This window comes from Danio rerio, chromosome 5 (assembly GCF_049306965.1).
Source record: "Danio rerio strain Tuebingen ecotype United States chromosome 5, GRCz12tu, whole genome shotgun sequence".
Taxonomy (NCBI): Eukaryota; Metazoa; Chordata; class Actinopteri; order Cypriniformes; family Danionidae; genus Danio; species Danio rerio.
This window is the reverse complement of record NC_133180.1, coordinates 12,148,552-12,220,640: the sequence shown is the minus strand read 5'-3', so window position 1 is coordinate 12,220,640 and position 72,089 is coordinate 12,148,552. Positions and strand designations below refer to the sequence as shown.

General features: G+C 36.0%; 2 long non-coding RNA genes across 2 annotated transcripts; both read left to right on the top strand.

Moving 5' to 3' along the window:
- Nucleotides 1-13,777: 13,777 nt before the first annotated feature.
- On the top strand, nucleotides 13,778-20,745 carry LOC141385850 (uncharacterized). Its single transcript, XR_012406954.1, has 5 exons — nucleotides 13,778-13,842; nucleotides 14,575-14,680; nucleotides 15,443-15,532; nucleotides 17,530-17,975; nucleotides 18,182-20,745. It is a non-coding gene; the product is annotated as an uncharacterized lncRNA (long non-coding RNA).
- Nucleotides 20,746-27,216: 6,471 nt separating this feature from the next.
- On the top strand, nucleotides 27,217-37,837 carry LOC141385763 (uncharacterized). Its single transcript, XR_012406740.1, has 2 exons — nucleotides 27,217-27,281; nucleotides 33,957-37,837. It is a non-coding gene; the product is annotated as an uncharacterized lncRNA (long non-coding RNA).
- Nucleotides 37,838-72,089: the final 34,252 nt, after the last annotated feature.

Below are 72,089 nucleotides of genomic sequence, written 5' to 3'. Positions count from 1 at the left end.
ACTCAAATAAAACATTTAAAATAAGATGTTCGCTATGTATTATATGTATTTCATGTCTACTTGGCATCACGAAAAGAGGGAAATACTACATTTTTAATGAGGTTTGCCTCATCTTTTTCTGGAGGAGGAAATACTGAGTGTATATTTAAGCAATACATGAAAGCGAATGGAAAATGTGGGACGACAAATGGATAAAACTGTGGATTTTAATGAGAATGTTGATTTGTGCAAAAGCGGCTGCTTCTCTTTTCTCATGAATCATAATAGAAACCAATAGATTATTATCTGTAGAGCACTTTAGTATCCAAGATTTTTTAGTAACTTCGCATTGAGCTCATTTTTTTACAGCCAGATTGTTTTGTACTACATCGATTATCAAGATGTTTATGTTTGTACATTTAGAGCTTCATTATTTTTGTTAAAGAGATGGCAATATAAGACTTTATTGGAAACGTGAGCTGCATGAGTATTTAAACACTGTAAAAAATATGGGTTGTCTTACATTTTTAAGTTGAATTAAACTAATTTTATAGGCCATTCATCTTACATTATATTAAACTGACTTAAAACATCAAGTTAAGACTTAAATGTGTTACTGTAATTCATTTAAAATTAGTCAATAATGTTTCAACTAACTTTAAGTTAGATGACATTTCAAAGGTGCTGCATGCATGTGTAACAGAGGCCTTGATGTTTAGCCTCCTTGTTTGAGAAACCAACTCCCAAGCAAAGAATCGCCAGTTCGTTCCCAGCTCAGACCAGGTTGGGTGCAGTAGGACCGGAGGTGAGTGTAATGGAGGCCAGTTAGAAGTGCTATGCCCCGCTGTCGCTTACTTGTGGTGCTTGAAAAGATGCAAGACCATAACAGTCACACACATCTGTCAAGCGTGTGTTTACATTGCATACCAATATAAAAAAAGCTTGTTGGAAAGGAAAAACGTTACATTTTTATAATTTTTTTGTTTGCATTGAAAAACAATAGAAAAGTAGCATTTTGGAAAGGATAAACACTATGTTTGAACACCCTCTAAATCAGGGGTGTCAAACTCAATCCCTGGAGGGCTGAAGCCCTGCACAGTTTAGTTCCAACCCTGCTCCAACACACTTACCTGTAGGTTTCAAACAAGCCTGAAGGACTCAATTAGTTTGATCAGGTGTGTTTAATTAGGGTTGGAACTAAACTGTGCGGAGCTGCGGCCCTTTTGGAACTGAGTCTGACACCTGTGCTCTAAGTGAACGACTAAAAAAGTCAGTTAGGCCTTGATCACACTGAATGCGCTTTTTTGAGTTAAGAGGCTCGTCTTTTAAATGTTTTACGTTTTGCATGATGCTTATGTGCCCTGCACACCTCAAATTTTAACCACCTGCTGCACCTCACGTTTTCGCCATTCCGCACTGTGCGCCCGCAGTTGAAACAAGTTAACTCTGAGCGTGTTACGTCAGTCGGATCTTTTTCATTCTCCCTTCTCCATTTGTGTTGTCAGGACAACTACGAAGACTTTTAAAGATGGAGGAGAGACTAGTGGTCAATGTTTTGAGCTATCTAAAGATGTATGACTTCACAAATCTTGAATACCACAATATCATTTAATATTACACTTATAACAATATAAACTGATTCAGTGGTTGCCTAGTAACATAAAAAGCACGGCACACTTATTTTTTTTATTGTCAACAAATTAAGCAGTGCGGTGCACCTCGCGTTCTCAGACCGGAAAAAGTGCATTAAGAGTGATCAGCCCATTGTTTTGTCTTCATTTTGGTCTGTGTAACTCCGCCCACTGCCAGTTTAACCATTTATATTTCAGCACCCCAGGTTGCCTTGGTGGAAAAAACAGCATATTTCATTTCAGTCATGATGGCTGCCTCAATGTATGAGGATGCGGCCAAAAATGCGAACTCTAGAGAACAGCAGCACAACTCGAAATGAGATGCAGATTCAGAGTTATACAAATCCACATGAGGTGGTTTTTAATTACCAAACAATGCAAATATTACAACAGTTGAACAGCTTATAGTAAGGTTCGATCTTTCGAGCTTTAAAAAAAAAATCCAATATTTTACATTTGAACCGCAATACCCAATTCAACCACTATCCTAAATACTGCACCTTTAACACTGTTAATAAGTCAGTTTAATGTAATGACGTTGAAATTACTTAGAAAGTTAATTTGACTGAATTAAAAAATGTAAGGCAGCAACTAATTTCTACAGCCGTGCACTCTAATCCTGCTCACGCTTCATTTATGTGAAGTATTTCGATACTTCCGATGTCGAGCGTGTTGAATGTTGTCCTGTGACATTTCTTAATTTGCCTTATAATGTTTTTTTAAAGGCTGTATTGTTTACAGTGATGATGTTTCTATGATATTCCTATATCAGGTCTGAATATAGTTGTGTTTGGGATGAACTCTTTCTGAATGTGGATTATCATGTTTTTTTTTTTTTTTTTTTAAATGTGGTTTTACTCTTTGAGGCTCAGTGTAACGTTTTTCATTCCTTTCGCCTTGTGAAGTGTTTACTGAGTGCACAAAATCTATGTATCCGCCTGTGACATTGTACTGTATTCCAAATGAATAAAAATAATACCAAACTACCTTGGGAAAAGAGATGTTTGGATGGTTATTTCTCACGGATTTACCTGCAAAATGAAGTAACATGATGATAACTGATAAAGCTAGTATTATTTTGATGATTTGCAGTGTATAAGAGTGTTGTTATTGTCTCATTAAGATCAGTGTTGGGGGTCATGCCAGTGGTGGTAAGAGTACTGAAAAATCATACTTAAGTTAAAGTACCATTACTTGCCCAAAAGCAAAAGTATCTGTTGTAAATATTATTCAAAGTTTAAGTAAAAAGTAGCCCTTTCAAAAGTACTCAAGAGTAGTATTACGTTGTAAAAAGCTGATGCATTTACATGTCAATTGTGGGTGTGTGTAAACGTAACCTTCTCTAGTGCATTTAGTTATTGCCCAGCAGGCACACAACATCATAAGACGTTAATGTAGGTTAGGTTGTGATGTCAGGTAACCAAAATTCAATGTCTACCAGCGTCTAAGGACAGTGTAATTTTTATTTCCAATACTGACATCAAATAAGGCTGATGTTTGGTTAATTTAAGGTTGTGTTAGAAAGTGACCAAAATCTAACATTGGGCCAACATCTTAAACCAGCATCATATTGACGTCAAATACTGACATTTATTCGTCAAGTATGGCAACCAAAATCCAACGTCTGATAGATGTAGTAGTAACGTCCACACAATGTCAAGCTGTAATATCACAAGATGTTAATATTTGGTTGATTTTAGGTCGGACATTTGCGTCGGCCTGACGTTAGGTCCTGACCTCAACCCAATTTTCATTTCCAAACAAAACGTTTCCACGACGTTAGGGTACAACGTCAATCTGGCTTAATGTTGACGTCTTGTGCCTGCTGGGTGTTTAACGCTATTTCAATCATCATACAGTAAACACCCATCATCTTCTCATCAGTGACGTGCATCTAAACAGTCTCTGGGTCAATGCGTGTAAGGATTTTGGATGGCTTCTTAGACACTTTTAGTGCTTTTAGTTTGCTGCAATTATAAATCGCCCATGTTTAAGGTAGTTCATTTTGATGAGATTTACTTTCTGTGCGCGATTTGACTGGACAGGAATCACAGGACAGATTTTTCTAATCCCCATAGACAAGAAAAAAAATAAAGTAGTGACTACAGGTTGAAGGAAAATAGTGAAGTAAAAGTGCCGATAATGCACTAAAAATGGACTCGAGGAAAAAAAAGTACACATTTTTATAACTACTTATTACTTAGTAAATTATAATTTCTGAGAAAGACTACTCAATGACAGTAATTACAGTATTTGTAATTTTTGACTTCACATCTCTGGGTAACACATTACAAGTAACTTAAGTTATGTAATAATATGACTTCTCTTAGTAACAAGTAAAGTAACAGTTTTTTTTTTTAAGTTAAGTAATAATATTTGAGTTACTTCTTAACAATGTAATCTAATGTTACTTTTAGTTTAGTTAATTTGCTTTTTAAAAATAAATAGCTGAATTAAAGTTAACAGTCATCTTGAATCCCACACACAATGAGAGAATGCAGGAGCGGACAGAAACGAAGATGACAGAGCCTCACATTTCTGCGATGGAAATATTCTCATTATTTTAAACACATGGAAAAAAAGGAAAAGAGGATTATCTGAATGGACAGTAATTTTACTTTTTAATTTGTTGCTTTAAACTTTCATTAATCTGTACATACGGCATGTAGAGCTCTGGGCTCAGGTAGTTCCAAGAATATAACATTATCCTATGTTCATATTTTTTAATGTGTTTTTTTTTTAAGGTAAATGAATGTATATACAGTGTGTTGTTCATTGCAGAGCTCATCTATTTGAAAAGAAAAAGAAGAAAGAAACCCTGCAAGTTCTGAAAGAGATCAAGCCTCAGCCAGGTCAGAAAAAGTGATGCAAAAGTAACTCAGTAATCTCGCTGCAATTCGTAACTTTTTGATTTAGTGGCTAGTTCGTATGATCTAATTCATACAATTTAGTACGATTTGCTCATCCCACAATGACGTTTGGGTGTAGGGGTGGGGTTAGGGCCACGCCTCCTTTTAAAATCGTTCATTATTGTACGACTGAACGCGTACGAATTTGTACGAATTATCCACTAAACTGTCAAAACGTAAAATACTTACGATTTCTTGTGAGATCAGGCTGCAAAAGTCATGCAACACATTGTAGTAAAGTTTGTTTGTAGGTTGGGAAGAAGAAGACAGGGTCGGCGATATAAGGCAAGTAGAAGTTTTTATTTTAAAATAATTTACACCACACGTGAAGCTGCTGTGTGTATGTGTGTGTGCTCTCTCCTCTCCTTAAGAAGGGTGTCTCTCCAGTCCAATCACTAGAATAAACAGGCGTTATTTTTTATTTCTAGTTGACCTGCTGATTTGCCGCCGGGCTCTGAGCATGCTCTCCCCCCTCATTTTGTGTTCGATCATGCTTACCTGTCCACGCACATTACTTAAAAAGTAACTGAGTAACGCAACTAGTTACTTTTGTAGGGAGTAACTTAATATTGTAATGCATTACTTTCAAAAGAAACTTTCCCCAACACTGATTAAGATGATGTTGTGTAGGCTTTGTTTCTGTTTTCATCTGCATAAGTTTTAGTTATCATATTGTTTTTTCATTCATTTTTTATTGTATTAAATATCTGTATAATTTGTATTCTTTCTTATTTGAATGTTTTTTTTTATATAATGTTTTTTCAGTTTGCGGTTTTATGTTTAGAGAAAAATAATAAACCTTATTTAATTTTATAAAATACAGATTTACAAAAACAGCCTTAATATCGCTTGCTCTCTCTCTCTCTCTCTCTCTCTCTCTCTCTCTCTCTATCTCTTTTAATTTCATTATGTATTTGTATCTGTACTTTTAACAGTATTTCACTGCAAAAATACTGCAATACTGCAAAAAAAAAAAAACGTTGAGAACAAATTTCACCATACTTAAGCAACCAATGCACATTGCAAATATGTACCCAGCTCTATATTCCTGGGGCAGTGAAATACGAAATGGGGGTATGTCTGCTTGCAGTTTTTGTTTTTGCAAATCTACCAGAGGCCACTGTGTGCACTTTGATGATCTCAAATTTCTTTCACGCGCTCTTGTGTAAATGCCCCAGAGGGCGTAATAAACAGTTCTGCCGTCCAGGCCAGCCTGCTGTCGACTAACTAACCAACTGACTCATCCACTCCCTTCCCTAAACCCAACCGATAGTGTTTTCGAAAGCAATCTATAAAAAGAAAAACCGTCATCGGAGTGATTCTGCATGATTTTACCACATTTTCAGCTTCTTGTTTATTTATTTTTTGCTTTGCTTGTTTCTGGAACTGTTCTTTGCCAGACTTGAACCTCATCGTTGCGGTGAGCTTCTGGGCAAACTGATAACACTGGAAGAACCATCTACACAGAGGTAAGCTGTCAGCAGTAGTGCAAAAAGGAACACAAGCCGTCGTCAGCGTCGTACAGGTACCACCTTGTAGAATTCGTTTTATAGCTGAAATGGACCCAGACATACATCTGGGTACATAATTTGCAGTCTCCAGAAATGTAGACATTGGTATGCATCAATGAACCTGTGTTGCCTGTGTTATGCTTAAAGTAGTGTATTTATGTATGAAAATATATCTTAAAAACATTGAATAAAAAATGGTAGTGGTGTCTTGTGCTTTTAAACAGAACTCACTGGACACTAGTTTGTTACATGTTCATGAAGCACACCTTAATTCCTTTAGAAAATCTTTATAATCTTAAGTCCATTGACCCAGTTAGATTTGTAAGTTTAGCTAATCAAAATCACACATTTCCACATCTCATACAAGTGAAAAAAACTAATCCCGATTCAAACCCAGATCTGACACTTTCGATCTTTTCTAGTGAAAATCCCTTTATCTCTGAGGAACCTGCTTGTTTACTGATCACAGGGTCTTGATTCACGATGATATCCAACTCAATATTCTTCCTTTTTATGTTGGATTTATCTTTCTTTTTTTTTAGAAGATGTTGATCAGGTTTAGCCAAGCGAGTTGGTCTAACATTAAATAAAAGATTTTGATATTTGTAGAGTGAAGGCCTTCAGAACAGTACAGTACAGGAACAGTACAGAATAGGTTGCTTTTTATTACTGAAAGGTTCATCATTTTGTTTTGGACGTCTCCTGTCTCCGTCTCTCCTCCTAAATGTGTTACATTTAAAAACACTGAAGAAAAAAAAAACTACTAAATACACTAAAAAAATTAATTTCTGTTCAAAAAACTTATTTAAAATAAGCTCAAACATCACAGTTCTTGAGTTTTTTGGGGGGGACAACTGCTTTATGTTAAGTTCACGTAAAGTTGGCTTGATTGGTTTGTGTTCGGACAATATGAAAAGATTGTGTGGAATCCTGCGAATTTGACAGTGTATGATAAAAAGTCACACTATAAAGTTTTTGTTACTTTATTTTAATTAAGATCAGTGCATAATTTTCAAATACATTTTTTCTAAGTTTTCAAAGTTTAACAGTATTTTATTAAAAATGATTGAAGTAAGTTTAGATGACTAGAAAAGTTCATTTTATTCAACTTAAAACTTTGTTAATTGTCTTATTTGTTTTATTTCGGCTAGAATAAAAGCAGTTTAAAAAATTTTAAAACCATTTTAGGGTCAATTATTAGCCCCTTAAAGCTATGTTTTCAGATAGTGTACAGATCAAACCATCATTATTTTTATGACTTGGCTAATTACCCTAACCTACCTGAAAAATATCTAGTCAAATATTATTTATCGTCATCATGGCAAAGATAAAATAAATCATTAGAAATGAGTTGTTAAAACTATTATGTTTAGAAATGTGTCGAAAATTTTCTCTCCATTAAACAGAAATTGGGGGGGAATAAACAGAGGGGCTGATAATTCAGGGGGGCTAATAATTTTTTAAATGCTGACAGTCTAACATACAGCAAAACTTATATTATTCTAAACATTTAATGTTTCATTCATTCATTCATTTTCTTTTCGGCTTAGTCCCTTTATTAATCAGGGGTCGCCACAGCAGAATGAACCGCCAACTTATCCAGCATACTGTATGTTTTACGCAGCAGATACCCTTCCAGCTGCAACCCATCACTGGGAAACATCAATACACACTCATTCACACTCATACACTACGGATAATTCATCTTACCCAGTTCACCTATAGCGCATGTTTTTGGACAGTGGGGGAAACTGGAGCCCTCGGAGGAAACCCACACGAAAGCGGGGAGAACATGCAAACTCCACACAGAAACACCAACTGACCCAGCCGAGGCTCAAACCAGCGATCTTCTTGCTGTAAGGCGACAGCATTAAGAATTAATTGCATTAAAATTCTTCCAAATAGTTAACAGTTTCTGTTTATTTACGCTTGTGAATTGCATTACAGGATGCTGATTTCTGCTCTATTAAAAATTCAACTCTACAGTTTGACAAAGAGACTTTTATTGACATTTTAGTAGTTTGAAACAATACAATTGTTAAATTAAAATGTTAATAGGTCTCATTTTTTTTACTTTTCGAGGTTAAAATTGTTTGATGAAAGATCAAGGTCCCATTATGCACTTCAAAAGTATAAATAAACAGATTTTAAAAAATTAAAAAAGTGAATAAAAAAATATGGAAAACTGCTAATTTACATATATTTGTATAGTGTACAGAAGTGCACATAATTTCAGAACCATGATTACTATTATTTTTTTTTAATAACTGCAAGTTATATTTATTCTCAGTTTTGACTTTAGGGGTCAACACAACACAGTTTTCCAATTAAAAAATCTGTTTCAGGTTCCGAATTCCTCAATTAATGCAGTTTAACAGTCCCTTATGGGATTTAAATTTAATTTAATCTAGACTTAAAAGCAAAGTCTGTTCTCATATTTAGCTCATGTTTGCAAGGTTTGTTCAGCATAGAGTGCTTTACTTCCAGTTCACTTTCATTCATTCTCTCATTTCCTTCGGTTTAGGCCCTTATTTATCAGAGGTTGCCACAGTGGAATGAACTATTCCAGCATACTGTATGTTTTACAAAGTGAATGCCCTTCCAGCTGCAACCCCTCACTGGGAAACACCCATACACACCCATTCACACACTTACTCATACACTACAGCCAATTTTGTTTACCCAATTCAACTATAGCTCATGGCTTTGGACTGTGGGGGAAACCGAGCACCCGGAGGAAACCCACCCCAACATGGGGAGAACATGAAACCTCCACACTGAAAATGCCAACTGGCCCAGCCGAGACTCGAACCAGCAACCTTCTTGCTGTGCTAACCACTGAGCCACCATGCCATCCCCCAGTCCACATTTCAGTAATGTATCGATCTATTAAGAGGGCAGTCCATGATCAAAATAAGCAACAGAGTATTTCTGTTTAATACGTTACTGATGGTAAAGTACAGAGAACAAAGAAAGCTTAGAGTTGAAAGGCAGCGACTTTAATCTCGTAAAACACACAAGGTTAACATCAAACAAATAAGTTGTTTACTTAACAGTGGAGCTTCCGAAATTAATAAACACAAAAATGGTCTCGAGTGCCTTTAAATAGAGCTTTAGTGCTTCGCTGCAGCCGCTGGATCAATCTCATAATAGAGTCCATTCTGATAAACAAGAGACAAATCGAAGCACAGCACTGATTCAATGTCAAACTCAGTTCAGAGTGAAAATAAATCCCCTTCAGTCTCAATAATTCTCATTTCTCTTCTTTGATCGTTTCTCCTTTTCAAGGGCAAGAAACTTAATTCCTTTTACAAATTAATTAAAACTGTTCTAAATTCACAGCCACAATAGAGCATGTTAATTAATTAATCCATGCAAGTTAGTTCACTGAAAAATGTTTGTTTTGGTAATCAAAGTCTTAACGTTTGGAGTTGTGGTTCTTTTAACCCAGGCTCATTCTGATTACGTACACCTATATACATTTCTGGAGGGCGCCAAATACATCCCAAGAGCTATGTTTTTTGCAGTTTTTGTTTTCGCGAGTCCACCAGAGGCCGCTGTGTACACTTTTTCAGATCTCAAATTTCTCTCGCGAGTGCCATTCGCACCTGCCGTGCTTGCATAAATCTACCAGAGGTCGCTGTCGACTGCCTGAACGACTGACTGATTGGCCCACCTTCCTCCTTCCCTAAACCCATCCAACAGTGTTTTCAAAAGCAATCCAGAAAAAAAGCAAAGCCCTCACCTGATTTTTACCACATTTTCAAATCTACCACATTTTCACCCTGTTATTTACTTGTTAATATTATTTTTCGGCTTCTGTTTTTTTTTCTTACCCACTTTCTGGAACTGTTCTTCACTGGACTCGACCCCCATCATCATGTTCAGCTCTGATATGTGTCTCAAATCCTGCGAAATACGTCATGAGCTAACTCAGGGGTGTCCAAACTCGGTCCTGGAGGGCCGGTGTCCTGCACATTTTAGTTCCAACCCCAATTAAACACACCTGAACCAGCTAATCAAGCTCTTTCTAAGTATACTAGAAAGCTCCAGGCAGGTGTGTTGAAGGAAGTTGGAGCTAAACTATGCAGGACACCGGCCCTCCAGGACCGAGTTTGGACACCCCTGAGCTAACTAGACAAACTGTTAACAGCGGGAAAGCCATCCATACAAAGGTAAGCAGTCAGCTGGTAAGCGAGAAAAAGAACGGCATCAAGTCGTATATAGGGCTTTGTTTTCATGAGTCTATGTTGGATTCTTCTGTTGGAGTCAGTTTGATGCTTCTGCTACAATATTCTTAACCACGCCCTCTTAGTTTGCTCTGAGTGAATGATGTGCAAAAGAAAGCCCCGCCCCCTACTTAATATTCGGTTTCAGTTAGAAGTGCGTCGACATACTCAAAAGTCTCAGCAACTTCTAGTTCACAGACTTTAAGGACTTTGATTCATAATGATGGATACTACAAGTTTGCTAGCTGTACCGCTTAATATTTTGTGGAAAAACATCATGATTTTTTTTTTTTTTTAGTTATTTCAAGTCAGATTTAATCTCAGTTTTCACTTCAGGGGACGCATACTGTTTGTAGCTTACTATTAAGTATGGAAGTATTTCGGGTGCAGCCTGGGATTTGAAGATTGTGTTTGATTGTTATGTGTATGCTAATGCAAAAAGATGCATCTATAATCTAGATTTAAGCTGACTGAGAGTTTCTTCCGTCAAAACTGTGCTACAGTAGAAAAACTTCTCCAGAATTTGTTTGTCAAATGGAAAAGATCTACCACATGCAGTCAATTTTAATATTTTAGGAATTATCAACATTGTTAACGTTGAGATTTTAAAACAACACTGCACTTTTTTTTTCTTTTTTTTTTTTGAAATAGGCTCATATTACAGGTCCCCTGTAGTTTAACAGTTGAGATTCTCCATCTGTGAATGCATTCAACGGATCTCCGGGTCTGACTTGAGCACTTTTAGCTTAGCTTAGCATAGATCTTGAATCGAATTAGACCATTAGCATCTCAAAAAAAAAAAAAAAAAAATATATATATATATATATATATATATACAAATTTTAATATAAAAAAAAATAAATAAGAAAAGCAAAAATAGAGTTTTGACAGTTGTCCCATTTAAAGCTTCCAAAACTAACAAAAACTGAAAAGTTGCTATTTTCTAAGCTGATATGGCTAGTATTTGGCGTAATAATCAAGAATCTTTGCAGCTGTACATTGGCTGTAGAAGCCACAATGATATTACGTAGCACCTAAAAATACAGTAGTCCCCAGCAAGGTAATTAGATAACAGCAAATTTCCTTTTTTAACGCCAGAATGAGAGTATGCTACAAGACTGTATGTGACCTGCCATGCAGAACAGAGACCTGCACAGATTATTATTATGTTTTTTGCAGAAGTCTAGTTTATTTAGGCATCGTATATGCTGAAGCTGTTTTGTTTCTATTTCATAGTTTTATTTGTTTAGGAAGATTAGGGGTTTTGGGATTCAATTATCATAGTTTGTCATGTTGATTTATTTGATTTTGGCCATTTTTCTTCCCTTCAAAGTAAAGTAAGTTTAAAATTTAAAGTGAAGTGAAGTTCTTCTCTATAAGTAAATTACTGGCTGTTTCATCATTTCCAGGCCCTTGTTTGATCATACCTGCACTCTACCTCAGTCATTCATTTTTTAATGTTTACCATCGTTTTATACCCTAGATGTTTATATACAAAACTCTTGAAAAATGTCAAAGAAAACTTTTCTGTTTTCAATACATCATAAGCGTTCAATCAAACCCTAAATAGTCACCAAGATCTTCTATCGATCAACAGTTAAAAAATGTGATATTGACCAGTGTTGATACTAAGAACTGGGATATAACCTTCACTATGGTCAGAATTTTAATATGTCTTTCAATTCAGCATCTGAAGAGAGAGAGCGTGGGGTCAGAAAGATGAAATTGTCTAAAATCAATAGCAATGAATGGACACCAACCGCAGGCCAAGTAATTGCCATTGATGATGCAGTCCTAAAAATGCTAGAGATATTTTTTTAAGCCATAGGTGATGTTCTGATTTTAAAAATACAAATATTTTCTGCAAAGAAAAATATAAGTTATATATACTGTATATATATATATATATATATATATATATATATATATATATATATATATATATATATATATATATATATATATATATATATATATATATATATAAAATTAAGACTTTAAAAGTTTTTTGTTTTTGAATGAAGTCACTTATGCACACCAAGGCAGCATTTATCTGATTACAGTAAAAACAGTAATATTGTGAAGTAATTACAACCCCAGATCAGAAAAAGTTGGGAGAGGATGGAAGACATAAGTGAAAAAGTAAAGTAGTGATTTCCAAATCTCAGGGCGCAAACGCTTTCAGGGCGTGTCAGGACGCGTTTTTGCTAATTTAAGGACGGGAAAATCTGCCTTGCGCCGTGGCGCATGGTCTAAAAGGGTTGAGTTTATTTTCTTAATGAGTTATAGGTGTGTTTTGAGAATTTTAGAAGAATTTTGAGTCTCATCTCCCATTCCCTTTAAGAGCCAGCTGCGTCGTGCCAAGAGCGCATTTGCTATTTACAGGACACAAAGTAAGTCTAAGTGGAAAAAATGAGCATTTCACAAGCAAACAGTTAACAGTTGACAGTTTTTTAACAGAAAACAGTTAAACAGAGCATCTACTGCGTGAGAATGAGAGGTAATGGATCACTTTCACATTTCCTCTTGGATAGGGAAACCTTTATGCACAGACATCAATTAGTCTATAAATAATTAATTTAGTTTGTTAAGCGCAAATATTCGTTTCAAAACTATTTCTAAATTCAGTTCTAATTTCCAGCAAATGAATAAATAAATAATAATAACGAAGTGTGTTCAAACCTGAGTTATATCCTAAAACACATGCTGTGCCCCATATGGTCTAAAACCTGACAGGTGGGCAAATCTAAGCTTGTTTTTAATTAAACAAATATAAATATGGATATAATAAATAATACTGCTAATAATAATAACATTATACAAAAGCAAATTGTTATGAATGACCTGAAAAAGCCTCCCAAGATGAAGAAGACATAAAAGCAGTGATTTTTCATATTTATGTAGGCTAGAAAATAATATGTTTTGTAATATTTTAATCCTTTATAATTACATCCTACATCTATTCTTATTATATCCTATATATATCCTTAATATTTACATTTTTTTCATATGTAAAGATATTTGCCTATTGCTCTCTTTTGCGTATTAAGCAGTGTGTAAGCGAGGCGCAACTCTGCGCTGGAGTTTAGACCGGGTTTGTTTTGGTCTAATGAAAAATCTATTATAGTTTTTCAAAATAGCAACGCACCAGCGATCTGCCTAAGAACGCCTTCCTTTATAGATCAGAACGCCTATGGGCGCACAAGTGAGCGCTAATGCATTTGCTATTTAAACAGCGTAGCGCAACGCCTCAAAACGACTTTTGCGCCAAGCTGAAACTAGCAAAAGACTATTGCGCCGCGCCTTGCACCACACTGCGCCGGGTGTATGATAGGGCCCTATATGTGTTCATATTGTCTGCAATGCAAAACAAGTCAAAGTAAATTTGGAAATCACTGCTTTTTATATTTGCATTTTCCATACTGTCCCAAACTTTTCTGATTTGGGGTTGTAGAATAAAATAATATTAAAAATGCAATGCGAGCATGAAAATATTCTATGCAAAGAAAAATAGACTTAAACCAACAGTTGTACAAATCATGCACAGTTTGTCTTTCCAAGGAAATGTATGTTCATTTATATGGTGAGTGAACTGTCAGGATTTTAACCACGAATCTACAGTTTAATACTGCAAATAAATAACCCTGATGGAATATAATATCACATGTGCCTGTTAATATAACTGTAGGCTGGTAAGTGGCAGCGAGTATCCATCTATTTCTGCTGTTTTACATTCACAGTTAGATTCCAGATTGGAGACTGGGGCAAACTTATGTAGAAATGATATCACTCCCTATTAATCCTCCACGGGGTCTCCTTTCTCTTCTCATTTCTCTCCAGCAGGCTGTAGAAAACACATATTTTCTACACAGTCACATAAATCAATGTTATCTTGAATGGTTTGGGGGATAAATAGTAATCAAAAGCCCCCATGATGCTCATAATCCGTCTTGTCATGTATACGCAATGCTTAAATGCTGCAATTTGAGCTACAAATACTGCAGGATCATAGACAAAGAAATATTGCAATATAATCAAGTGCAGAATGTGTAAGATGAAATCTTGTGGGGGCAGCACAGTGGCTCAGTGGTTTGCACTGTTGCTGGTTCAAGTCCTGGCTGGGCCAGTTGGCATTTCTGTGTGGAGTTTGCATGTTCTCCCCGTGTTGGCGCGGGTTTTTCTCCGGGAACTCCTATTTCCCCCACAGTCCAAAGACATGCACTATAGGTGAATTGGATTAACTAAATTGGCCGTGTGTGTGTGTGTGTGTGTGTGTGTGTGTGTGTGTGTGTGTGTGTGTGTGTGTTTCTCTCAGTACTGGGTTGCAGCTGGAAGGGCATCCACTGTGTAAACATATGCTGGAATAAGTGGTGGTTCATTCTGCTGTAGCGACCTCCGATAAATCCAAGACCAAGCCAAAGGTAAATGAATGAAAGAATGAATGAAATCTTTTGGGGAAAGAATTGTCATATTTTACCCCAAAATTGAAAAAGAAAAACAATAAAAAGAAGAAGATCATAATTGTGATTTATTGTTGTTGTTTTTTTTAATAGTTTTGAATGAAGTTTATCAGCATTAATCTGAATACAATACGGTAAAAACTGTAATCTTCTAAAATATAGTTTGATAAAAAAACTATTGGAATAACAACATTTTCTGGATTTAAAATGTATAGTTTTGAGTAAAACTGATTTTTTTTGCAAACTATTAGACTAAAACTAACAGAATAGTTCTGCAAACTATTTATAAATTTATCTTCTAAATTTAAAATAAAAATGTATAAAAAAAAGAAGATGATTATAATTTTGCATACACACTATCCAAAATTGAGCATCCAATCACAGCAACTCAATGCATTTAGACATGTAGACATGGTCAAGATGATCTGCTGCAGTTCAAACCGGTGACTTTGAATGTGGCATGGTTGTTGGTGCCAGAAAAACGTTGCCTGGTCTGATGAGTTTCGATTTCTGCTGCGACATACAGATGTTAGGGTCAGAATTTGACATCAACAACATAAAATCATGGATCCATCCTGCCTTGTATCTATGGTTCAGGCTGGTGGTGGTGTAATGGTGTGGGGGATATTTTCTTGGACCCATTAGTAACAATTGAGCATCGCATCAACACCACAGCCTACCTGAATATTGTCACTGACCATGTCCATCTCTTTATTACCACAGCGTACCCATCTTCTGATGGCTACTTACAGCAGGATAACGCGCCATGTCATATAGCGCAAATCATCTCAGACTGGTTTCTTGAACATGACAGTAAGTTCACTGTACTCAAATGGCCTCCACAGTCACCAGATTTCAATCCAATAGAGCACCTTTGGGATGTGGAGGATTGGGAGATTTGCATCATGAATGTGTAGCCAACAAATTTCCAGCAACTGTGTTACCGTACGTTCACACCGAAAGCGGCGAGAGCGTCAAAATAGCCGGAAGTCATTAATTTTCAATGAGAGCCGGCGGCGATAGGCGACGATAAGCGGCGAGGAGCAGCGCGGCGCGTCTTCGCCGGCGTGAGCGTCGAGGAGAGTTGAAATGAAGTCAACTTTATGGTAATGAGCTATGACGCGGTTCGGCGGCAAGCAATCAGAATGAAGATGTCCATCGCTTGATAGAAGTTCAGGGAACACAGACCTGTGAACTTTGGTTCCGACCACAGTTGTTCCCAAGGGTTTGATTATTGCGGTCACCGGATTTCCAATTATTTACAATTTTTTCCTACAGGAACATACATTAAATAAGTTACTGGCGAGTTACTGATGTTCATTAATGATATATAAATTTATCTTAAAAAAGCGGGAATCTCACGCGATGTGACAGTACAAAACAGTACTGCTGCTTCAGGATATTTCAGACATATGGACACATATTGGATAAATAGAGCAAAGCCACACCACACGCAACTTGATCTTCCATTGTTGTATGAATTTGATAAGAAGTGCGCAACATTTTCACGCTAGAAACATGTTTTATGCAGGAATGTAACTGATAATTCTGCAACGGCTCCTTTAAATATGAGATCAATGTAGCGAGTTTTGACGCTCTCGCCGCCGGAGCTGAAGGCAGACAGCGTTGTCGCCAGGGCGGCCAGAGCGACCTTGGACGCTCTCGCCGCTTTCGGTGTGAACGTACGGTTATGCTATCATGTCAATATGGACCAAAATCTCTGAGGAATATTTCCAGCACCTTGCTGAATCTATGCCATAAAAGATTAAGGTAGTACTAAGCGCAAAAGGGGGTCCAACCTGGTACTACTAAGGTGTACCTAATAAAGTGGACGGTAAGTTTATATTCTGATGTTGAAATAAAAAAAAATGTTGTCATTTGGAGAATAACATGGCATTTTCAGTTTTACAAAATAATTTTATAGTTAAAAAATATTTTACAACATATTTACACAAAGTAATATTTAATGAAATATTTTTTTCATATTGACCTTTTTCTGAGAAAAAAAATGAAACATTTTCATCAACTAAACTGAGGCATGAAAGACAATTGTTAAAAAAAATTGATAAACATTATATGTAATTAGCCTACATATTAAGTTAGCTGCTGTCTATTTGCAATTCATATTTCAGAATAGTGATTCAGCACAGTTTCTTTTACATTTAACATTAGATTGAAATTGAATTTTGTTATTATTAACAATTTATTATTAATATTTATAATTATTAACAGGATTTTGTCTCACCTTAGTTCCTTAAGGCATGTAAATGTGATTCCCCCCACTTCTCAAATCATTCATTCATTCATTTTCCTTCATCTTAGTTTCTAATTTATCAGATGGACCACCAAATATTCCAGCATATGCTATTCCAGCAGCAACCCAGTACTGGGAAACACCCATACACACTCATTCACACTAATACACTAAGGCTGGTTTTAGTTTATTCAATTCAGTTTTAGCGCATGTATTTGGACTGTGGGGGAAACCGGAGCAACCAGAGGAAACCCACATAAACACATGGAGAACATGCAAACAACACACATAAATGCCAATTGGCACAGCCGGGACTCAAATCAGTGACCTTCTTGCTGTGAGTTGACAGTGCAAACCACTGAGCCACCAGGCCGCCCCCTCCTTTACATTACTACATTTAAAATCCCCATAATGTAAAACCTAATTGGAGAATGTGGAAAACTACAGGTGTGTTTGACTTATCTGTGTCATTTAATCAGAATATTTGTGTTGGATTGTGCGTGCCTGTGTGTGCGCATGTGCCTGTGTGCTTTTGCGTGTGTGTGTTTTCTCCCAGTGCCAGGTGTTTCTCCAGCACATCACCTGAGCTGCCACTTCATCTCTGCAGAATGTCAAAAACAAAAAGCTCACAGAGAAACCTGAGAGCTCAGGAGGAATCAGAGAGACCAAGTGCTGTCTCATATGGGTTTGATTTCCTCAAGTACATTTATTCAAAGACTCTTTCTTTTGTCTTTTTGTAGAGCACAGGTTTATATTGGTATCAAACAGAAAGTTAGAAGTCAGGAAACTTTTAGTCCCTGAGAAAGTGTATTCGCCAGAAAATGCCTTGAGTTGCTGAGTTGTGGAAACGTTACGGTGTTACACAGAATCCAAGGACCACATTTATTTCTCACTCACATTGTAGAGGTCATGTAATGAAAAATGCATTTCCCTTGATCTTTTGAGATAGGATTGTCACGCACCGACTGGAGTAGGAAGACAACAAAGTAAAAAGTTAACAAGGTAAGTTTGATAAAAGTTTCAGCAGAAAACAGTGCAAAAACTGGAGAGAAATGTCAATGCATATTGTTTGCTGATGAGGTATACAGTTAAAGTCAAAATTATTTGCCTTCCTGTGGATTTTTTTCTTTTTTAAATATTTTCCGAATGATGTTTAACAGATCAAGAATTTTTTCAAAGTATGTCTGATCATATTTTTTCTTCTACAGAAAGTCTTATTTGTTTTATTTTGGCTAGAATAAAAGCAGTTTTACATTTTTTTTAAATAATTTTAATGTCAAAATTGTTAGCCTTTTTAGCAATATTTGTTGATTGTCTACAGAACAAACTATCATTATATAATGACTTGCCTAATTACCCTAACCTGCCTAGTTAACCTAATTAACCTAGTTCAGCCTTTTAAATGGCATGTTAGGTTAAATACTAGTGTCTTGAAAAATATCTAGTCAAATATTATTTACTGTCTTCATGGCGAAGATAAAATAAATTAGTTATTAGACATGAGATATTAAAACTATTATGTTTAGACGCGTTGAAAAAATCTTCTCTCCTTTTTTTAGGAAACAATATACAGGAGGGCTAATAATTCAAGAGGGCTAATGATTCTTACTTCAACTGTATACATGTTTTCTGTTTTTTTATGCTCAACTGCAACCCATCACTAAGAAACCATACCCTCCCATACACTCTCATTCCCTCTCATATACTAGGGTCAATGAATGATGAATGAGTTTATATCTCACAATTTTGTGGAAAAAAAAAAACATAATTGAGACAAATTCTACGAAAAAAATTAAGAAATGAAGTTTAATTTTAAACTAATTTCAAGAGGAGCATGTGCTCATGAATGACCCAGGTGGTCCACATTAGATAATCATGATCCTCCAATCAAAGGATCCCAAGTCACTATATATATATATATATATAGCAACAAGAATACCAATGGCGTTGGCTCCTCGCTGGGCGATCTGGTATTTCTGTGCCGAGTTTGCATGTTCTCCCTGTGTCCGCGTGGGTTTCCCCCGGGTTCCCTGGTTTCCTCCCACCATCCAAATGTGCTCTATATTATAGATAAATCTAATGTCTTACTCTCAGGAAGTTCGCCTTGGCCTCAGCAGCTGGGGAGTTTGAGATCAACCTGAGCTCAATCTCCCCTCAACCTGCAAAAGAGGGAGCCCTGGGCTCGAGGATCCCTTGAGCTCAGGGCTTTCTCCTGGGACAGCACTCCAAACAAGTTATGTATAAATTGTGAGCTAAGTTTAAACTCTTGAATTGTAGATAAAAGTCACAATTACCTGTTTAATTTTTTAGTTCAGTGGTGGAAAAAAACGTTTGTACTCTGAATGTTTAAAACACAAGCATGTGACATTCTAAAATAATTTTATTTTGCAGCTTACACAGCGGTGATATCCTTTTTAAAGAAGTTACAAACTGTTTTCAGGTTCATACTACACTTTAATTATGTAATTAATACCTGAGTGCTTAAATACTTTCTCATTTTAGACAAAAACAATTCAACTCTTAAGACAGAAAAAAGAATTGAAGAACATAATGTACAGCAAAAGAAATTAGATATTATTATATCAATATCCAGGTTGTTTATGCATTCCTCACTCACTTAGTTTATTCATTTAAAGCTCCTGAGCTATAAAAAAAAAAGCAATCAAGAAATAATAATTTGAAATGAAATCGTTCAAAAGGAAATAAGTAAAAAGCTAGCTGACTAAGTGCGAGGAATAAAAATGAGCTTCACGCAGGTCTCTGCATTGCTGATGTCTTGTGTGACCTAGAATAAATCTGACAAAAGCTTATCATTTATGTTAAGAATATACAAATGAAGTTCAAATTATTAGTCCACCTTTGAAATGTAAATTCCTTTAAAAATAATTCCCAAGTGCTGTTTAATGGAGAGATTTTCTTCAACACATTCCTAAATATAATAGTTTTAATGATTGATTTCTAATAACTTATTTCTTTTTATCTTTGTCATGAGTAATATTTTACTAGATTTTTTGCAAGATACTAGTATTCAGCTTAATTGAGATAAAGTTATTATCTTAATTAATTAGGCAAGTTTATTGGATAACAGTTGTTTGTTCTGTAGCCAATCGAAGAAAAAGAATCTTGAGGGGGCTAATAATATCGACCTTAAATTAAAATGTTTAAAAAGTGCTTTTATTCAAGCCAAGCGTAAAGGATTAAGAGCTATTGTACAAGTTTGGTAAAGGAAAAATCATGGTTTGGGATTACATTCAGTATGGGGGCGTGCAAGAGATCTGCTGAGTGGATGGCAACATCAACAGCCTGAGGTATGAAGACATTTGTGCTGCTCATTACATTACAAACCACAGGAGAGGGCAAATTCTTCAGCAGGATAGCGCTACTTCTCATACTTCAGCCTCCACATCAAAGTTCCTGAAAGCAAAGAAGGTCTAGGTGCTTCAGAATTGGTCAGCCCAGTCACCAGACATAAACATTATTGAGCATTTTTTGTGGTAAGATGAAGGAGGAGGCATTGAGGATGAATCCAAAGAATCCTGATGAACTCTGGGAGTCCTGCAAGAAAACTTTCTTTGGTATTCCAGATGACTATTAATAAGTGATTTGAGTCATTGCAGAGATGTATGGATGCAGTCCTCCAAGCTCATGATGGAGTCATACACAATATTAAATCCTTTCCACTGCACCATGACTTTATATTCTATACTGTACATTATTTCTGTTGAGTGACAAGACTTTTGTCTTTGTGAAGTCAGATCTAACTGTCCTTATTAAAAAATTTAAAAATCAAGTCATGATTATATTTTATTTTGGTAAAATAAGCGGAATCTAGAGGCCTTTGCCTTTCGTAAAAGCCACTTTTGATACCAAATGATCAATTAGAAGTCAAGTTATTTTTTGTTGTTCCTAAAACTTGTATAGGTGACAAGTCTTTACTCAGGTAGTGTACATTAGATAAGTTAGCACTAAAGGCAAATCTGAAGCTAATCTAACAAATTAACTTATAATAACGGTCCAAAAATAGTACTCCCAAATTTGTATGTTATAGGGAAAAATATTATTATTATTATTATTATTATATATTAAAATTATTATTATTATTATTTTTTGTTTTTTCAAGAACAAAATTCAAGAGAAACTAAAATGTATGAAATACCCCCCCAAATTTTGCATAAATTTCAAGTATTATCTTTCTATTCCTAACGATGTTTGGTTACTAAAATGTTTAAATAAAAATATCTGTTTAGTTAATCTGTTTTTTTTTTTTCATTTGCACCAAAAAATATGACCTATATTTAATGTAAAATGGATAAAAATATAAATTTTTTAAATGGACTGTACTCATTTACAGTATGTTGATCACTGTATATTTGTTTTCAATACCCTTTATAGTCTCTTCCAAAAAAAGTGATGTAGAAAAAGAGAAGAAAAAAAAATACATGTGACATCTTTTTAAACTTTTAGGCACCCCTCTCTTGAGCCAAAATTATAATGCATGCACAAACATCATTTACATATTACTTGCTGCATGTAATTAGTTACATTGATACATAAATATACAGCCGTGGAGTATGCATATATTAGTGGCATTATTGAAACACTGCAATCAAACTACTACCGTCATGTAGGAATTTTCGCCGCATTTTGTGACAAGATCCACACACACGGCTGTCAGTAAAGGACTGTACATGTGCGCACACACACACACATACACACACACACACACACACACACACACATCACCAAATGCGAAAGTTTTTTCCTTTTCATTCGCCGTGCGGTGTCAATAAAACAACACTCCTCCACCAGTCCTTCATATTCGCGTCAAATAATCCAGTTTGTCACAGAAAAATAAATGAAATGTTCATGAGTAAAAGTTAAACTGCCGAACTGCAGTTAAATTCGAGAAATTAAAGATGAAATATCCAAAATTACATGGGATGTGCAGGAAATGTGGATAGCCTGGTGACACAACATTCAAAAAGAACTCGTTCAGATTAAGGCGAATAACTATTACTGATGTCCATGTAAACGTAGCCAGTACAAAGGAAGTGGAAGATCCAGATGGGCATCCTGCTGATTTGATTTAGAAGGGCATGTTTTTGTCAGATGGCTCCATTTTGTCCATTTTATTTGTGTATATTTTACTGGAACGCATTAACTCTACAGGTGCCTGATAGTTAGCTGTGGCGCTAATGTTAATCATATTATTCCCTATAGAGCACACATTAAAATTGTCATCATAATTTACTCGAGTGCACGCCTCAATGTCTCGCCGCTCTTCTTAATAGGTGCTGGCGCTCCCCTGTGGGCACGTCCTACAGTTTGAAAACCCCTGCTCTAAATTATCTGCAAAATCTTGTAGCAGGAGCTTTTCACCTGAAAAAAATAAATTGCATGCATTGCAATTGAACTGGGAGCAAATAGGCTACTTGAAAATGTATTTTTCTGAGAAAGAAATTCTCATTCACATCCGCTTCAAGACACAACAAAGGTCAGGTCACAGTGACACATACTGAAGCACTAATAGTATATGAAGAACTACAACTCTCCATCCTACCAGGACTATAGTAATGTTCAAGAGGAGAACTGTTCCCTCCTCTTCAGAACAGCAGCAGTAAACAGAAGGTCAGGTGTAGAGAAGAGGGAATACTTCACATCCATTTGGTGCACAAGCTGTTGGGAAGGAAAAAGCGAAACAACAGAATCCAGGCTCTCGAGAGAAACGCCTGGCAGAGGAAGAAACAGAGACAAAACGAGACCTGTAATGGATGGATTACAGAAGCAGGCATAAACAGGAAAGGAAAACAGACGAAAGCTCAAAGGTAATAAAGAAAGGTGGAGCGACACATCAAAGCGCATGATTGCAAAGAGTTCCCGGCGCAAACAAACACATGTCAGGAGACACAGGATTATCATTTACATGCTTGAAAAGAGATGTGCTAAATGCTGTGCTTTACAATTTCTACTTGTCAAGATCATATCCAGGTCAAATTTTACACAAAAATCAACAGAAATTAAAAATAATTCACATTATAATTATTTAAGGTTTTTGTATATATTTTTAAAGACTATTAATATATAATTGCAATATTTTTGTCATAGCCCTTCCTTATCTGTCATTTCTGTGTTGTCTATGTTTTATGTGTCTATGTTTATCTTGTTTCTGAGCCATAGACAGTAAAAGATATGGCTGTAGTATCCGTTACGACTTTCTGAAGAGCGCAAAAGAAGCTACAAGTAGGCATGGCCGACTGTCGCCATTTTGTTCATGCGTCATCGCACCGACCGGGGGACACAAAACAAGGGCAAAGAGGCGGAGCTACAGACGCCTGTTAACATTTTGCCTAGACAGGCTTTTCTTTGGGAGAAACGCTTAATACTTAATTACCTGCGACTCATTTGTGTTCTGACCAGGGCTTAATTTGTGCCGAAACATTCCAGATCTGGCACCTCTGAAATCTCATTTTACCCTCCTAAACTGCACTCCTCCCCCGTCTGCTGTTTACGTTCATTTTTTTTTCTGCGACTCCCCAACTCTTTACTTTCGTCCGCGACACCCTAGCCCACTCACTATCGTCTTCAACACCCCCCCACCCCCCCCCCCCCCCCCCCCACCACCACCACCACCACCTTCCTTGACCTCCCAATTCAAAATTGAGGCCACGTGAATGGTTTGTGAGCACGTGTAAGTGCACACAGCATGCCATTATCTGATAATTGTAGGAAATAATTCCAAAAGGCAATTGACTATGTAAAGCCACATAAAACAAAACAAAAATAGGATGTATATGGCAAGTTCAGTGGCTAATCAGCCGGAATCAGCTGAGGTGACGAGACGGCAACCAGCAAGACTTAGCTTTCACTCAAGTCGACACGCTCTTAATTATGCAGACTTATTATAACTTAATGTCAAGGAAACGGATGAGTCATAAAAAAAAGTCGCCCCCTCACAGTTGTCATGATGGGTAATATTAGTTATGAACCAAAATCATTCTTTGTACCAGGCTGTAAACACCTTTTTTTCTGCTGTAAAGTTGGCCATTTTAACATTGGGCTCGATAGAAATTTGCTGTATTATAGCGCCAGGCCTAGTGGAATTTCGATGAATTGCAGTTTCATTTACTTCTGTATTTGCTTCACGAGGGAGAGCAGGAGATGGTCTCTTGGTCTAAGCACATGGCTTAACCTGTGTCTGTGTTCACCATGCTCCTCTGTTCCTGCCTCCTTGTTTCCAGATGCCACACCCCCTTGTTTAGCCCTCATCTAGTTCTGGTTAGTCTCAGTGTTTAAGCTGCAGTCACACTAGAGTTTGAGTTTGCAAAATTCTGTAGTGCGGTGCTGCGGAAAGAAGCGGGAATAAACAAGATTATTAGACATTTAAAAAAGCGAGTGATTGGTCCATATTTTACATTTCTGTTCAGAGAGGTCATGTTTTGATCCTCGATAAGTCTCACGTAGTCAAGTGATGCGATTTCACTGGTCAGAGTTCTGACGCATTTGCGTGCGTATGAATTGAAGTCTGTAAGAAGAAAAGTCCAGTAGGACCGCAGCTTCATACTTGGTCCTCATGTTCTTTCCTCCCTTTATATTGTTTATATTTGTCTGTTCATTGTTGCTTGTTACTTGACCTTGCTTGTTTTTCCTCTGTGCTGTTTGTGAGTTTGAGTTGTCTTTGTGCTTTGTCTGTTTGTATGTTTGTCTTTTTTAGTAGGCCTTCAGTGTCTTCACTGTCTGGCTTATTCTTTACAAGTTTGCTTCTTTAAGTTATTCTATTCTTTATTTGTTTGTTTAATTGAGTAGCTTTAAGTGTTTAGTTCAGGGGTGCCCAAACTCAGTCCTGGAGGGTCGATGTCAGGCCCGGATTGGCTTATCGGGAGGACCGGGAGTATTCCCTGTGGGCCAGTCTGTTTTTTTGGCCACAAGGGCCAGTGTCTCTAATGTTAGCTACTTGCACTCTGAGCAGTCACACTTTTTTTATTCATTTATTTATTTGACCCCAGCCTCAATCTTTTTATTCATTATTTTACCACAGCTCTACTCTTTTTATTTATTTTCTCACAGCCACATAAGCAGAATGCAGCCTGCAGGTTAATGATGTCCAATAAAGAAATTTATGAAGTCCGTTTCTTGTCAGATGTTGACTTTTATTCTTTACTTAGAGATACATAAATAAAAATAAAGTTAACAAAATATAACCTCAAAGTTCAACCATCACGGATGTGGTAAAGAAAACTGTGTGACTCCGCTGTCTTCTAAAGAACTCACTGCCATTAGATTTGACAGATGCAGTACTTAAAGAGCCTGCACACAATTTTTAACATGCTACATATCCTCAATGCCAAATCCACAGAATATCCATCTCAGCAACACATATGAATATTCTAAGTTCTCAAATGCAAACTATTCAAAACATAAATATTCAAAACTGAAATGCATCATAGTTAATAAATCCAAACAAATAGGCTCACAACATATATTCAGATATTGCAGAAAAGGACATTGTGATGTTTTAAAGAATAGCATTGGAGATTTACCCCCTTAATGTTCTCATATTTATGACAAATATTTAAAGTTATAAAGCAGCTGTTTCCTTGAAGAAGACATGATAGTGTCAATAGAAAATTCAATACATTTCATTTTATTCTTTATTTTATACATGTGGCCTAATTCATATTTGTATTTATTTGATATTTTTTATTTCAAGGTTTGAATATTTATGAATATTTATATATTGAATATGTTTAACTCTTACAGAAAATAGATTCTGATACTGTAAAACATTATATTGTGTTAACTGTTCAAATAAATCTTCATTGTGAAGTACTGAATTGAAAATGATGTTATTTAAATGTAGTCAGTTGTAAACTGAAGTGGGCCGGTCCAAGGCTTGAAACTCCAGAGCTGAAAAGGAGTCCCACTCCGGCCCTGGTCAATGTCCTGCTTATTTTAGTCCCAACCTCAGCTAAACACACCTGAACCAGCTAATCAAGCTCTTTCTATGTATACTAGAATCTTCCAGGCAGGTGTGTTGTTGGAGCTAAACTATGGCCCTCCAGGACCGAGTTTGGGCACCCCTGGTTCCTTTTATTGGTTTTATTTCTTCCTGTTTTATTTAGTTAAAAGTTAAATCCAACTTTATTTCTCTTTGATTTTCTTTTCAAAATTTTCAGTATTTTTTGTGTTTAGTAGTTTTGTTTCTTAGTCTAGTTCCCCCTGTCTGTCTGTGTGTCTTGTCTTTCTGTCCCAGCCCTGCTGTTCTGTAAGTCCCTGGCTGCTGGTGTCATCTGCTTCTGGTGAGGTGGCAACTCTCCAGGATCTCTGGTCTGCAGTGCCTTTTCTTAGGCTTTTACCACCTCTCGTCTGGCCTTACCATCACTGCTCAGTCTCCCAGCATTCTGTGGCTACTGACTGCACGATCCAGGACACTTCATTTCTACCCCTTTCAGCTCCATCCAGGACTCTCCAGCACTACCCTGTTCATCACTGTTGGATTGCTTCACCTAACCCCTACTACATATCACATGATATTGTCAATAATTTAAATAAACTTAAAAAAAACTTTAATAAATAATTATTATTTTATTTATGTAAGGTGACTATTAATAAAGAATTGAAATATTTTAATGCATAAATTAATATTCTTAAATTGTTGAATATTTCAGAGAGAAATGTTTGACTATTATTTAATAATAATAATAATAATAATAATAATAATAAAATACATTTTCGAATTATGAATGTATATTTATATTACCATCTGTTTTTTTCTGTCATTGTAGGCTAATCAATTCAGTCATTTTTATAAACATTTTAAATAAATAATAAATAATTACAGTAAATGATTAATAAATAATTACAAATAGTGATCAGTCTGATTATAAAAATTTTCCCTAAATCATCTTAATTCACACATAACTGCCTTATTTCAAGCATATTATAAATAAATAAATAAGATAATATATATATATATATATATATATATATATATATATATATATATATATATATATATATATATATATATATATATATATATATATTCATTTTCATGTATTTACCAACGGTTGGTCTTCTAATCAAACAGCTTTAAATTAACTGGTGATTCTATGCTCTTTGTTGTAATAGGAATTCAGGTACAGATTCATTGGCCAATCAAATGACTGGAGTTGTACGTAATGGGTGTGGCTTTTTACACGTGTCCTGCAGAGGTTATTTATTGCGCATGACGTGTGACGTATGTGTTTAGAGCGGGAACTTTTGGGGACGAAATGGAGCGTGAAGGTTTAACTCACACCGAGTTGTTGGGTAAGTGAACTTGGTTTTGTGAATTTAAAACGAGTGTTTTCGTTTGGTAATTGATGGCAAATGGCTTATTTGTGTGTCTACTTTGTAAGCTTGTGAATTTTGTGTGTTTTTTAGTGACATTTGTTTGTTTAAGCTGGTTATTTGGTTAAAGTTGGTTTTAACCTAAAGCATTATTTGCCTATTAAAAGTAGCATGGTGAATAGCATTTATATTTGCACATTGGTTCATATTTTTAAATAGTGACACATTTCCTGTATTATTTACCATGCTAATTTTAAATATTTGGTTGCTTAAGTATGACCTCAAAACAACATTAGCACTATTGACTGTGAACAATGTTACTGCTAAGTTAATGTAATTTCCCTGTTTAGAGCTTGCAAAGAATACTTTTCTAAAAGTATATCAAGCAGAATGAACAATTGTGTAAAAAAAACTTAACCTTAATAAACTGGTGGTATTTTTAGTTTTTGGAATGATCTGCACATGCCTTACATCAACTGATAAACTCATATATGTTGCTATTATTTTGTTTGTGATTTTAATATAACGCCATCTATAACGATACAGTTATTGTACATTATCTTTTGGGTTCAGTTTGTCAACAAACATTAACAAAGAGTCAAGTCATGATGTTACAAACTTCATAAAAGACTCACAAAGATGTTATTTAAAAGTGTTTTTTTACCTTCTTAAATCCTAAATGTCCTAAAAAATGTCCTTATAAGAAACCTTTTTTTTATTTTGGAAAAACAATTTTGAGAGCCTGCTATTGGTTTAAAAGTAATCAGTGGGCTACTTCTTGACTTCATACAATTTTGAATCTCATAAATTTTAACCTTTTCATTCAGTATTTATTGAAAGTTTGCATATACAGTGACAGATGATAAAAAAAAACCCTTCCCTTTGTGTGTACAGTGAAGTAAAAAATAATTAGCCCTTTTGTGAAAATGTTATTTCTGTTTAATATGCTGGTTAATGGATTTATTATTTTTTTTACATTTGTTTTACATATATATATATTTTTTATTACACATTTCTTATGATTAATTTCTTTTGTCTTTGCCATGATTACATTATATTTTTCTTGTCATTTTCAAGATACTAGTGCTAAGCTTTAAGTGCAATTTGAAAGCTTAATCATAAAGTATTTTAAGCATTAAATAAAGATAAATTTTATTAAATAATTGTATTATTTATAATTTTTTTATGACAAAGACTGCAATGTTATTTTACACTTGATTACTTTTCTGTATTTCTGTACCCGGATACTGTTAGACTCTCACCGGATACATAGTTTGTTTGTTATATGTAAATTACATAAAAAATATAACTAGATATAGATATATTTTTCACACCCCTACAAAATCACACCCATAAAAAGTCTTTGATATGATGACATTTTTCTAGTCTTTTTGCAAGATACATGTGCTAATCTTTATTTATAGGTTAAATAAGCAATGTTATTTTGGCAAGTTATTGGATAAGTGTTTTTTTCAGTAGCCAGTTGAAAAATAAAATCTTAAAGGAGCTAATAGAGACTTAAAATGTCTTTTAAACTGCTTTTATTAAGAAAAATTACTTTTTTCCAGAAAAAAAAGTATTATAATTCAGATATTTTATCTGAAATAATGCAAAATTGTCTTTGCTCCATTAAACATAACTTTTTTCAGTATTATGAAAAAAATAATCAAGTTCTGCCTTCCACTAAGTAACTCTTGCAGATATTTGCAGAACTGCAATGTCTGTCATACACCACTTCAACCATCCATTACTGCTAAATTGAATCTTTTCAGTAATTTAGATGATTTTCTAATGCTTTCAGTTTCAAGTAAGCATGCAATACTTTCAAAGGTCATGGAAAGAGTATAATATGACAATGTTCGTTTTCATTAGGTTTCTTGAATGGCACTATAAAGACTATTCAATGTCTTGAGCATGCTTGTGTATTCCCCTTCATGTGAGGACTGACGTAGCTTTTAAATTATGAGTGCTGAACCTGAAGGTAAAGCCGATCATGGATTTAGTGCACGACTTAGAGAATCAAAATCAAATTGCGATTTATCTGATCATTGCTATTTTTAAAAGGCTTATTGGACCCATTTACTACTTTTTAATAAAAGAGCTGCAGGTTTGATGTGGTGGTTTTAACAGCCGCATAGAAAGGCCAAGCAGAATCACAAAGTACGTTACACTATGCTACCATTTATTTAAAACCTCTTAAACATTAATTTAGAAAATAACTACAGTGTTTTAAGTTCAATTAAATTAATTGTATATAAAATCTTATACGGTGCTCAACATAAGTGAGTGCATCCCATTTTGAAAATGAATATTTTTATCCATTTCACGGTGAATATAGGTAACATTTTGTTGCATTTGAACAAACCAGATTTATTAAACCGAGATATTAAAGAGCCCATATTATACATGAAATAAGGTCATATCTTGGTTGTAAGGGTCTCCAACAACAGTCTAATATGCATGCAAGGTCAAAAAACACTTTCATGGTCTTATAATCTGCATTTATTTTTACCTAATTATCCCAGCGACTCCTGTATGAATCGTCCAGTGATTCATTTGTTCCCAAACCCCTCCTTAGCGCGAAGCTAATCTGCGCTGATTGGACCGATGACAGTCTGTCGCGATTGGTCGACTGCCTTCAGTCAGAGAGGGAAATGGCCAATAGCTAATCAGCAATTTAAAAAGTAATCACAGTTCATACACGCTCGATAGTGTAGGCGTGGACTTTAGCTGCCACACTATGGCGAGTGGATAGTGCCACGGATAACCGAACGAAGGAGACAGTCGTGTACTCGCCAAACCACACACACACAAAAACACACACACACCTCCGGATGACAACGCTCCCGCTTCAGCCCGCACCCGCCAGGTTTTAGCCTGAGAACCCGCTCCGTTTTCTGCCCGCCGCGCCCGGTCCCGCTAGAGCGGAGAACACAACCAAATATCACCCAGTATACAGTCCAGACAGCCAAGCTGTCTGTATAAAAACACACACACAGCACAAAGTACACAAAGCTCGTTCGTTCGTTCGCTCTCTCTCTCGCTCTCTCTCTCTCTCTCCCCGCGCCAGATTTCTGCGGCGCGGGAATACATTTCCGAATAAATCGCGGGAGCAGAACTCTAGCACGGAGCTCCATAAACAAACAGCACGCGTCGCGTTTTTAACGTGACTTTGCACGCGATAAGATAATATATCCAGTTAACCTGATACAGTACACGCGGTTACAAGTAACAAATCACAACTAAATACATTTGCAAGCTAGAGTAAACGAGGCAACAACTTTAACCGCACGTACTTACACTTGAGAAATGTAGGAAGAAACCCATCCTGACGTCCATCAGTTACTCTTTACTGATCCTTCCTTTAACAAACTCAGATGAAGTATTCTTTGTAGCATGTAGCTTCCAGAAGTTTCCAACTGCTTGGTTATAATGCTGATGTTTCATCTTTGGGTAGAGACTCAATATATCCATCTGCAGTGTGACTTCAATCGACCGGCATGTTTGTGTGCGTGTGTTTGTGGGTGTGCGTGTGTTTGTGGGTGTGTGTGTGTGTGTGTCTGGGTTACTGCGTCAGAGGGCGGGGCCTCAGGTTTGAAATCTCCCGGGTTTGCGCGTGCACGTGAAAAACTTTGTTTCGTTCGTACGTCATGGCGAAACACCTAATGAGTCGGTATCAAGGCGACTCGTTTGAAGCACTATGATTCGACTCTTTTATAGATGAATCAACAGTTTTAAACACTGTATTCTTACAGATTTAAGCCTTAGCTGGATACTTCACTTCACTTAGAGCTGTGTTACACACTACATGGAGGGGAATTTTCAAAAACCCATAATATGGGCTCTTTAATAATAATATTTTAGTCACTGAACATCTTTAACAATCTAAATAAATATTTGTAAAGTATTATATATAAAAATATATGTAGTTTATTTATACTATATTATAAATAAAATATTGGTAAAAAAAATTACAAACTACACAATTTTATAAACTTTGTTTCTTTTTAATTTTGCTTTTGTTAAAATGTATTTAATATTTTTGCCAAACGTATAAATTTGCGCATAATAGTTTTGAAGCATTATCATGAATTATTTTGTTAGATTAGTTTCAGATTTGGCTTCAGTAATGACTAATCTACTGTAAATGCACAAATATACTATTGTAAAGTTTACTAAAGAAAATATTAATTTAAATGAGAGATTTGTAAGGGGTGTTCTCGTATACATTGAGCACTGTATATAAAACCTTTACATTTAGATATAGATATAAATGTGCTATATTCACATTGTTCCGGATAATGTGCTTACGAACTTTAAGAACTTTTATAAACTAATGCTTGTTACCATATTTGATATAGGTTATCGAAATAATCTCAGCTTTTTTGCGATCCACACCCTTTCAAATTACAATTTTTTATTTAAATCTGTTAATCATCCAGATAACAACCATCTGTTGTAGGCCTGAACAATATTTGAAAATTTTTTACATTGAAAAATGTATTTTTTTGTCTGTGATTTTATATATTGTGATGTAAATAAAATTTGGAAAGTCATTAATTTATAAATAATGATTTTGTAGGGGCATGAAAAATAAATACATTTATGCAGTTTATTATTTACAACAAACAAACTACAGTCATAAATACAATGAAGCAAATATTAAAGAGAAATAATCACATACTTTATGGTTTTCTGTGAGGAGTCTAACAGTATTTGGGTACAGAAAATGAATAATTAAATGTAAAATAACACTGCATTGTCTTTATCATAAAAAGTATTGTAAAAAAAAAACTATTATTCAATAAAATGAATCTTTATTAAACTATTTTTTTTTTTATAGTTATTGAACGGTTTTAAACTCACTCAAAATGCTCACACAGGCCTTAAACACATGGATGGATGATGAACTTTCAATCTATTATGATTAAATTCTGTAGTGTCTTCACTAATCTCCTGTGTTTTAACCTGTGGTTACTGGTCATCTATAATGACACACACATTGCGATATCGATGCTCAAATGATATATTGTGCAGCCCGTTCTTGGCTCCTCCATGTTTGCAGTCCCAAATGCTTGACTTCAGGGCTGATCTTCCAATGTCTAAACTTGTCGACAAGAATTCGAGCTGTTCTTGTCTTCAGATTTTTGAGAGTCTGATGCTCCAGTCTCAACAGATGCACTGGTCTCTCCATACGGGTCTGTAAATGGTTATTTGCTCTAGTCTGCCGCTGAGCTAACATGTGTGGAGAAGACCGTCTGGGGGTTAACACCTGATCCCGTATGAGCTTTGCAGTCGGAATCGGCTCTTTTATTCCAGTGTACGCTACGTGACGAGAATATAGACATCTGAGACACGCAGATCCTCAGGCCTGTGGCGGAATAGAAAAACAAATCGTATTTTATCCGTGCACACTGCTTCTAGGATGATGAATTGTTTTCTCTCTTTTAGATTGTGGTTTGCTTTTTTGATCTTTTTTTCCTCTTAAAGGGATAGTTGGATAAATGAAGTGTATTGCTAACCATTGTGTACTGTTGGGGATGTTTCCATCCACTCTGGGGTGATTTTAGCCACAACTTTTTCTGTTTTTTGGTGATATCTTATTTTAACACATATTTTAAGAAAATGCTTTAAATTTTCTAAACTCAACAATACATTCTGGGCAAATCTACTAGCCTTTTGTTATGGATGAAACCATCCACTGAATTAATCTGCTGTAAAACTGCATCAGATACATTTTTTTTCCTCCAAAAATGTTTGCATAAATCTGTTAATCAACCTCAGTCCATTTCGCATATGCAAAATGAGCATATAAATAAGTGGATAGAAACAGCTACTGACGTATTTTCAATATAAAAAGTAATTGTGGACTGGACATTGTGGACTGGACATTGAAACAATTGTGGACTTGCACATGTGAAACAACATTGCCTTTGATGCATTGTTTTTGATTAATTTTCATATGTTCTCTCTAATTTACTGTTGGTGACTGTTTTTGCCCCATTGATTCCATTATAACCATTTGTAAGATTTGTAAGTTTTACTGGCGATCGTCAGTTGGTACCAATAACCCTTTAGAAATGCCCGTGCAAAAAAACAAAAAAACAAAAGTTAGTTTCTGGATTGTATATGGAGTATAACAGCAAATACAGTTTGTGTGTGTGTGTGTGTGTGTGTGTAAGAGAGAGAGAATTACCTTTATGCACTTAATTTTATTATGCACTTTGATTTTGATTAGAAAATCAAAAAATGCATCTCGGCGCTCAGAACTACATGGATGGAGTAAACAAAAATAAAGACTGTATTTATGCACCATCAAATGTGGTTATAATCAAAGTCAATGGGGCAAAAACAGTCACCAACAGTAAATTAGGGAGAAAAAATAAATCTAACAATGCATTGAAGCCAATGTTACTGATCGTTCACATGTCCAAGACTGATAAACGGTAAAAAATCCAGTCCACAATTACTTTTTAAATTTAAAATGTCATTTTTGGGTGTTTGAGTGACATCAGTTTTTAATTTGGCAAGTAAAGAGTTCTGTAATTTTCTAAAAATGTAGTAATTTTTCAGGACTGAGGTTGATTTAATAAACTTATGCAAAACAATTAGAAAAATATTTATCTAATGCTTTTTTTTTTTTTTTTTTAACAGCAAATTAAAGGGCACCTATGGTAAAAAAATCTTGGACAGACATGTGTGTAAGTATAGTGTAAAGACCGTCATATTGGGGTGATATAAACACACACAGTGCTTTTTTGTTTTCCAATTTAACAACATAAAAACTGTGGACCAATTGCAGCGGTTTTCAGAGCAACCGCAAGGAGTGCGGTCCCCCTGCCCACCAATATTGATTGACAGGCACGCGTCACCAAATCCTCAGTTTGTCGTTTGACGTTTCAGTGCGAATCAAACCGATATCACTAAAGGAACATCCTTGCTCTATTTTTAGATGCAAGGCTCATTGGGCTCAACACAAGATCAATATTCTCCACATAATTGCTCTAATCGGAATTATTGGTTGTACCTTTAGGTAGGTTTGTAAATGTGTACTTTTCATTGCGTCTACCTTATACTTCAGCCGTTTGCATTTCTTGCGATCACAGAAGCTCACTGTGATTTTAACTAGGTGCAGCTGGAAGAGTGCATTTTGCCATGCATTTTGTAATTCTGGGCGTGGGTTTCTGTCGGGGTGCATGCGGCGCCGCTTCAATTCGGCGGCTGGGCACTGCGGACAGCCACCGACTTGGGGCGCCGTTGTGTGTGCCCTGATGGAAACCTGTGTTTAAAGTTCTAAAATGCATGGTGCGACGATCTGGGACACTTCATGTTTGAGAGTGTCTGGTGTGCCAAGTCGCGGCTTCGAGCAGTGCATCAGGTGGCTCAGTCAAAGTTTATTCAGTGTGCGTGGTTATTAGTCTCGGTGTATAAGCTCGGCACTTGAGACTAGCACACAGTTGGCTGTAAAACTATACAAAGACTCAAATGATTTTGTACTCTTTGCTTGGTTTGTGTCCGAGTCGTACGTGTACAGCTGAATGCTGATCCTCTCACTCCTGCTCCTTCTCTCAGTCTGCCTGTCTGTTGCAAACACAGAGCGGGTGAGCTCTTGGCTACGCCCCTTGTTGCGTTGGGTGGGAAGCCAAAACTAATTTTCATTTGAAGCAACACGCCCCTAGAACAGTGAGCTGTGTACACGCCCCCAACATGACACTTTTTAACACATTATAATAAAAAATCTGAACTGTATTTTAAACTGAACCTAAACTGGCACGCTCAGAAGAACCATAATACTAATATTAAATCATAAAAAAGGGGTAAACTATGTGCCCTATAATTCAGTGGCTGTTTTCATCGCAAACAAAAGGATAGTCAATTTGAACTGTACAAGGGTAATTTACTTAACCATGACTCTTTAGCTGCAGTGTTTTATTATTTTTTTTAAGTCAACCACCTCCAGCATTTTTGCTGATTTACATATAAATTTGATGGCCCTCAGAATATTTTCTGCAAGGAATATATGATTGTTTTATATATTGAAAGAGATATCCAAGCCTCTGCTTTTAAACAGACAAAAAAACTTTTTCTTTCCCAGTGATGGGTTGCAGCTGGAAAGGCATGGGCTGCGTAAAAACGTGCTGGATAAGTTGGCGGTTCATACCGCTGTGGCGACCCCAAATTAATAAAGGGACTAAGCCGAAAAGAAAGAGAATGAATAAATGAATGAGTATTGTTGTTTGAACATAAAGCTTTTTCTTGCTTGAACATAAAGCTTTTTCTTGCTCTGATGAATCATTTCAGTTTATGAAACCTCAATGTTTATAATCAGTAGTCTACTAGTTTTAATTTGGTTATATTTGTATGTAGATTTTGGGGGTCACCTGGTCCCTCTGTAATTAGCACAGTTGCCTCACAGCAAGAAGGTCACTGGTTCGAGCCTCGGATGGGTCAGTTGGCATTTCTGTGTGGAGTTTGCATCCTCTTCTCGTGTTATTGTGGGTTTTCCTTCGGTTGCTCTGGTTTCCCCTACAGTCTAAAAAGATGTGCTATAGGTGAATTGAATAAACTAAATTGATCGTTGTGAATGAATGTATGGATGTTTCTCAGTACTGGGTTGCTGCTTGAAGGGTATCTGCTGTGTAAAACATATACTGGATAAGTTTGGTTGGTTCATTGGCGATTGAATTAAAATTTTTGGGTGAATTTTCATTTGTATGTCGTATGAAAAATTTTCATTTGTAAGTCGCTTTGGATAAAAGCGCCTGCTAAATAACTAAATGTAAATGTAAACTATCCCTTACAATTTCAGTTCACTTTTACAAAAAGAGTTCATTTGTTTAATTTGGTTGGTAATTTTCCCTTTTGACTTTTAAAATCCTTTTTCACTTGCACTATGATTTGCAACTACAAAACTACTAGAAGTCATTTTCTTTTAATCAGACTGAAAGATTACTAAAAAGTGTTGAAGTAGGCTTACATTACATTAATATTGGCCACCGCATCAAAAGAAATACTATATTTGGTTACTTGACAAAATGGGAGAAATCCCTTTAAAGAGTTGATTTGTGAATAGATGTTTTTTAAATTACATTAGAATGAGCTTTTTTTTTAAAGATGTTTGGTTTTTGTTAGCGGTTGGGTTGGACAATTAATTGTTTGTTTTAATACAAATAGGTCATAGTCTATTTTACATGATACGTGTCTTATGGTGGTAAACATGTCAATAAAGGACACTTGTGTTTGATCAGACAGTTTGTTAAACAATGCTGTATAATTGTCAATATTTCAATTAGCACTACATTCTGTTGATTTGCTGCAGGTACTGTATAAGTGTCAGCTGAAAAGCTTGTGTTTGACATCTGTGTAATTAGATTTCATGGAATTATAACAATGCATTGTTAGTATTATTTATTGTATCATTATGCTGTTGCAGTCTCGCTTTGGGAATCTCAATTAGTTCCAGTGATAGTTTTGTATAAAGACATTGTTGTCCTGTGTTAAATGTTTCTGGGCTGTATCAGCGGTGGATTTGAAGTTAATCTCTGTAAAGTCAGGTTGATTTAACTGAGGTCCCAAGTCCTCCTTGAATGGTCCGTTTCTCCAGTGCTGACCCTTTCCTTCTTGCCAAACCCACTTCACTGGTTTTTAATTATAGGGATACGACAGGGGACATTGTGACATTGTGACATTGTGAAAAGCAGCAATCAGCACCTCATCACGTTCAGCAAAATGAGGGAATTATCATTTGCAGTGAAACGATCTTCAATGAACTTCACCTGATTTGAATGTAGATAACATTTGTGAGAGAGATGGAGATTAATATTTGATAAAGCACTGTAGTTCATTTATGAAGTCTTCTTTAGCCTTGCTAGCTTTAGCACCTGCATAATTTTGCATATGTTAAAGCATTAAAATTTAAAGTCCTGCCATCGTTGCATTTTTCTGAGTGCTCCGGTTTCCTCCACACTCCAAAGACGTGCTATTGGTGAATTGAATAAACTAAATCGGCCATAGTGCATGTGTGAGAATGCAAGAGTGTATGGGTGTTTCCCAGTAATTAGTTGCAGCTGGAGGGGCATCCGCTGCTTAAACCATATTCTGGATAAGTTGGCGGTTCATTCTGCTGTGGCCACTCCTGATAAATAAAGGGACTAAACTGAAGCAAAATTAATGATTGAAGTCTTCAGACACCAGGCAATAGTTTCTCTGAGGAAAAGACTGAAATCTAACTGATTTTAAATCAAATTCTTCTCTCCAGCGGGTTCTTAGCACCTTATCAGAATCAGAGAAGCAGATCAGTCTGGCTTATGAACCAGATCAAACTATTCAATGAAAAGAACCAGATCAGCTGATGGGAGGTTGACAGCTTATTAGAGGGAAGAATTATCTGTAGATAACAACTTTGTCAAATTAGGGGATGCAGTTGCAGTACATTCGATTATCAAACCAATTCAAATAGGGGAATTAAGCAATTAAAATATTACTTGTGTTTTAATGCCATAAACCTTTTTCACTTATTTAATTTCAAAGAAAAATAGACTGTTGTTTGTTTTTATTATTATGTTATGTTTTATATATTTTAGATTTGCTAAACTTGTAGTGTTTTGAAATTAATGAATGCTTAATAATTGTGATAACCATGAAACTGTGATTATTCCTCCGACTATAATTGTACAACCAAAATTTATAATTGTTGCATCCCTAATTGGTCTTAACTCTGCTAGTCTCCCATTGAGAGTCTTTCTCAGCATCATGCATGCTGTGAGTAAAGATGTATATCGTCATATCGCCCAGCCCTACATTAAACCTTATACATTTTGTTAGTGTATTTAAATGCTGGTCATATTTGAGGTATTCTAAACGTGCAAACATTTTTTAATAATTGTGCTGGCTTTAAATAGTTAAATTTATTATTATTTTTTTACTTCATTTAAACCTGGATCAAGTGGCATGGTGGCTCATTTGATAGCATGGTTGCCTCCCAAGGTTGCTGGTTCGAGTCCCGACTGGGTTAGTTGGCATTTCTGTGTGAAGTTTGCATGTTCTCCCAACATTCACGTGGGTTTCCTCCAGGTGCTCCCCACAGTCCAAAGAAGTTCTATAGGTGAATTGAATAAACTAAATTGTCTGCAGTTTATGTGTGTGAATATAAGAGTGTATGGGTGTTTCCCAGTGCTGAGTTGCAGCTGGAAGAGCATCTTTTGTGTAAAACATGCTGGATACATTGGCGGTTCATTCCACTGTGGCTTACTCCCTTTATTTATCAGGGTTCGCTAAAGGACAATTTATGAAAAAATAAACCTGGATCCAATTAGTTAACTAATAAAATAGGCCTGTTTTTAACATGCAGTTTACTTTTTTGTCGTCTTATTTTTCTTCTTCGTATTAGTAATATTTAGTCATGGAGAAGTTTGAAAATTCTCATATCACATATTGAGTGAAACAAGCGCATGCAGTTTTGGAATTGAGTAAAATGACAAATATTGCAATATTGTAAATAGGGATGCAACAATACAGTTAGCCCACTATACATACCACGGTTTTTTACCACAGTTTTCGGTTTGCTTCTCATGGCTTGACACGTATTTTTTTTTCTATTGGCAATAGGAACAGTAAGAGGTTAAGGAGAAAAAATACAAACGATTTATTGCAATACTCATTTTGTTTTAATTAAAAGCCAAGAAAAGTACACTAGTTCTTAGTGTATTGTAAGGCTGCTGGAAAAATCATAATCACGATTATTTTGGTCATAATATATGATGCAATAATTGTTTTTCTCGATTAATGGTTTTTCATAATCGTTAGAAGCCACAATCGAAATTTAAATTGGATTTTCGATTAATTGCACAGCCCTAGTGTATTGAATAAAAAAAATTTAACACTGAAATCTCACGGCTGCTGGTAGCCCATGTACGAACTAGAGAACACAAAATCCTACACTTTGAAAATAAACATACATGTGAAGTTAACAAAGACAAATTGGCCATTTCAAATAAACATATTTGTACTTCAGTAAACATAAATAAACCATCTTAATTATCTCGGTGCTGAAAAAAATGCGAGACTGTAGTCTGTAACGCGGATCGAGTGCTTTTGTAAGATGACAAAAGCCCACATCTCCAATCACCGAAAACGGCTGCAAATCTTTAGCAATAAACATCCGCACTGCCCTTGTTGTTTTTATGTGTCTCTCGGAACCAGTTGGGTATGTTTGCTTGAAGGATTTAGCGAGGGATCGTTGCTATTTGGAGGATTTTATTACCTTCTCTGCTATCCTGTCTTCAGACAGTGATATTGCTGGGTGATGGTGCTGCAGATGTACAGTCATGGTTATACGTGTGAAACAATGCTTGCACACAGTTATTTTTTGTTCACCGTTTTGTCTTTTATTGGCATTACACTTACCGGCAAAACCGAAATGTCCTCACACCGCAGATTTGAAAGACGCCGGGGCTTTCTTGTACTGTTGCCTCACTTCGCCGGCGCTTCCTTGTACTGTTGCCTCAGCCTCACTTCACCGCGGCTTGCCATGTTAAAGTGTGGAATGATGGTCAAGCACCTCCTAACTTTAGAGCAGAGTGATTAAATATTTACTCGCGGGAAGGAGTTTCCTCATCTCAGCTCATGGACTTACAGGCACACACAGTCAATTTGAGGAGATATAAAACGCACAAATTATTTAAATGCTAAACCGAGAAAACCGCAATTCACAAGCCCATATTAAACCGTGGAGGTTGTACCGAACGGTTCAATATTATATTGAGAACTGTGGCATCCCTAATTGTGAACTATTTCTTTAAGCCATTTACATGTTCTCATCTATGCATGTCTGTGAGGGAATGAATGGATTTGAGCTTGTGTGAACCTGGAGAATCTATCAAGTTCAACTGGCTGCAAAATGTCCCTGGAGCATTGAACAATTTCATCTCTCATACCCCAAATTACATTTATACTCTCCAAGCTCCCAGAAGCCTCACCTGAGTTCGGCGAAATAAGCCAGCATCACCATCTGGATTCCGCACGAGGTGATGATGATGATGATTTATGATATTCTCCATCTATAGTAAACAGGATTCAAGCTCCAACAATGAGTGCTGCATTCATTTACTGTGGTTTCTAAGGTGTTGAGCAGTTTTGTAGTGTGTTGCTACAATGTCCTGGAAGGTTGCATTGTGACAATTGTTTGGTGGTTGCCAGGGCATTATGCATGGCTGCATGATATTGAAAAAAAAAAGACATTGCAATATTTAGTTTTTATGCAATATGTATATTGTAGGGCTGGGCGGTAAATCGATTTTTATATATTAACTCGAGTGTGAAGTTTACAGTGATTTATTTGAATGAAAATCTGTTTTCACCCTAACACGTGCCGCTCAACTCTGGGTTCCCATAGTTTCCCCTGCATTTTCTATAGAAACACACAAACAACATGGCAGCATCCGCGAGCAGGGGTCTGTTCTTCGTAGGTGGATTACTCCGTTAGCTGGATTTGAATATTGACGATTTGACATGATCCAGCATCGTTTAGTTCTTTAAAACTTTGTTCAAAACTTTGGGTTGTTGTCCTAGCAAGAGTTCTGGTAGCTCAAACCTGATTGGGAGCAGGCTCATTCATAAACAGGATTAGATCGGGTCAATTCAAGCAAAGATAATACTGAAAGTATGTACTGAATGCTTTTGTTTTTCTTACAGTAGTTATATACACTTGGCAACATAGTAAATATATTTTTTATATTAATACTTAATATATATATATATATATATATATATATATATATATATATATATATATATATATATATATATATATATATATATATATATATATATATATATAAAACTTATGCAATCTGCACTCCGAAATAAAGTACAAAGACTGCCATCTGGTGGTTTAAAGAGAACATTTATTGAAATGAACTTTTTAGTTACAAACGCATACATGCACAATATTCAACTTTTTTTTTAAATGATAATTTATGCAGTCATGAACATGTTTTGACCGCTATACCAATTATTTAAATCTATTTAAGTCATCAATTGATGCTTTACAAAAGTCAGATGGTGGTGCGTTATTCCTAACACCGATAAAAAAAAAAAAACTTGAGTGGCTGTAGGCTACTATTTTAAAGAAAATCTGCTCTAAATGTAGAACTAAATACACTGATACACATTGAAATACTTGATGAATACTCTTGACACATGAAAGTGTAAAGCCTGCAGCTTATGTGGAAAGTAATTTGCGTCTCATATTTAACAAACAATTTATTGTGACCCCAGGGAAGAACTCGAGGAAAAAAAAACAAAAAAAACCACAGATGCATACATTCACGGTCAGACATGCATTTGAACCTGCATGCCACACCATCTATTTCTCATGGTAAGAGGTAATGGATTATTGGATAAGGGAAAAGATGCGCATATAAAAAGATCTGCTATAGGCATGGGACGATAACCGTTTTCAAGGTATACCGTGTTTTGGAAAAGTCAAGGTTTTAAAACAGTCAACATTTTCTGCAATACCATTCCTAAAGTATGTGTAAGATCTTTTCATTTTCTGTACTTTTTTTTTTTTAGGACAACAGTACCTTTAGCAGAAAAGACATCTAATGATGCCATTTTAAACAGTTAAAAGCATCTGGTTTTGAAACAAATGAAGAGAGCAGTATTTCATTTAGCCTGAAATGTTTACTCTTCCAAAATATTTTAAATGTTTCTGATCTCATATGAGTTCAGAAGAGAAAAAGTTTCTTTATTTAACCCAGACATTCAAAAAGAATATATTTTACAGCAGTAATCACAATTTCGTGAAACCGTGATATTTTCATCCAAGGTTACTATACCGTCAGAATATTATACTGGCCCATGCCTAATCTGCTACTGATATAATGTTTAAATCCAATGTTGCTGTTTCTGGATAAATTACATGACGCAGCTGCAAATACGTTCATTACTGTAAATATCAACACTGACAAAATTTGATCTGTGCACTAGACTAATTACCTGATGCAGCGACCCCAAATAAAATGTAACCCGCTTGTCTAATATGAGTAATTTAAAATTAACTGCTATAACACTCAATAAAATAAATAAACCTCTGAATGCATGTTCATTGAGAAAAAAAGTCATCTTGAAAAAGTTCCCCTTATTAACAATCATAAGTTTTACTTTTACTGTAAGTGTATAAAATGTTTTCATTTATATTATCATTATTATAACAGCCTTGTATGCAGTTTTAAATAGATCTTGTCAAATGTAAATGAAAGCTTTTTTTTCTTTAGCACTTTTATATCCTGTAATTAATTATGAAAAGGTTATATAATGGCTGCACGGTGGCACAGTGGGTAGCACGTTCGCCTCACAACAAAAAGGTCTCTGGTTCGAGCCTTGGCTTAGTATGGGTTTCCTCCGGGTGCTCCACTTTCCCCACAGTCCAAACACATGCACTATAGCTAATATGGGTAGGCTGAATTGTCTGTGGTGTTTGAGTGTGAATGAGTGTGTATGGATGTTTCCCAGTGATGGGTTGCAGCTGGAAGAGCATCCGCTGTGTAAAACATATGCTGCAGTTGCCGGTTCATTCCACTGTGGCGAGCCCAGATTAATAAAGGGACTAAGCCAAGAAGAAAGTGAATGAATGAAAGGTTGCTTAAGCAATAACTCAAGTTATTCAAGCAATAACTTTGCTTGTCATTTTTAAAATTAGCTTATGAGCAATTCCATGCAAATGTCAACCTTGCCATGAAAAATAATTAAGTTTTCACCAAAATTGAGAAGCCGTTTCTACATTTTTTGTGTTAGCAAGTGTTTGACAGTACTTTAAAAATACTCATAAATGAATCTGTCAGTGTTTCAAACTATTATATTTTGATACTCATAATGCCCAATAACGCGTGATAATCTCCCGGAAATCGCGCATCTCCCGCTCGGTCCTCAACTAAGTCGTGCATCCTTCTCACCCTTTTTTTTGGGCGATACCATCGTCCATCGCGATGTTTCACATTAGACATTGTACGATGCCAAATTGGCTGACTTTGCCCAACCCTAGTTTGTATTCTTTAAACAAATCTAAACTGGTGCTGTTGGGATGTGATTTACACAAATACTTAAATACATTGTATACATTCCATGTGGCAAAAACAAGTTGCTTTGTCAGTCTTTGTCAGCACCAGTCAATAAATCAGCATACTATCATCTAAAAAATATTGCAAGAATCAGATGCTTTGTTTCCAGTGAAGACTTAGAGAAACTTGTTCATGCTTTTATCAGCAGCAGGGTGGATTACTGTAATGGACTCCTCACTGGCCTACCCAAAAAGACAGTCCGACACTTGCAGCTCATCCAGAATGCTGCAGCCAGAATTCTGACCAGAAGCAGGAAATCAGAGCACATCACACCTGTCCTCAGGTCTTTACACTGGCTGCCAGTTACATTCAGAATAGATTTTAAAGTATTATTACTGGTCTATAAATCACTAAATGGCCAAGGACCTCAATACATTACAGATATGCTCACTGAATACAAACCTAACAGATCACTCAGATCTTTAGGATCATATAAACTAGAAGTTCCAAGAGTTCAGTCAAAGCAGGGTGAATGTGCCTTCTGCCACTATGCTCCTCACTGCTGGAATCAGCTTCCAGAAATGATCAGATGTGCTCCAACATTAGGCACATTCAAATCAAGACTGAAAACACATCTGTTTAGCTGTGCCTTTACTGAATGAGCACTGTGCTGCGTCCGACAGATTGCACTATTATGTTTTTCGTTTTCTTTTTCATTCTTTTATAACCTATTTTAACTCATTTTAATTTTATCTGTTTTTAATAATTTTTATTGTCTGCATTTTATGTTCCTAAACTTGTCTTTTTTATACCTGTTTATGTAAAGCACTTTGAATTGCCACTGTGTATGAAATGTGCTATATAAATAAACTTGCCTTGCCTTGCCTTGCCTTGTTTAGTTCCGCTTTGAACCATAAACATTCTCAAAACTTGTCAAACAAGTGTTATTGTTTTATCAAAAAAATATTATGGTTGTGATGATAATTATATTGCTCTATCCTCAGGCCCTTACTTGCAGTAGAAGAAAAAAAAAAAGTCCAGGGTCTCTTCTATAATCCCCTCTAGAGAATAAAACTGATTTGTGCTCGGGCACATTTTCATAATGTGCATGAAATTGAAGAAGCTTCAGCATTCACTTCTGTGTAGAGTGTTATTTTAGACCTTGCAGGGTTGAACTTGTTTAGTGTCCAAACATCACTCTCTCTCAATGTTTTTCACTCTTTTTAGGAGCGCACTCTTTCTTAGTTTCAGGAAAAATAAATGCGCCTTACATCTGCCTTGATAATAAGCCAACTGTATGGTGAAAAAAAAAATGACTCTGGCCTTCATTAATTATTCATACAGGACTTCTCCAATTTTTACCGTGACTCAATTAGTTTTTGAGAGCCTTCTGCTGGGCCGGGCAACAGGGTTCTGTAATTAAGTATGCTGAGAGGATCCATGATGTGACTTATTTGAGATATTGCAGGAGGGGGGAAAAATACGTCTGGATGATTACAGTCTCAAATATACACCCTTGGGGGACGGAGACTGTTATATTGCTACTAGCGACAGTAGTCATCTCTATTCAAGGTTAAATGTGACAGGAGTCATAAATACTGGCTTGGGGGTTAAAGTCAACACGAAGTTTAAAGTGAAGTTTAATGTAAAGTGAACCACGGCAACTGAAGCTCTGCACAAGACTTTTGGCCAGCGGAGTAATTAAAATGGTCGTGCCCAACTGAGTCTGGTTCTCTCAAGGTTTTTTTTTCTTCACTCCCATCAGGTGAAGTTTTTTTTCCCTCTCCGCTGTCGCCACTGCCTCGCATGGTTCAGGATTGGTAGAGCTACGCATCGATGAATTTGCTCTTCAGTGTTTGAACTCTCAGTAATGATTAAATCACACTGAACTGAGCTAAACTGAACTGAACTGAACTTAAACACTAAAACTTGAACCACACTGTTCCAGTTACTATGACCATTTATGTGAAGCTGCTTTGACACAATCTACATTGTAAAAGCGCTATACAAATAAAGCTGAAGTGAATTGAAAAAGTTATCATCCCCTTAAAATTATAAGGTACTAGCTGCATTCTGAATGATTTTGAGATATTGAGGGTTAAAGATTTTGAATTCCATAGCAAGCAGTATATGTAGCATTTGTTTTTTAAATAAAAAGTAGGGATGCACTGATATGAATTTTTTTGGCCGATAACGATAATTTTGACTTGGAGGCCGATAGCCGAGATGTATAGGCCGATAATTATAGATATTTCAAAATGTTATATTTTTTTACAGCAAACTTCATAAAAAATTGAACTGCTCTTATGAACTGAATAGTCTATACTCAAAGGAAAAAAGATATAACTTCAAAACTGCAAGTTGATTATAGACCTATATTCACATAAATCAGCATGCAAAAAAATTTATTATTTCCTTTTCCTCAGCAAATTAAAATGCAACCTGACTGTTGCATAAAAATAATAGGTTAAATAACAAAATGATTTTATTATTATTATTATTATTCATAATAATGATATTATTTTAATATTAAATCAACAAGCAAGTAAAATATATTTTAAATAAGATGAAAATGAAAGACCTAAAGACTAAAACCAGCTCAAATGTTCTTGAATAAAACGTGTTACAGTGATGTAATGGTGTACAAATATGTAATGTCTGAAAAAGCCTTTTTATTAGTGGTATTTTGACAGTTCAGAGCCACCGTACAAGCGAAAAGCTAAATACAGATTGCATTATTTTAGAAAATGCGGCATAGAATCCTCCTATTTGGCGTTTTAAATTCTTTTAAACACATGACTTGTCAATCAGACAACGCTTCTGTGTTGCTGTCAATCGCAGGGAAAATGATCAATGAAAAGTTTATGATAATCCGCTGTGAGTTTCACTCAACTGCGGGCACAGATTTGCCCTCGGAGTCAGATTTTGATTCAACACCATGATCACTGAGCTCAGATGACGTTATGACAAACACAGAGCATTATATAAAGACAGAATGTGTGGCGAGTTTATGCTGGATTCAGTGACTGGCGCACCTAGGCTCTCCCCCGTACTTCTGTTTTGAAGGTTGTCAGTGTGTGTGTGTGCATGGTGACAGCTCTCACGCGAGCTCGTTATAATCAATATGAATATTTAGATCAAACTGAATACAATCTTACATCAACAACACATGGCAAGCAATGCGTTGATAATAACAAATAATCATATTTGACTACAAACGACCTTATGAGTTGTTTAGAACGTGTGCAGGGGCTGCAGTTTTGTGTGTATGTGTGTGTGTTGTTGAAGCAGAGAGGGAGAGACAGCAAAGAGTAGCGTTTTTTTCACAATGAGACTTTTCAGTGATGATTGGACCAAGTTATATGTGTCCCCGTTCATTCACCGTCTGCAAGTAAAAGAGAAGGGAGTTAACCCCTCAACTAATATTATTCGGCCCTGGAGTAATAAGTGAATCTCCCCTGCTATCTCTAACACAACAAAGAGACAGAGCAGGAAAGGTTTACACATGTAATTTTTTTTTTCCTGAGGCAATTTAAAGCAAAATACACAATAGCACTCTATCAAACATATCTATAATGACGAAGAACATGTTTAGTTACTGAGTTATTAATGCACAGCAATAACACATGAAGAAAGGACGGACTTTGAAGGAATAGCCAATGTGAGGAGAGCTCCATTATATTGCACTGGACAAGTCTAAAAAAGTTCCACTCACACATGCGCTAGGCAGGCAGTCTTAATGAAAGTCTTAATGTAAGCAACTTGTATAAAAAAAGCATCCCATAATGTAAATAAGTTGTCATTTAATTAGAATGTCAATAACTCAACTTTGCCAAATGTCAGATAGAACATTATAATGCTAAGGTAACGATATGTTTGTACACACTTTAAAATGAGGGTTGGAAAAGGGCATTTTTTACAGCTGTTCAGTTGAAAAGCCATTTTTTAAATTCCCATTTAACCTTTTAGTTCTTAATGTTGTCTTTAGTGCATAAACACCACACTAATCCAAATTGTTTATTGCAATGTAAAGGTTTCCTGAATATTAAAGATTTTTCATGTGAAAATGGTAATTTAGTTTAGAGGTCTACTATTTTTATTGATTTCTACCTACTAAATATTCATTAGGTACACCTGTCCAACTGCTCGTTAACACAAATTTTGAATCAGCCAATCCCATTGCAGCAGCTCAATGTATTTAGGCATGTAGACATGGTCAAGTCGATCTGCTGCAGTTTAAACTGAGCATCAGAATGGGGAAGAGGTCATTTAAGTGGCTTTGAACGTGGCATGGTTGTTGGTGCCAGATGGGCTTGTTTGAGAATTTCAGAAACTGCTGGTCTACTGGGATTTTCATGCACAACCATCTCTAGGGTTTACAGAGAATGGTCTGAAAAAGAAAAAAAACATCCAGTAAGGGCAGTTCGGTGGGTGCAAATACTTTGTTGATGTCAGAGGAGAATGGCCAGACTGGTTCAAGCTGATAGAAAGGCAGCAGTAACTCAATTAACCACTCGTTACAACCGAGGTCTGCAGTAGAGCATCTCTGAACACACAACATGACCAACCTTGAGGCAGATGGGCTACAGGAGCAGAAGACCACACCGGGTGCCACTCCGGTCAGCTGAGAACAGGAAACTGAGACTACAATTCGCACAGGCTCACCAAAATAGAAGATTGGAGAAACGTTGCCTGGTCTGAGTCTCCATTTCTGCTACGACATTCTGATAGTAGGGTCAGAATTTGGCATCAACACCATGAAAACATGGATCCATCCTGCCTTGTATCGATGTTTCAGACTGGTGGTGGTGTAATGGTGTGGGGGATATTTTCTTAGCACACTTTGGGCCCATTAGTACCCATTGAGCATTGTGTTAAACCCACAGCCTATCTTGAGTATTGTTGCTGACCATGTCCATCACAGTACCACAGTACACAGGACCACAGTATTTCCAGCAGAATAACATGCCATGTCAAATCGTGAATCATCTCAGACAGGTTTCTTGAACATGACAATGAGTTCACTGTACTTAAATGGCCTGCACAGTCACCAGATGCTAGTCCAATAGAGCACTTTTGGGATGTGTTTTTTTAATTTATTATTATTATTATTTATTTATTTATTTTTTGCTAAACTGACGTCTTTTTGTCAATGTAGTGCTAATATTTGGAAAATATTCAGATGTCTTGAATAGATCAATTGCAACCTTTGAATCACATCTTGTTCAATTATGGTTGTTGCCCTGTTGTTCATGAACCGTTTGTTTTTTTGTGTGGATAAATTCTTGAAGGTCACAACTTGCTGTGTTTCCTCCCTTTTGTTCACTATCCAGTTTTCCTCAGAAAAAAAAACATTGTAGAATGAAATGCACATTGTCATATTGAGCAGAAAGTAATAGAATATCGCAAAGCAACAGTTCATGCAAATGATATTTAAAAATAGAACCATTAAATAGCTATGATGGACAAGCCTGCTTTAAAAGTGAGAAAAAAAGTGAGTCTACATCCTGACATTAAGAATGCAACCTTTCAGTGGTTTCCTACTCCATTTCCCTGAACATCTGACCTCTGAACTTTTGTCACAGTTTCTTGAGTGCTCCCACATGGATAAAAAACTAGTTAGAAAACAAACTCCTCAGCGTGTCTTGGAAGGTCTGCAGAGTCTGACTCGGTGTCTGACCTCTGGGGTCACGAGTGGACAGGTGCTGTAGGGAACTAGAAAGGTTTAATTACTTCTGACGCCGCAGTAGCATTAGAGCACCTCTGGCCTCCATTACATCACTGCCTTTGTGTCACAATGAGAAACATGCGATGTAAGGAATCCTTGAGCTGATCTCTAGACAGGTCATGCATTACTGTTTGTTTGGTTAGCTTCAAGAAACAGCTGTTGGATAATGGGTGTTATTCTCCAAGGCACACATTATGTGTTAATGCATTTTAAAAACGCGAATAAATCGAATACACATCAATAAATGAAAGCACATCCCATGCTGCAAAAGCTACGTTACGGTAAGAGGCTAAATAATCATATGCATTTGTTTATATGACAAAACATGTCTTTTTGACTCAAGAAGGTCCATACTGACTTCAAAGGCAGATACTGATAAGATCAGGGCCTGTTGTGTGGACTTTGGGGGTTTTACGATGTGGTCACATGTTGATTAGTCAGTTTGAATGTCTCAGCATTGGGGCTTTAGTCATATGGTCAAGAAAGATGCAAAATAGGTGGTAAACTCTGGTTCTGTTTTTTTTCCTGGCCTGTCTTTTCCTGCTCTGCTCCTCTCCTCCTCTGGATTTTATCTTCTCTGCTTCTTTGAGGCCTACTTGCTCTCTTTGTCTCTCTCTCCCTCCCCCTGTGTCTCTCTATCTACCTCTGGTAACTATAATTTTACATTTAAGCTGGGTATAATTTATATCATTTGTTTTATCATTTCAAAAAACTGACTTTTAAAGGCGTAACTAGTTTAATTAGGTTAACTAGGCAGGTTAGGGTAATTAGGCAAGTTATTGTCTAATGATGGTTTGTTCTGTAGACTATCTAAAAAAATATAGCTTCAAGGGGCTAATAATTTTGTCCCTAAACTGGTTTTAAAAATGTTTAAACTGCTTTATTCTAGCAAAAATAAATTAAGACTTTCTCCAGAAGAAAAATAATATCAGACATACTTTGAAAATGTCCTTGCTCTGCCAAACATCATTTGGGAAATATTTAAAAAAAATAAATAAATTAAAAGACTGGCTAATAATTCTGACTTTAACTGTATGATGCAATTGTTATCACAATTAATATTTTTTCATAATTGCTGGAAGCTGAAATTTAAACAATTTTACAGCCCTAGCAGACACATAAACAAAAGAGTCGACTCATTGTGCTTTAAATAAATCGTCTTGATAACGAGTCTTTAGCCGTTTAAGCTTGACGTCGATATAAGACTTAAGCCCCGCCCAATTGTTGCACGTGCAAACCTGGGAAAATTGAAACCTGCGGCCTCGCCCACAAACACAGTAGCAAAGAAAAATTGGAAGACAAGCCCTGTAGCAGACGCCAGTTGAATCAAGTCATGAAGACATTGTGCTCAGCTAGATATTACTGGAACTGTGAAGGAAAGTTGATTGGTTGAAATTACAGGAGTTTTCTGGGAGAAATAACAAAATGGGTGGGTGGCTGGAGATGGTTCTGAAATATGGGAGACTCCAGGGGAAAAAACAGGAGTGTTGGCAGGTATGCTCACACATACACTTTGCACTCTGACTACTTCAATATTGTTGATAAGCTGTGCTGGGCATTTCCCTCTGTCTCGCGCTGAATGCTGTCGACCAGTCGCAACAGACTGTCATCGGTCCAATCTGCGCAGGAGGGGTTTGGGACCAAATGAATTACTGAACAATTCATATGAGAGTTGCTGGAGTAAATAAGCAAAAATAAATGCATATTATTAGACCAGGAAAGTGTTGTAGACCTTGCATGCATAACAGCCTGTTGTTGGAGACCCTTAAAACCAGAAAATTCCCCTTTTTTAATGCTTTAAAAGCTCTTTAAACGTTTGTGCATCAGACATGCTTGGTAAGATGGTTATTTGCAGATATTTTTTCTAAGTGATCAAATGTGTGATATTTATTTATTTGAATTATGATTGAAAGAATATATCAAATTATTCCCCTTTATTTAGCAACAATAAAATATTTTAAAATGTGAATCCTAAAATTTGATTATTATTGTTATTATTATCATCATTATTTATGTATTTATCTCATTTATTGCTGTTGATGACATTTTAAATGTTGGAATATTTTTATAATTATAGTGATATTTATAAAATGTGCCAACCTTGATCTGTATTTTTGCGTTGACATAGCCAGAGAAGTTGATATGGCTAACTCAAAATTCTCTCTCTTTTTAGCAACAATGAATTGAATTAAATCTCAAAATCAGTTTTTTTAGTGTTCTGTGAATCAGAGAATCATAAAAAAAATGCTTTGCAAAAAATAACATTATGCAGCACAGCAGTTTATGTCGTATGTGTAGTAGCATAAGATCTACTTATGCTTTTTTTCTGAAGGACACTAAAGTCCTAATTAATGATGCTGAAAAATGGGAATAAATGACATTTTCAAATATATTTTCATAGGCAATGATTCCATCCATCCATCCATCCTTTTGTTGTTGGGAAAATATATTTTATATTCATAAATTCATTCTGTTTCAAAGTGAATCGATTGCACCAGTTGCGTTTCCTCTAGGCACTGTTGCTTCACACCAGGAAACCATCATCCTCTCATTCGTCTGCATTTTTGCTCACGCGGATGCTATTTTTGTCGGTTATGCTGCTTCTCGATTGGGCCACCTCTATTGTCAAACCCTGCTTTAAAGATAACTGTAATTTAAAAATGATCTTTAACCAGTTACAGTGGCTTGTGAGAGTGGTTGTCTAACCCACAGCTGAAATCTACCCGCATTTGCCGGGTAGGCGGGTGTTAATGTAAAGCCCTGAATAAAAAAAAAATCATTTATACATATTTATTAAAAAATCATTATATTTTTTATTTTTATGATTGTTATTATTTTACTGTATCGTTGATACACAATTTTCTAGTTTTTTTTTGAGTCTTCCTTTGAAGACATAAAAAAATCTTAATGATCAAACCTATTTTTTTATTTATAGCATATTATTGCTATTATATATATAGTACATGTTAGAACTAAGCTAGTATTTCCAAACATAGTAAACCCTATGTTTTTGTTTTTGTTATATAGTTTTACTTTTATTTATAAATTATATTATATTTTGTCACTTAAATTATTTAATGTAGATCAATGTTTCAATATGTATCGGTAACAATGCAAAGTAGAGATCTGCGCAGGATTAAAATTTTGAATCTCGCTCCCGCCAGGTTTTAGCCCGAACCCGACCGCTCCCGCTTTTATTCAGCATTTGTTGTCCCGCTGCTCGACCCGCCCCGTTTTCTACCCGCCGCGCCCGATCCCGCTAAAGAGTGGGGGGAGAACAAAACCGTAAACCACACAGCTATACAACAAGCTGTCTGTATAAACACACACACACACACACACGCACACACCCCTCATTTGCATGCACGCACACATACACACACAGCAGCAAACGAGCTAAACACAGCATCGCACAGTTTCATTCATATACATACCCGTGGTCGCTCGCTTGGGAGTCGGGAGCGATATTGCTAGATGGCCTGCTCCTGTCCCAAATTAAACCCATTAGCGACCACTCCCGCGCTTTATTCAGAAATTTATTCACGTGCCGCAGAAATCTGGTCTGGTTCCGCAGGAATGCAGACCTCTAATGCAAACTCCACACAGAAATGCCAACTGACCCAGCCGAGGCTCGAGCTGCCCCTATTATTATTATTATTATTATTATTTATTATAAATATTTATTATAATATTATTTAATTTAAACATTTGTTGTTATTTTAAATATCGTAAAACAGACTATTTGTCATGCCCTTTCGCAGTGGTCTGTACTTTTGAAGGTTTGACTGATTTAAACTGGGTTACAAACTGTTGTGATGATTTTATTAATTGCATTAATCTAATTAGTGTAATTAGACAATCACAGGACAGTAGAGGCTAGAGATGAGCTCAGTGGAGGCGCACGTCTCACTGTTTGTCTATTTTACACACCGTGTGAGCTTATATTAAGAAATATGTATTTGTTTTATTGCTGAAACCATTTTAACACTTTTTTTTCTCCACCTGATGCATTCAGTTGTCTGAGTTGTTAACTACAGAAACAGGTAGCTGAGGCATCTAGTTTTGTAGTGATTCTTGCACCTGTATTTCCACAAGTCTGACTGGAGAACCCAGTGGTTTCTTAAACTGTGGTTTGTTTACCATCTCACAAATGTTTTTGTGTTTCATGTGTATGTGTGTGCGCGTCTCTGCTTAGACTGTCAAACTTGACACTGTTTTTCCAGAGGATGAATATATGTTTATACACATCTAGAGGTGAAAAGCAATTCTGTACATGCCTTCAGATTGTTTGGTCTATTTGAAGCCCTCAGAACTAACACATTGACTCTTACACACTGTTATTTGTAGGATCTGGGGCATCCAAGCTGCACACGGCACTGATATGATGCACATAACAATAGAAAAGCTCACTGCTGGGCAGAGCTTCTCATTTGTGTGCACCACATCTTGTGCGTTTTGTCTTTAGGAGTGAGTCTGTGTTGGTGGAGATAAGTGTTGTGTGCCATTTGTTTGGTCGAGTGTAAGACATTGGGAAAAAAAGCTTGTTTGCAAGGCATGTGCAATATTTAGCTCATTTAGATGTAGCCTCAACATGTAATGGCAGTACATTTCAGCATTGTTAAGCATTTGTTATGAGACGTTTATGGTGAATAATGAATAACCCATGGTTGTGTTTGTCCTGCGGAAAGCATTAATGTCATATTTTGTGCCATGCAAATGAGTTGGTTTTTGAATAATACGTGCCTGCATTAACATGTCTTCACCTCGCCTGCCCAAAAAACATGTATTAGTCAAATTGTTTCTAGTACATGGCCTATTTTCACTCCAAAATGTTTGCAGATAATAAAAATTATTTTATTTAGGGAGAAAAAAAATTCTGGAACCCAAATATGTCAAAGAGAATATTAAACACTGGAAAAAACATGACATCCTGAAAAGGGGATCTGCAAATACTTCACGATAAAATAACATGTCTATGGATGTAGCCAGAGGGGTGAATATATTTAAATGTAATGCACAACTGACGACACATAGATGGATATGTAGAGACCTTGGGTTATTATTTTTTTTATTTTGATTATTTTTTTCTGTGTAAAAAACAAAAAACTGATATAGGTTAGGAATAATACTCTGGCTGTGTGATTTATAAACTATAAATACAAAACAAAAATTGTATTAATGTATTTAAATTGTGTCCACTGTACTTAAAGCTGGACTTAAACAAAACACTTCCATCAAGGTTGTTGTAAAACTAAAATGTGTATTGAGCAATACCTGTTATAGTCTTTAGGAGAAACGTTTACATTTTTTGGCAAATGTTGACTACTCTTTCATTCATTCATTCATTTTCTTGTTGGCTTTGTCCCTTTATTAATCTGGGGCCGCCACAGCGGAATGAACCACCAACCTATCCAGCAAGTTTTCACGCAGCGGATGCCCTTCCAGCCGCAACCCATCTCTGGGAAACATCCACACAAACATTCACACACACACCCGGAGCATTCACACCAGCACCCGGAGGAAACCCACGCGAAGGCAGGGAGAACATGCAAACTCCACACAGTAATGCCAGCTGAGCCGAGGTTCGACCCAGCGACCTTCTTGCTGTGAGGCGACAGCACGACCTACTGCGCCACTGCCTCGCCATGTTGACTACTGTATATTATAAATAAAATATATTTTGATGCAGTGCACAACTGACACCTTTTTTGCTATATTATTTTTAACTGAGTAAAAAAATGATATAGTTTAGGAATAATACTCTGTCTGTGTAATCATAAAACATTAATTTATTAATTTTCTTTTTGCTTATTCCTTTTATTAATCAGAGTCAGGGGTCGCCAAAGAGGAGTGAACCGTCATCTTATTTAGTATATGTTTTACGCAGCGGATGCCCTTCCAGCTGCAACCCAACACTAAGAAACAACTATACACACTCATTCACACTTGTACACTGTAGACAATTTAGCTTACCCAAATCACCTATAGCACATGTCTTTGACTGTGGGGGAAACCGGAGCACCTGGGGAAACCCACGCGAACATAGGGAGAACATGCAGACTCCACACAGAAATGCCAACTGATCCACTGAGCTCGAACCACTGACCTTTTTGCTTTGAGGCGATATCGCTACCCACTGCGTCACCATGCCACCATCATAAACCATAAATATTTATTTTAAATAAAATGTACTTAATTTGTCCACTGTCAAACTGAACTCAAAGGAAATACATTCAAATATATTGTTTATCAAACATTTAATAAAATATTTTTATGGTTTGAGCAACAGCCATTGTCTTAAGAACAATTTCTGAATTTTTTGGTTCCACTCATAGACAATATGGAGGACGCGCCTTCTTTCATTGAATGATTTAAAAGCAAAACAACCAATAATGAGCAATTAATGAGCAAAGAGCCATTGTTGTATTATTTGTATTCTTTTTATTTGTATTCTTTTATTCTTTGTATATCTTATTATTATTATTTTCTATCTGAAACAGTTCAGACTGATCATGAGATGAGTTAAATTAGAAAACTAGTAAAAAAAAAAACTGTAAACGAGAAAATTAATTTTTGTGCAGTTGCAACAATTTCAGTACGTTTTTTTTATTTTATTTTTTTTTTACAATTTTATCTAATTAGTAGTCTACACTTGCATGTTGCACACCCAAAGACCCATTAATATTTATATAAATATGTTGGTATTCAACATGAATGCATATGTACAATTTGACTCTATAAATTGCCTGGCAAAAAAAAATAAAATAGCTGTGTGGCAAATGCTTATAATTGGATCTTTATTTGCATTGATTATTGTTATAAGTTTGTTATGTTTGGCAACACCTCCATAATTAGTGCATGTGTATAGATATTTATTTCATAAACGACTGAAGTTCTGAAGTCATAACCATGGGCAGATTTTAGGATGACTGTCCAAAGTTTCATTGGGTTCAGATGTGCTCCAGCACATCTCAAGATGTTCATTTGGGTTCTGCTCAATTGGTGGTCAATTCATGTGTGAAAATTTGAGTCCAGGGAATATTGGCTCAGTGCATTTTTACTGTCGGGCCAAAAGTGAGTGCTGTTGTGCATGCCAGGTCCAGTCACATTTCCACTGTCCTGTGTGGGGCTTCCTCTGGGCCAGTGGTCAGAGGTTTTTGGCCTGTCGGACGTCTGGACTCAAATGGGCCAGCTGGGGCTTAAGTAGATGTCATGTACACAGTTGAAGTTTACCTGAGTCAAAAGCTGGTAATCACATTTCTTAAACCAGGTGCTCGCATGCTTTTTACCAACCTACCAGTAAACTTAAAGATTTAAAAATATGTATTGCAAAATATAATACATGCAATGCTATAGGCTATTCATGCTAACGTTGGCCATAATACAAATAAATTATGGTTATGAAATGTCAGAGATTGCTCAAAGACTTTAACAAGCCTATGCAGGTTCTGTTCACTAAAGTAGACTTCATTCACAGGCATGAGCCCGCCCTCTCTTTAACAGGTCACAGTCAGCAGCTCACGTCACGTGTGAAGACAGAAATGACATTTTTGGGTGAATTATCCCCTAGAAAAACAGTGTGTGACTCTTTGAAAACCATTTGGTGGTGTCTACGTTGCTGAGCAATGTATGTAATACAATGTGAAGACTTGAGCAGCCGCCTTTGCTTCTCTCCAGAACTTGAAAATAAGATTGGCAAAATGGTAGAAATGCTGGATTAAGATCAAATCAAGATTGCGATCTTTTTTCGATTAATCATGCAACTCTAGATTCAGCCCACTTGATACATAGTACGGCAGCGTATCAGAATGCAAAGGTTCATCTTAAGGAGGATGAAAAACTGGAGATTTTAGCTGCAAAGTTTAGTTGCAAACCTGACTATGTTTCTAGAATGCTAGTTAGAGCTTGAGTAGCTGGTTTAGGTGTGTCTTATTAGGGTTAGAGCTATACTCTGCAGTGCACCGGCCCACCAGGACCGAGTTTGGGCACCTGTGACTTAAAGCCAAGTGACGAAAATCTGACACCCACCTCTGCTTCACATCCATCAACTGCTTTCTGAGGTTCCACAGTGAATAATAAGCATTTGTAAACCAGTGCAATTAATTGATACTCCACAGGAACACAGAATATACCATTTATGGCTGGTGTTTGATGAAATATTACTTGTTGGTATTGTGTAAAACGGTTTCTAATGCGTTTCTGGCTTGTTTGTTCCTCTTTTCACACAATAATATTGTACAGAAAACCTTGATGTTTTAGCACCCTAATAGCACGTTGTTGTCCTGATGCAACAAACCAAAATCTGGTGGGGGGGCTAGGGGGAGCACATTTTATGATTTTTATGAGGGTTAATATACCTGGGCGGCCCGCCCAAGTAAAGTCTGTGTGGGAAGCACTGTAGACCAAACTGTCTGTCTATTGCAGTGGCCTTACAAAAATAAAGACTTAACTAAAGCATCCTTTTTTTTTTTTTTTTTTTATAGAGCCACACTCTATATATAATTAATGCATTTTGCCTCTCTCTCTTACCGTCAGCCCTCGTGCACTACTGAGTGACACCTGAACGCTCTGCAACATTTCTCATCCTGTAGTGAACGTCAAACGCTGTGTTTTATTCAGCTGCTCGTCAACACTGAGGCTAAAGTCATTAACCGTGGTGCAAGTTTCCTAACAGGCCCAGCGCTCACGGCTGTCACAGAATCCTGAGATTAAACACAAACCTCCACTAAGCCATATTCATCAACGTCCTGAACGGCCGCTTATACCACCTGTAGGGCTCCGTTATTTCAGAATTGCCTCTGACACAAATGGCCAGACAAATTGAAAATGTGATTTTCCTCAATTGGTTTTCTGGGCAAGAGAGACCGCATGGATGCGGCTAGCTAAATAAAAAACAATTCTCATGCCGTAGATGAGCTCCGCTGGCTTGTGCAGGCCACGCTTCTGCATTACATTCCAGTTACAAAGGCTGGTTTAAAATCACACATTGAACTGTCAGGGAGCTCTTACTTGTGAATGCTACAAGCGTACTATGCAGTGACATTTCAGTCTATCCCACATATGTATTCATCTACTCATCATGTAAATAATAAATGTACAGATAAGCACTGGGGATGCAATAATCATTGATTTTTGCAGCTGATACACATGCTGCATCTCAATTCACATACTTGTACAACGCCCTAAAAGTATGTACTTTTTTGTGGGAAAGTATAATGTGTTTATAAGGAGAATGCTAGCTTTGAAACCTACTTGTTAACAGATCATTGCTTGGTTTGTCTCCTGTCAATCATTTCGACACATCCACATTTATTTCATATTTAATTTATAGATTCAGCTGTGTGTTAATCTGCCATTTGCGAGTTTTTCACTCAAAGAAATCTCCTCAGGTCTTTAGATCAGTGGCTCTCAAACTTTTTTCATCAAGTACCACCTCAGAAAAAAAAAAGTCTCTCCAAGTACCACCAAAATGAGCAGTATTGAAATACAGTAGCGTAGTGGGCCCAGTAAAGCAGGTACAACTCTGCACAGTTAAAAAAATGTGGCAGAATACCTCAGAAATATAGGCTATATGTCATATATGGCATATTATATACATCATTTTTTATCAATTTTGAAATGTGTGTAGCATGTTCATGACATATTTTATACCTCTGCGTACCACTAGAAGGAAGCCTGTGTACCACTAGTGGTACACGTACCACAGTTTGAGAACCACTGCTTTAGATAATTATGCATCAGTAGTTAATTTTCAAACAGGTCTTCATAGGAGTTCACATTGTTGTTGCAGATGAAATGTAACACTGGTAATGTGTTAAATATTTACCAGTTGGCTAGATTTTAATTAAGTCATTCAAATAACTTTAGCAAAGCTTCTCTATTTGTCTGTTTGTCTTGCATGTCTACCATGTTTGTGGTTTATTTACACTTTTTACCCGAATTTGTAGTTCTTATCAAATTCCATTATGTATTGTGGACATTATTAACAGTTAGAATATGGACTCTTCTACAATTAGATTTTTTAGCGAAAATAATAGACCATTCAGGGAACCTTTGGCGTACTCTTTTCAACATACTATGGTTTGAGATGGGTATGCTCCAATGGATCAGCCAGAGATTGGTATCGGTTGACAATCCCATTTAATGACCCGATCGGTACTCACTGATCTCATAAACCGATCTCAAATATTTAGTTATGCGTTTACAAGCACAGGAAGATGCACATGTGCACCTAGGTTATACATGCAGCAGCTACTGCATGTGTTTAGGCCTTTTTACATATAAGAACTGAAAGATCTGTTTTTGACAAAATTGCAAGTTCACTGAAATCTACCTGAAAATATTAGATAAATAAAACGTCCGTCCGTCCGTCCGTCCATCCATCCATCCATCCATCCATCCATCCATCCATCCATCGCCTATTTAGCTGTAATTTTGTATATCCCCTAACACTAACACACAGTTGAAGTCAGAATTATTATCCCACTTTGATTTATTTTATTTTTTTTCTCTTTTTTAAAATATTTCCCAAATGATGTTTAACAGAGCAAGGACATTTTCACTAACATTTTTTTTATTTCGGCTAGAACAAAAGCATTTTTAAAATTTTTAAACACTATTTTAAGGACAAAATTATTAGCGTCTTTAAGCATTTTTTTTTCGATAGTCTACAGAACAAACCATCGTTACACAATAACTTCCCTAATTACCCTTACCTGCCTAGTTAACCTAATTAACCTGGTTAGGCCATTAAATGTCACTTTAAACTGTACAGAAGTGTCTTGAAAAATATCTGGTAAAATATTACTTACTGTCGTCATGACAGATAAAATAAATCAGTTATCAGAGATGAGTTATTAAAACTATTCTGTTTAGAAATGTGTTTTAAAAAAAATTCTGTTCGTTTAACAGAAATTGGGCAAAAAAATAAACGGGAGCAAATAATTCAGGGGGGCTAATAATTATGACTTCAACTGTATATATATGACTGCTTGTAATGCATGTAATTTTTCCAAAATTGCAATTTATACAAATAATATATAAATATACTTATTAATGATACATTTTAATACAAGAATTATTGTGTTGCAAAGTAAAATATTACATTGTTTATGGAGAGCATCGTCAATGCACCATGATGCACCAAGATATCCAAATGAAGCGAATCGATGGCATGATAATCGTAATCTAACCGTGAGACCAGTGTAGGTTAACACCACTAATTATAACTAGAATAATTTATTGTAACTGTGCAAGAGCATTTTTCCCCATTATCACAAATTTGTGAAGCACTTTTTTTTTTTTTTTAGTGGCATTGTTGTATTTTAAGCATTATTCATGTTCACCTCTGATCCTCACTTGTTTTGCATTGTCAAATTGTGATCTAGCATAATTACTGATAGAAAGTGATTAGTGGCCAATACTGATCTGCGATCCATCAATATTTTCTTATTTTTTGTTCTTTGTATCTTTTTCTCAAGCTATTCCCTATTTACATATTACTTTATTGCACAATACCTTCCTTAGGAAACAATAAAGAAAGCATGTAATCGTGCAGAATTTTCTGGCTCACTCCGACACGTGCAACTCAAAAAAACAAATGTAGAAATTGTATTTCCACAACTGTAATAAAACCTATCAATCATCTGAAGAATGGTGCAAATGCAGGTCTCATAGGACATTCTATCTGGCAAGTGTCAACATGTAATGAAGCCATCCATGCAACGACATCCATCACTTTCCTATTATTGCTTTTATTTTACACGTCATCCCATAGCGGATGGGGAAAATGTACAGCGCTTTCTGAAGTGTGGCTAAATAGAATCGAGGGATTTTCCTGTGGCTCGAGTTTCTCATTCAACAACAGCTTTTGCATCCTCCTCCTCACTCCCTAAAATGTATAAATAGTTGGTGCGGCTGTAAAGCTTAATCTTTTGACTAAATGTTTGAAATACATTCAAACAGTAATATGAATATTTAGCCAGGTCATCTGCTGCTTTTTGAAGCAACTGAGGTGGATCTCCTTAAAAAAAATGCTAAGGAGATTTTGCTCTTTTTCTGTTTCCTGCAGGCTGAAGTAGAAACTTTACCTCACACAGCAGTGTATCCTCAAACACTTCACAAGTCACTTGCTGCACAGTAATAAAAGAAATTGCAGGAAGTAAAGCCACTGCTGTGTACTATTAATACCATGCTCCTGCAGTATAAATAGTGTTGTCACAATACTGGGTTTTCTGACTTTGATACAATACCTTGAAAAATATTGATATTCAATAAAATTTTCAATGTAGTAGGGAACAAATTCCACACCATTAAAAGTATGCAAATGAAGTAAGAAGGGGGGAAAATAACTAAATCATGTGCTAAACCAGGCATGTCAGCAGGCCTCTAGTCCAAAGGGCAATTAATTGCAATCTTGTCTTGTTTACTGATTAAAACAAATGTGTTAATTTTAATATGATTTTTTTTCATCACCCTGTTGATGAGAAAAGACTAAAAGAAAGAGCAAAGCCAGTATTGATACGAACCAAAAAAAGATTGCATTATTTAAAATATTTAAGTACTGGTATTTATTCATATATCAATATTTTTGACAACACTAATATATAGTATATATTAGGCATGGGACGATAACCGTTTTCAAGGTATACCACGGTTTGGAAAAGTCAAGGTTTTAATACCTCCATAGTTTTCTGTAATACCATTCTTTAGGTAGGTGTAATATTTTTTTTATTTATTTATTTTTTTGTTGGTTCTTTAGGACAACTTTATTTCCAGCAGAAAAAAATATTCAAAGGTGCCATTTTTAATTGCAAAGAAATCAGTGTTTTTGAAACTAATGAAGACAGTGATTTATTTCAATTATCTAGTCTGACATGTTTATGGCTTCAAAATATTTTAAATCTTTCAAAAAATGAAATATATTGTCAAAAAAAAGGTTTCGTTTTTACCCAGACGTTTAAAAAGAATATTTCTTAGAGCTGTGAGCACAATACCGTGAAACCGTGATCTTTATATCCAAGGTTATCACACCCTTAGAATCTTATACCAGCCTAGTATATTTCTCTTAAGGCTGGGCGATTTGGACTAAAATCTAAATCTTGATTAATTGAACATTTGAACTCTGTTCCAATTAATGAATGATTGTTTTGACACGTTTTTTTTGACAAGTTTATTTCACTGTCAAGGTGTGTACAGTAAATATGCTCACACATTACAAGTGAGAGATCTTTGAATGAAGAGTGCATTGCTTGATTTTAAATACAGTATCTACTTTCTGTGATTATTTTTTGAACATCAGCATTGAACAACTGAAATTAAAAGACACATTGTCTAAAACGAGCAGTCACTTTTTTTTCTTTTTAAACGGGTAAAAATAAATAACTTGCAATTTAAAAAAACTAAATTATTTTCAATGTTTTTCATAAAAGTAGAAAATAAGCAGTATTTCTTCTAAGTAAAATAACTATATATCTTGTATACCTTGTAAATAAGTAGTCCCTAATCTTTTTATCATCGTGGACTGGTCAACGCTTGGTAATTGTACCGCAGACCATGGATGCAATGACAATACACAAAACATTGCTGCAACTCTAATACAATTTTTATTTATGGAGAAATTTTTTGAAAGCACTGCAATGTTTGGATGCTCTGTGTTTGGATGGAATATGCAAATTTGCATGTGATGTGCCTGCAAAGTGGCCGCAGAAGTATAAATCCCCATCAGCCACAACAGAACGAGATCATGTGACTCCACATGCGGTAGGGAAAGTATTTGAAAAAATCAACCTGGAAAAAATAAATAGGTTCTGAATGTTTTTGATAAACTTTTAATTAAAAGGTGTCTCTATATTTTCTGTGCATTACCAAATTACCACTCAAAGTGAAGTTTTACACTATTTTTGAAGGTAGCACATGATATCACTCGATATGATCACGGCTGGTCTCTCATCTGTAATTATTAGCAAGCCAATCAAATTATTCCCAACTCACAAAATAATATCCCATCTAACATTACTCTATCTGCATTTTTGAAAAATCACCCCATCTCCCCCTTTTCCTCCTTTACCAAGGGAAGCTCTCAAGAATTACCCTGATCTTGTACTCCCTTATATGCTCATTGACCAGGCTGGAGCCCTGGGCTCAGTTATCTCCGAGCTCAGGGTTCTCTCCGGGCACAGCATGTCAAATCGGCTAATATTATCAAGCAATATCCAAGTGTGAACACTTAATGCCCTTATTTCTATCAGAGATAGAAATAACTTTTGAGTTATAAATGCAAGATATTTTGATCACGAATATACTGCGAGAACTATAATTTTTGCAACATTAATGATTGTTTTTGATTGGTTTCTAACTATACTTTCCCCTTGACTTTTTTTTTTTTCTTTTCCAAGATGCTCAAAGAAATTGTTTTTACTATCTTAAGGGAAATCAGCCTTCAAATTGCTTGTTTGTCTCTGCATATTAAGCTGAGATGGTCAAAGTATTATATAAAGTGCTTTCGTCCTGAGAAGCAGCAATTTTCACAGGATTTAGTCTACAGAAGTAGGATATCAGTCTTCCTATTTTAGGGGTAGATGAAGGGTAATTAAAAAATTGTTGGTTGAATGAACATAAACTCATCCATTCAGGAAGGAAAGAAAGAAAGAAAGGAAGAGAAAGAAAGAAAGAAACTAGAGACTTTCAATCAGAGATGCCCAAGCTAGGGCCTGTGACCTTTGTTAACCTTTGATATGGCTAGCCATTCCATCTGAAAACAGAGGGAGAATGATGGGGATGTTTCAAATTGAATGTAGCATTTTATTTGTTTGTTTTATTGTTAAATTACAAAAAAAGTGAACTTAAATGAATTGTTTCTATTTCAATGCACTAGTTCTAGTTTAAAATGTACACACTGTCACCCGATAGATAGAGGATAATGCTTTGTTGAGCAAATCTGCTTGACTTCTGTATTCAGCATTGAACTCCTCTGTTATAAATGTAATTGTTTGTTTTAATTGCAATAAGTTAACAACTAACGCGTCACCAAATTTTTTACATGATATGATTGATAGTAATGTTTTCTATTTATTTTGAAATAAATAAGGATATTACCCATGACAACTTTAATGTAAAACCAGGGCTCGAAATTGCGACCTTGTTGGTCGCATATGCGCCTGAAACTTTATCTATGTGACCTCAAAATATTTTTGGGAGCATTTGTGCGAGTGCATAAAATTGATGTCGTGCAACCAATTTTCACAGCAAAATGTTCAACACATGCGCAGAATTAGGAGGCATTCTTGCATTAAGCATCTTTGCACTTAAAACACCAAACGCAGCGCTCAGGAATAGTCTAAAACAGTTGATGTGCCAACTTGCTGCAGTAAACAAAGCCTGCAGAACGCAAATGGATTGGTTAATATCAACTGTCAATCACTCAGCTCCGATGACAGGGAGCTACAACCGCGAAAATGTAAAGTTCTGGATCCGAGAGAATGAAAACAACACTGACAGATTTAATTTTAGAAACCACCTAAAGTTACAAATAATGACACATCTGATTAGTGATCATGTGCTGAATGTCAATCCAGCATTTACACTTTTCGAAGAGTGGATAAAAGACTTCCAGTGGTTAAAGTCTGCTATGAAATGGACTAAAGCCATTCACCGTAAAGCCGGTGGGACGGAGTTTTCAGGTAACAGTGTTTGCCACTAAATCTACACATTTTAAGCACGAGATATTTTAACGTTATTTAATCCTTCATTTAAGGCGACTGACACCTTGTTTACAATCACTAAAGAGCATGCATTCACCGAGATGAAACTAATATTCCATCTCATGTAAAAGACAGGTATTGCTGTTTAGATGACGTATGCAAATAATAAGTTATATGTCAATGTAATCTGTGCAATATCAGACAGCACCCGTGAGAACAGCACAGTTATTATTGTTATTTCAGTTCATCTCATTCATGTCAAGCAGTGCGTGCAGGGCCGGTGAGCGCATGCAGATTTTGTTTATTTGTTATTGTGATTAAAGCGTTAATATACATAGAATCTGTTAATATAAAACATGTAGTAACAGTGCTCATATTTTGGGTGGGTGTGACTAAATGTTGTCTGGTGCGGCTAAATTTTTAGAGTTACTGTAGGAGCACCGGTGGAGCCCTGTAAAATAGTATGGTATATTTATCTTCAGGCCATGGCTCTCAAAGATATTTGTTTTTTGTCCTTTCTTTTGGTTTGGACACCCCTACTTTAAATATACAAAGTCAGAATGCTGTAATTGATCAGCCGGAGATCAGTATTAGCCGGTATTTACTGTACATTTCATGACTCGATCGGTACTTTCTAATCTGGCCGATCACATGAACCAATCGCAAGTGTTTTTTTGAGTTCACAAGCAGAGGAAGATCCATTTCCACTTCTTATGCATCAGATATGTGCTTCAAGCTTTTTCTTTATCGAGACATGTTGAATTCTTCTTTCATCGTTTGCAGTGTTTCCAAATTCCATTGTTAGTCATTTTTCTGGCCAGATTTTTATCTGTCTTTTATCTGTTATTTTCTGTAAAGCTGCTTCTGACCATGACATGTCCACACTAAATGGTTATAAGATATGTGTTTACGGGATTAAATGCAACATCCTTTTATTCTCTCGTGAAAAGAAAGATCTTCACATATTTTACTTGGAGGGAACATGTCTTTAATGCAATGTTGAAGTTATATAAAGCTTGAAGCATCAGAATTGATACTCTGTATAAGCTGATCATCATGACAAGGAATTGGTACTTGGTATCGACTCCAAAATTCTTGATCGGAGCATCCCTATATGAAGGCTGTTCACTGCATTACTGTGAATGGAGGAAATAGTGCAACGCTTACTATGGCAGTCACAGCAAAGAAAGTCCTGCTTTCCAATCGAAATAGCCAGTCATTGGTCTTTATAGATGCATGGTTTTGTGGGGCAGGGGTCTGTTCAGATTTGTGTTTGTTATGGCAAACCCGCAGCACACCCCATCACATATCTTGTCTGTGTCATCATCCAGTCTTTGCTTCTTCTGACTTTGTTCTTCCAGTGTATATAACCGAATCCTCTGGTTGCTATTCAAACAACCTTAAAGAAGATTACTTTTGTCTTTGAGCAGTAGCTTGAGCAAACTGGAAATTATGTTTTTAATTGTTGTTGGTACGTTTCAGGACCATTGCTGTATATGGAGGGTCAGAGAACTCTCGGATGGCATCAAAACAACCTTAATTTGTGTTCTGATGGTGAACGTGTTTGGTTTTTGTGTTAATATCTGAAACAGGTCAAGGATTTAACCACTGCATATGTTTTTGCATTTTTGGGTACATTTGTGAATTGAGCAGCATACATTAAATGATCTATTTTGTTTAAACCCTCTGTTTTATCTCTAAATTGCCTGCATGGCCAGGCAAAGTCTTTGGGCATCTTCTGTGAATTTTTAAAAAAATTTATAATTTTTTTTATTGATTGGATAGAGGGGCTTTTTTAATGACCTTTGGATGCACTCTGATATTTTTAAATAAAGATATCTTTTGTGGGTGAAAGCTTTCTAGTGCTTTCTCGTAACTACTGTTGAGATGCTTTCGAGCTTTCATGATCTTTGGGAGTAAACTTGTGCCAGCGGGACAAAAAACACTTAATTCTGTTTTTGTTATAGTCCTTTATTCTTTTTTTGTTATGGAGTAAATAGTTTGATTCTTGTAGCTAGGGCTGCACAATACTGAAAATATATGCTAGGGCTGGGCCGATAAATGTTATCCTATTGATTCACAATAAAATATGTCGATAATAGGAATGTAGTAATTCACCTGACTCTATTCACGGTACGAATCTCATGATACGATTTAGTCATGAATTTTTTTTTTAACAAAACTATTTAAAACCAAATTACGGTGAGCCCTTTCATTTTTTTTTTTCTTAAATGCTCACATTTCCTGCAAAATAATACATTTTCTGCCATAACTTTAGTGGTATTTTAAAAATAAATTCCAAAAAAGTTAAAAAGAAAATAAATGAATGAATGAATAGTTAGGAGTTAAACATGATTATAAGGGTAAATAATGAATATTATTTATATAATTAATTGATTATAATAATTAATTAATAAATAAATATTACTGTGAAATATTAGGTTCATGCGAGTTCTCTTCCAACAATCAACCATCTGTTTATTATACTCTGTGTTTAATAAATGTACTGCAAATGGATCATTTGTTGTCAGACCCCGTCAAAAGATGGTAAAATCCCATTTCAATGTTTCCTGTAGGATTTTTTTCCAGTTGGAAAGTATAGTTATGGAAACTGTTCATCATAACTGAAAGCTACGCTGTGTTTGCTGCGCTCATGCATTGCGCATCTCAGTCAGTCAGTACGTCACCTTTAAGGATTAAACAAATAATGCACAGCACTAAACAATTACAGAAAGGTTTTCTCTGTTATGATTCTCTTACATTTTAATATGTTTTGGTGCGATTATACCCCGGTATACATAAAAAAAGAGAAAAAGATTTTTGAATAAATTTGGAGTGGCACCCCACCATGGAACAATGAATGCAGCAGAGAAACCATGCCTATCTGATTAGTCAAATTTAGATAAACAACCAATGCATAAAATAATAAATGTACGTACATTGAGATAAACCTTATATTGTGATAATTTACATTATGAAATCGGCTACAGCTGTGTAAGAATCAACATTTCTGTCCTCATCTTTAAGTAAACCTGAATTCCTGCCTTTATTGTGACCAAAAAAAAAACAAAAAAACTATAGCACACTCTCAGAAATAATGGTACGCAAGCTGTCACTGGAGTGGTACCTGTTCAAAAGGTACAAATTTGTACCTAAAAGGTCCATATTAATAGCTCAAGGGTACATATTAGTAGCCAAAAAGTACAAAAGTGTTCCTCTTAAAAATGTTTAGGCACTAGTATATACTTTTAAGGTACCAATATGTACCCTTTAAGTACAAACGTGTACCCTTTGAAAATGTACCACCCCAGTTACAGCTCGCATATCTTTATTTCTCAGAGTGTATAAAATAAAAAATGTCTGTAAAATGGGTGTCATTGAGGTCCAAGCAAAAATGAACACCACAGTATCATCATCTGTCTTCTGAATCTTAATGTGTCAGATAGCTTATATTGATATTGATACTGCTGGAGAGAGGAGACCTGAAGAGATTGGAGAAAACTGAGGAGACGAGGGTTTAAGTATCAGCCAGAGGAGGAGGTTTTCTCCAGCAGAGATTGTTCCTCCGGAGGTTTATTCCTCATCTCAGCTTTTTTTTTTCCCTGGCTCTGTCGCCTGTGGCTTCTTACTGGAGGGTTTTTGAGCTGCCAGCGTCTGTAAAGCTGCTTTTCGATGATATGCATTGAGAAGAGCGCTATATGGATGATTTCCTTTGTGTTTGTCTCTAGATGAAGAGAGACTGATAAGAATTTTTTTTTTGTTTCTTTTTTTGCTGTTGTTAAAGGTGCAGTAGGAGATTGTCTACAATAGGGATGCTTATTTCGGTTTATTTTACCAACCGACAACCGTTAACCGAATATTAACCATTAAAAGATAAATATTAAAATATTAATTCATTCCTTAATTAATTTACTTTTCAGCTTAGTCCCTTTAATAATCCGGGGTTGCCTCAGCGGAATGAACCGCCAGCTTATCCAGCACGTTTTATGAAGCGGATGCCCTTTCAGCTGCAACCCATCTCTGGGTAACATCCATACACTCTCATTCACACTCACACTACGGATAATTAACCTTACCCAATTCACCTGTATGTCTTTAGACTGTGGGGGAAACCGGAGCACACGGAGGAAACCCATGCGAAGGCGGGGAGAACATTCAAACTCCACACAAAAATGCCAACTGACCCAGCCGAGTTTTGAACCAGCGACCTTCTTGCTGTAAGGCGACAGCACTACCCACTGTGCCACTGCGTGGCCTATATTAAAATATTTGTTAATAAAAAAAATAGTTGACATGTCTATTTTGTGTCTGATACATTAAATATTTTAAAATACTGATTTATTTTATCATGCGAACAGCAGCACGCAGAACATCTTCCTGCACCTGCAGTGTTTCCAGCAGCATAGAAAAAAAAACTAAATAAAATGAATAAAATAAATAGGCCTGCCCTAAATAATTTATATTTAAATTTAAAATTTAGATTACAAAACGAAAACACTGACTGAATCATTTTTAAGAATCTGCATAGGCTGTTTTTTCCAATCATATTTTTTTTTCTTCAGTTAAATAAAAATATCAGGCTACCTTAAATTGATCGCTCTGCTAAAGATATGCATTTAAATAATGCTTCGTTATTATTATTTTACAAAACCCCTTTAAACATTTTAATTGAAGTCATTAGTTAAAAGATTGTCATAATGACTTATTTCCTCCATCTCACTGGCGATTCATGTATGCGCGCTGCGTGTGAACCTTAGGGCTCATGTAGATTTTTTTTTGTAAAGTATAGACTATGATAGCATATAACAATTTTGTTGTTTACATATTATATTCAGTGTTTCCTCTAGGATTTTTTTTCTAGTTGTGGCTTCAGACCTTTTACACAAATCTACCAACCTATGGTGTTATTTCAATGACAAATGAAGAAATGTCCTGAGCACAGTATTACAAATGGAGATCACATTTATGCAATACGAGCATGCAAATCTCTCTTGCACACCCTCAAATATACACTGCTCAAGCGCAGATCTTCTTGTGCCCTCTCAAATAAACGCTGCTGAACTGCGATTTAGCACGTTTATGTAGTGAGTATGTCTCCAACATTTATTGGATTTGCTAGGAAAATTTATGAACGTCTTCAAAAGACCTACAGAGCGGCATTAATGCGTCCTGAAGTAAAGCTCTAAACTCCAGCAGGATAAAGTCACTGTATGCAGAACTACAGACCTTTATTTATAAAAAAATATTAATTATGGAAACTGTGTTCATCTTAACGGAAAGCTACGCCGTGTTTGCTGGCCTCACGCATCACGCACCTGGCTGTCAGTCAGTCAATCAGCATGTAACATTAAAGGGTTAAACAAATAACAGCATTAAAGGGTTAAACAAATAACGCACAGCATTACTATGATTACAGAAAAGTTTGCGCTGTTATAATTTACTTACCTTTTAATAAGTTTTGATGCATAATGACCCGCTATTAAAAACAACATCGACTAAATGTTTTGAATGAGAAGCTGGAATGTAGCCGTGGCGGGATGCATTTTGGTGTGGCATCCTGCCATGGAAGAATGAATGTAGCGGAAACCATGATATTGCATAAATTTGCATACATGTTTTATAAGCCTTTGTTTGGTGCGGAGTTATGCAAAAATCAAGAAAATCATTGGATTTATTTGATTGGTAGATTATGTAGGCTATTATAAAATTGATATTATATAAGAACTATTAAGAACTGTAATTTTCCAGATGCAAAAAGGTTGGTTCGTTGGTTGTAGCCTACCCTAAATCATCAATAGCCTATTTAGTAAGTTTATGATGTGGCTCCAGGCAGCCCAGAGGCGATCAGCGCTGGTTTGTCAACTCGTCTCTGTCAAACTGTGACCAGAAATATCCCTCTTTTATTTTGCGTCTTTGTCACAATACATCTGTAGGCACATGTGGTTGCACGTTACCATCCCGCAAGTTAACAAATATTTGTTGCACATCGGGGGCTCATCATGCCCTTTATGTTGACAAGAAAAAAAGTGCCGCAGTGCTCTTTGTCACCTAAACGACTAAATCAGTTGGTCTATTGTGGGCGAGTGTTGCTTTCCATGTTACAGTTGTAATATATAATAACTATAGGTGAGCATAGATTAAATTTTTCTCTGAATTAATCTCGCTTAATCTAGATTAAAATGGCTCATTTGAATTCTTCCGAAGGCATTCAAAATATGTGTGCTACCCAAATAATACGTATTTGAGAGCGGGATTCTCAAGCCAGTTGGCACATTAGAACTATATGAGGCAGGTTAAAGCACCCTTAGAGCAACAAGTTCACTTCACGTAAAGCGAGAAAACCAGTTTTAACTTGAAAATGTTTAGTTGACTTAATTCTTATGCAACCTTGGGTTCAAGGTATTTCCATCTCTCGCGGTCACCTTTTTATTGCATAATTTGCAAATTGTAACGTCTGTATTTACCATACTGGCAAACTGCAGAAAATATATATATATTTTTTTTGCAAATCTGCACAGAAAAAGTTATGCATAAACATAACAGAGCCTGCAAGAGAGTGAGCCTTCACCCCTCCCTTCGGTTTTTGTTGCTAGAAATGAGCACACTCTGAAAGTGCAATTGTAACATTTTATTGATAACAAGTATCGAGGAGTAGGGCTGGGTATCGTTCCAAAATTTTCGATACAGATACCCTGAATTCGATACCGGTTCCGAACGATACTTTTTTCGATACTTTTATTTTAAGAAATATATTTTAACAAGATTAAATAACTCATAATCTCTGAGAAACTCTGTTTTTATTTTTTCAGGATGTTTGGGACACTTTTTACAGCAGGCTTATCTCTAAGACCAATAAACAAAGGAACAAAAGCACAAAATGAACAAAGTGTAGTTAACACAATATATTAGTACAAACAGTTTTAAAAAAGTTCAGGCAGTTTTAAGTCAATCAATTTGAAGTATTTGTAAGGCTTACTGCTGCTTGAAGGTTTAGTTCACCCAAAAATTTAAATTCTGTCATTAATTATCTTCAAATGAAGATATTTTGGATGTAATCCAAGAGCTTTCTAATCCTCCCATTGATAAATCAATGAATAAAGTTATTTTTGTTTACTTTGCACACAGGAGTATTCTCGCAGCTTCATATAATTATGATTGAACCACTTATATCACATGGACTTATTTTGACTGTTTTTTTAGTTCCTTTCTGGGCATTGAAATATGCACATCCAGTAAATCTAATCTTTCTCCACCGTAGAAAAAGGCAGCAAACCTTTAACAATAAAATTTGTAAAGG